Source organism: Mytilus trossulus, chromosome 14 (genome assembly GCF_036588685.1).
Source record: "Mytilus trossulus isolate FHL-02 chromosome 14, PNRI_Mtr1.1.1.hap1, whole genome shotgun sequence".
In the NCBI taxonomy this organism is placed as follows: domain Eukaryota; kingdom Metazoa; phylum Mollusca; class Bivalvia; order Mytilida; family Mytilidae; genus Mytilus; species Mytilus trossulus.
Genome location: NC_086386.1, coordinates 646,884 through 718,972, shown reverse-complemented (window position 1 = coordinate 718,972; position 72,089 = coordinate 646,884). Strand labels below are relative to the sequence as shown.

General features: G+C 34.4%; 2 protein-coding genes and 1 long non-coding RNA gene across 4 annotated transcripts in view; 2 read left to right on the top strand and 1 right to left on the bottom strand.

The window, feature by feature from the left end:
• Positions 1 to 3,757, top strand: part of LOC134695792 (fatty acid hydroxylase domain-containing protein 2-like) — a 14,104-nt gene extending 10,347 nt beyond the window's left edge. The window contains exons 5-6 of one of the 2 annotated variants that reach the window (XR_010102848.1): positions 955 to 1,331; positions 1,397 to 3,757. Coding sequence is in view for 1 of the 2 variants with exons in the window: in XM_063557200.1 (XP_063413270.1) it covers positions 955 to 1,141 (187 nt within the window). In the remaining variant the exon portion in view is untranslated. Of the gene's footprint in view, positions 1 to 954 lie in introns of both variants that reach the window. The other variant, XM_063557200.1, reaches the window with a different exon arrangement.
• A 9,230-nt stretch (positions 3,758 to 12,987) lies between these two features.
• On the bottom strand, positions 12,988 to 22,332 carry LOC134697382 (uncharacterized). The gene is made up of 6 exons (XM_063559637.1): positions 22,258 to 22,332; positions 17,938 to 18,112; positions 16,441 to 16,526; positions 15,537 to 15,623; positions 13,706 to 13,720; positions 12,988 to 13,285 (listed from the first exon to the last, which is right to left on the bottom strand). The coding sequence occupies exons 1-6, from the start codon at positions 22,295 to 22,297 to the stop codon at positions 13,041 to 13,043; spliced, it is 648 nt and encodes a 215-aa protein (XP_063415707.1). The 5' UTR covers positions 22,298 to 22,332; the 3' UTR covers positions 12,988 to 13,040.
• A 29,828-nt stretch (positions 22,333 to 52,160) lies between these two features.
• Positions 52,161 to 53,334, top strand: LOC134696646 (uncharacterized). Its single transcript, XR_010102981.1, has 2 exons — positions 52,161 to 52,290; positions 52,972 to 53,334. It is a non-coding gene; the product is annotated as an uncharacterized LOC134696646 (long non-coding RNA).
• Positions 53,335 to 72,089: the final 18,755 nt, after the last annotated feature.

Here is a 72,089-nt window from a genome sequence, read left to right as displayed (position 1 = left end):
CCTCCCATCACCAGAGGCACATGATTTCCACCATCAGAAGTAAGTACTTTATCTTTATATGTGGTTCTCATTTCCCATTCCTCCCATCACCAGAGGCACATGATTTCCACCATCAAAAGTAAGTACTATCACGGTGTCAACTATGTCAGATTTTATTGGTCCCAACAATTAAGGAATGAGGGGCGACAAAAAGGCCCAAATAATGTTTTTCTTGGTTTTTGCACAATAACTGCAGTAAGTAAATTAAAAATCTATGAAATTTAATCACAAGGGTATGACCACAAAAGGAAGGTTGAGATTGATTTTGGGTGTTTTGGTTCTTACAGTTTAGGAATTAGGGACAACAAGAGGTCAACATTAAATTTGTTCTGATTTCATCAAAAATTGAATTGTTGGGGTTCTTTTATATTTAGAAATTTGGCCCTGTTCTCAAATTGGACTACATTATGGTCCAAAGGGTCTAAAATTAAACTTACTTTGATTTTAACAAAAAAAAATAGATTCTTGGAGTTCTTTAATAGGCTGTATTTGATTGAATATGTACCTAGATTTTTGTTTATGGACACAGTTTTCAAGTTGGTCCAAATAGGGCTTCAAAATTAAACTTTGTTTGATTTTTAAAAAAATTGAAAATATGGAGTTCCTTGATATGCTGAATCTAACCATGTATTTAGATTTTGAATATGAACCATAAAAGGTAAATGCCCCAACTGTCCAGGGTTGACCTCTGTGGTTGTATTAAGCTGCTCCCTGCAGAGCATTTTATTTACATTGTCATTGTTGTTACAACGTTTAACAATTGTTTGAAATACATACACCAGTTCCTGAATCCTCAATGTGTGGTCTTAGATTTGTGCTATTAAAATAATGGTTATAGACATTTTTTTGTTGTTTTTTTCTACTGCCTAAAATTATACATTTTCAGATATTGTCTCACCTAATATTGTTTTATAGGTTTACCAACTGTTTTGGAGTTCTTGGTGTACTTGATCCTCTCCATGGAACAGACAACAATTTCAGGGATAGTAAAGCCTACCAGAGACACATCATGTTACTAAGTCTCACTCCCCTGTCTCAACAGTACCCAGATACACCACCTAAACAATGTTTGGAGAAAACATCAGACAAAAAACATGAATGAAGGGGTTTAGCACAACAAGTATTTTTGTAAAACCACCTATTTTACAAAGTGCTATGATTTACACTTTTTTCATCAGTTTATTTGTTACCCATGTGATATTGAAGAGCATACTGTATGATCTTTAACCTGTAGCCATTGTAAATTAATAGGTTGTTAAACCAGGTTTACTGTTGTGATTTGATGTGTGAAGGTAATATGATCTGATTTACAGCTTGGTTTTTTATGTCCATATGTCCATATGTAATTATTGTGAAGGTTATATGATCTGATTTACAGCTTGGTTTTTTATGTCCATATGTAATTATTCACCTAGTCAGTTGGAGTAAGTACAATCATTTGTTGTGATGTCTTACTTAATTCTTATAGAGTATAATGACTTTTTAGGGCACCCTAAAAGTTTCAATTTGTTTTTTTAATTTGCCTGAATTGTTTTTGTTGAAATTAACACCCAATATAACTTATCTACTGACATGGAATTCCAGAACATATATATATTTTTTTATCAATATTCATTTTGCATTGTTTATATAAGCTAAGAAATTAATTTAGCAGACATTTTCTATGAATGAAAGATAAACTACTATAACTAGATTGCTTCACATTAAAAACATCAACATGATCAAGGTATATCATGGTGCTCATAGTGTATCTTTCTTTTTCTTTGAATTATTATTTTGACTTTAATTTTTGATTGTGCTGTTGGTTTACCAGTTACATATCTCTTTTTATAAATTTTATATAAACTTTTTTTTTTTTTTTTATAAATTATGCCTTGAGTAGAATAAAAGAATATTGAACTAAACTGGTCATAAAGTTTACTTCAAGATAATGAGTTTTGTATTTAAAAAAATGTATGTAAGAAATTTTACAAAGATAAGCTGCATAGACCTGTAACATATTTGTGTATATATAGGGGGAGGGTTTATATCGAAAAAAAACCTGTTTAACCCCCGTTATTTATGTTACAGATAAAAACTAAGAAGTGAACACTGATGAAGTGTACTAAAATACAGAAATACCAGTGTCTGTTTACTCTTCTATGCTATAGTTTTGAATCTTATTTTGAACAGAATCCTTTCTACTATTCTATAAGGATGTTAACTGGACTAGTGACTAGAGGTAGCTATTAAAATTTTATTTTCTATGCATAATCTATACAAAATCTGACAATTTTGCACAACCTGCAGCAGCATGAAAAAAAGTCCAGTGACCCATACTTTTAATATATTTTTGAAAAAAGCATGATAAAAACTTCATTTTTACAAGTTATCAAAAAATTCGATCAATTTTAATTAAGACTCCCTAGCCACCTTATACATTAAGTCTACCTCCATTGTCAGCATCAGTCTTGTGATTGTGATTTTCATCTGTCTATAAAATTCAGAAATCACTTGGACAATTCTTGTTCACAGTCAACCTCATATTTTTAAAGGTTTTCTTGTCTATAAAACAACAAGGTCAACAGTGCCAAAATAGTAGTACTCTGACCTGCATTAAATTTAGATTAATTTCAGTTGAAAGTTCAGCAGTTATTAGTTTTAGGTTAAGTACACCTTTTGTTTTTAAATGCAATGATGTAATTTTTTCTTCTCACCACTGACACCGTGTATCATCAGTTCACCCGATATAGGTACTAACCCAGCGGGCATGATCCATTTTGACCTTACACGGTAACCAAAATCTTTTTTTTGTTTTATCAATATTCAATGTACATTTCTCAACATTTGAAATTCCTGAACAATTAACTTGTAAATGCGCAAATAGTTGTCAATCTCAACACCAGGTTTAATTTTGATACAGTTGTCGAGACGTTAACATGTTTTATCTGAAAGAAAGCTAATACAGGGCAAAAGTAATAGCTACCAATTATAAACCTATCTGTGATTACTTTGTTCCTTTTTTTAGTAATAAACGAGCAGGAAAAAAATGTTTTTGTGTACGGTGTACAGCAACTAAACTATGCACCACACAGAAAGATTTATGTGGTCACTAAGCACCGTACACAATGCTTCTTTTCGAAATAAAATATCGAAAAATAACATATGTATAAGAGATTTCAATGCCAATTATTGAAACAGCTATTCTTATTACACACACAAAGTGGCCTTCTATCAGAAAAATAGTTGCAATGAATATATAATCATATCTGATGAGACGAGCGTCAACTCTTTGACAAGTATTTGCACATGTTTTTAGTAATCTTTCTTGTTTTGGGGAAATAATGAGACATATCTAATCATCAACCTACGACCAAATAACAATTATTTTTAGATTGATAAACACATTGATGTAATGTGAAAAAACAAAAATTTTCGTTACCGTGTTAGGTCAAAATCGCTCACGCCCGCTTGGTTAGTACCTATATCCGCTGTTGGATGATACACAGTGACTGAATGACTTGTGCTTTTCCTGGTACTTTTTTGTATTAAGTTTTGTGGCATTTAGATTTAAAAAAAATTATACATTGTGAAATAATGATTATGATTATAATACTCCATTATACATTGTTATAACGTCAGTTAAGGTTTTAGTTTTGCTTTTTTTAATGCAACAATCAATGCAGTTTTTCCTTTTGTGATATTTGTCATTGTAAATAAAATATTATTTAATGCTGCCTATTTGTAATATTATTTTGTTAAATATTTGTTTAATGTCAAAGGAGTTGGAAACTTGTGTATATGTGTAAACTTCTGTGTCATTTGATCTCTTGTTGAGATTTGTCTCATTGGCAATTAAACCACATCTTTATATGATTTTAATAGATATCAGGTTTAAAATTATGTGGACCAGACACTTTTGGTTTTTATACAAAAGACTTGTCAGTGATGCTTGAATAAAAAAAAATCAATTAAGGTATACAGTTCACGGTTTTGATATATACAGCCAAGGCAATCTATGTCTGGGGTAGAACATCCTTATTATTGTTTTGTATTTATGACCATATCAATTATAACTCCTGGGGTAGAAAATCCTTATTATTGTCTTGTAATTATAACCATATCAATGATAATTCATGTCAACACTGACAATAGACCTTCAAAGAATGTATTTTTCTTTCAAGTTCTCATCTTGGTGATGGAAAAAAATCAGAACCCATAAAAATTTCAACCCCATCCACATTATTGATATTATTATTATTTACAACAACAAAGGCATGCATTCATTTTCTATTTACATTATAATTTTTCAATTAAAATAGTGAAGTAGTGGAAAAAACAATTCAAGAGCTGAAAGTCTTTGTAACTTGAGGGAACTTTATTTATATACCCTGATATGTAAAGTAGGGAGATGTGGTATGATTGTCAATGAGACAACTATCCATCAAAGTTCAATGTAGTGGATGTAAGCATTCCAATGCTGCTCATGACATTTAAACAATTTAATATCGTTTCAAAACATTTGATAATATATTGATACTAATAGCTTCATCTAAATTATAGTACACTGTCCTGTTATCGGTTTGACCTCATTTTTATGGTTAAGTGACTACTTGAAAAATAAGTTAAGATTTTTTGTAATGTTGAATACTCTCTTATTATAAGTAAAAGGATAACTATATTTGGTATGTGCGTACCTTACAAGGTCATCATGCCCGTCAGACAGTTTTCACTTGACCTTGACCTCATTTCATGAATCAGTGAACAAGGTTAAGTTTTGGTGATCAAGTAAATATCTCAGATACCATTATCAATAGGTCCAGCATTTTCATGGTTCAGTGGTTATAGTTAAGTTTTCAAACTACCGCAAACATTGAAATTTTGTTGATCGTATATTGGTATGACGTTGGTGGCGTCGTCGTCGTCGTCGTCTGAAGACATTTGGTTTTCGCACTGTAACTTTAGTATCAGGAAATAAAAATCTATGAAATTTAAACACAAGGTTTATGACAATAAAGCAAGTTTGGGAATAATTTTGGAAGTTTTGGTCCCAACAGTTTAGGAATTAGGGTCCACACAATGGTCCCAAATAAGCATTTTTCTTGGTTTTTGCACAATAACTTTAGTAAAAGTAAATAGAAATCTATGAAATTTAACACAAGGTTTATGACCACAAAAGGAAGGTTGGGATTGATTTTGGGAGTTTTGGTCCCAACAGTTTAGAAATTATGGGCCAAAAGGGTCCAAAATTACACTTTGTTTGATTTCATGAATAAATGAATTATTAGGTTCTTGGATATGCCAAATCTAACAGTGTATTTAGATTCTTAATTGTTGGTCCTGTTTTCAAATTGTTTTACATTAAGGTCCAAAGGGTCCAACAAAAATTGAATTCTTGGGGTTCTTTGGTATGCTGAATCTAACCATGTCTTTAGATTTTTGATATTTGTGCCCGGTTATCAAATTGGTCCACATTGAGGTGTAAAGGGTCTAAAATTGAACGTTATTTGATTTCATCAAAGAATTTTTGGAGTTCTATGATATGCTGAATCTAACCATGTATTTAGATTTGATTTTGGATATTGGACCATAATAGGTAAATGTCCAATTTACAATTTTTAAGTTTTAAAGTTTAAGTTTCATTCTGTGTCCGAAACCTATGTTGTGTCAACTATTTAATCACAATCTAAATTCAGAGCTGTATCAAGCTTAAATGTTGTGTCCATACCTGCCCTAACTGTTCAGAGTTCGACCTCTGCGGTCGTATAAAGCTGCGCCCTGCGGAGTATCTGGTTGTGTTTTGGTCTGATTTTCTTATACTGTATGCAATAGGTCTACTATATTTGGTGTCTGGAATTATTGTAAGGTGTATATGTTTAGCTGGCAGGTGTCATCTGACCTTGACCTCGTTTTCATGGTTCAGTGGTCAAAGTTAAGTTTTTGAGTTTTGGTCTTTTATTCTAATACAATATGCAATAGGTCAACTATATTTGGTGTATGGAACTATATGTCAGTCGCGTAGGTTTTATTTGACCTTGACCTCATTTTCACGGTTCATTGCTCGGTGTTAAGTTTTTTTGTGATTTGATCTGGTTTTTTTAAACTATAAGTAATAGGTCAAATATATTTGTTGTATGAGAGAATTGTTAGCTGTACAAGCCTGTCTGGCTTGGTTCATCTGACCTTGACCTCATTTTCATGGTTCATTGGTCAATGTATAGTTTTCTTGGTTAATGTTTAGTTTATTTGTCAGTTATAATAAAGCTTTATATTAAGGACTATCAACATAATATCAATGATTATTAAAGGAGGCGAGACATTTCAGGATGTACACTCTTGTTATTTAACGAGTCTTATTCTTACGATAATTCTGATAAAGGCATTAGCAAGGCCTTCAACAATGAGTAAAAAACATAGTATCAAAGTCTTCTATAAATGACATGACATGAAAAATGTGTAACAATTAAATTGAGAAAAGAAACAACATATTTTATAACAAAACAATCAACGAAAAACAATTATAAATCAACATTTAAAGGTCATATCAAATGGAAATACTTCATATAAAGACATTTTGCAAAATTCTAGACTTGACTCCTATGTATCATCATGGACCAATGAAATATATACTCAATTCCGAGTTTTATGATTTATGTAAGGAATCAACCAATATTTACAATATTTATAAAAAAAGAATGGCCAACGTAGATACAAGTGTCTTGTCTTAGGGAGGGATAAATCCTACTTTGTAAAGGATCACTCTGAAAAAAAAAAAAAACTTCTGAAACTCACATTATCAAGATGCTTGAATGTTTATTGACAACATATTTGTTACGTTCGGAGGATGTGAATTTCAACAGACTCGGCATTCCAATGGGCGCCAATTGTGCCCTTCTTCTTGCCGACTTATTTCTTTATTATTATGAGGCTGACTTCATATAGGAACTTCTAAGAAGCTAGCAATATCCTTTAACTCTACTTTCCGCTATCTAGATGGCGTTCTTTCACTAAATAATACAAAATTTGGTGACTATGTTGAACGCATTTATCCCATCGAACTAGAGATACAGGATGCAACATCTACAGTTAAGTCGGCTTCATATCTTGAAAGAGGGACGAAAGATACCAAAAGGGACAGTCAAACTCATAAATCGAAAATAAACTGAAAACGCCATGGCTAAAAATGAAAAAGACAAACAGACAAACAATAGTACACATGACACAACATAGAAAACCAAAGAATAATCAACACGAACCCCACCAAAAACCAGGGGGATCTTACATCTAGAAATTGACAATGAGTGTCGGTTGAAAACTAAATTTTACGACAAAAGAGATTATTTCAGCTTTCCAATTGTGAACTTTTAATTTTAAGTAGCAACATTCCAGCAGCACCTGCATACGGGGTATAGATCTTCCAATTGATACGATATTCCCGTGCTTGCATTTCCTATCATGATTTTCTTGATAAAAGGTTGCTGCTCACAAGGAAGCTATTAAACCAAGTGTTTCAAATGGTGAAGTTGTAATCATACCTTCGTAAAGTTTACGGACGCCATCACGAGTTGGTTGACCGTTATGGAACGTTTCACAAATGATATCGGATATGTTCCTCACGTCGTAACTGCAATCCCCTTCCCGTTCATGAATGTGACCTACCGAATTAGACTATTTACCGGATTTGTTATAACATAAGCGACACGATATAGCCTTTTTGTGCTAATGCGGCGTAAAGCAACCAACAATCAATCAATGTTATAACATAAGCAACACGACGGGTGCCAGACGTGGAGCAGGATCTGCTTACCCATCCGCAGAACCACCTAGTTTTTGATAAGGTTTGTGTTGCTTATTCTTTAGTGTTCTTTGTTGTGTCATGTGTTCTATTGTTTGTCTTCTTTCATTTTTAGCCAGGCGTTGTCAGTTAATTTATGATTTATGAGTTTGGCTGTCCCTCTGGTATCTTTCGTCCAGCATTTACAGCGTTTTTAAAGTACGATTATATGCTATAATATAAAAAAAATCCCCGGTAGTACACAATAGATATCAAAAGTACCAGGATTATAATTTTATACGCCAGACGCGCAAGTCAGTCTTTACATACAAAAACAACAAAAAACGCAAAAAAACAGCGCTTATATTTCTGTTCTTCATCTCAAAAGTCAAAGTACGGACTTTTAGTCATTTCAAAGTCATATGAATAGAGTGAGTGGTGAAAAATAATGTTTATCCAATTCTTGAACCAATGCATGTATATATCATAAACTAAGTCCTCTGTGCACGATTTTCTCATTTTTTACGCAAATAAATTGTATAATCGACAATTTGTTTTCTCTCTGTCTATGATGATTTAACAAATATGGCTACTCATTAAATGCCGTGTTTTGAAACCGAAGTTTACCGATTGTCACCTTAAAGTAAACACACAACAAAAAGCATGGGTATTTAGCACGTGTTTAACATGTACAATCAGATACTTGTTTATTTTAATGACAGATATATGCGTATTGCGATCACCGGATTTTTACGAGGAGGGTTACGCTCAGGTCACTATGCATACGGAAAATATGTCAGCGAATTGCTTCCTGGAAGGAAACAATTAACAATAGGTAAACTTCTTCTCAATGTGAACAAATTAAACAACTTTCTTCAGAAAAAAGTATGTGTATATAATTTGTATAATGAAAACTATCCATTAAGTTATAAAAAAAACATTTGCATATTTCTTTTTTTAATTTGAGGTTTCTTTTGACTTTAAGAAATGTTATTTAAAAGAGGCCGATCGTAAGCTTTTTATGAATAACAAGATACCCTTATTATATTTTTGTCGGGGAATGTGATCAAATTATTACATTTGTTTATTACAGAGATATACACCTGTTCATTTATAAACCTTGCATCTAACCCTAACCCGAACCCTAGCCCCCACCCTACCCTTAACCCTAAACCTGACCCTTACCCCAACCCTAACCCTGACTTTAACCTTACCCTGACCCTAACCAATTTTTTAGCTCACCTGGCCCAAAGGCGTCCATCGTCCGTCGTCCGGCGTTAGCTTTTACAAAAATCGTCTCCTCTGAACCTACTGGGCCAAATTGAACCAAACTTGGCCACAATTATTATTGGGGTATTTAGTTTAAAAAATGTGTGGCGTGACCCCGCAAATTAACCAAGATGGCCGCCACAGCTTAAAATAGAACATAGGGGTAAAATGCAGTTTTTGGCTTATAACTCAAAAACCAAAACATTAAGAGCAAATCTGTAATGGGGTAAAATTGTTTATCAGATCAAGATCCATCTGCCCTGAAATTTTCAGATGAATCGGACAACCCGTTGTTGGGTTGCTGCCCCTTAATTGGTAATTTTAAGGAAATTTTGTCTGTTTTCGCTTATTATCTTGAAAATTATTATAGATAGGAATAATCTACAAACAGCAGTAATGTTCAACAAAGTAAGATCTACAAACAAGTCAACATGATCAAAATGGTCTGTTGACCCCTTAAAGAGAAATTGCCTTTAATAGTCATTTTTTACCAATTTTTCGTAAATTTTGCAATCTTTTACAATAATCTTCTCCTCTGAAACTACTGGGCCAAATTAAATCAAACTTGGCCACAATCATTATTAGGGTATTTAGTTTACAAAATGTGTAGCGTGACCCCGCCAATCAACCAAGATGGCCGCCACAGCTAAAAATAGAACATAGGGGTAAAATGCAGTTTTTGGCTTATAACTCAAAAACCAAAGCATTTAGAGCAATCTGATAGGGGTCAATAGTGTTTATCAGGTCAAAATCTATCTGCTCTACAATTTTTAGATGAATTGGACAACTGGTTGATAGGTTGCTGCCCCTGAATTGGTAATTTTAAGGAAATTTTGCTGTTTTTTGTTATTATCTTGAATATTATTATAGATAGAGATAAACTGACAACAGCAATAATTTACAGCAAAGAAAGACCTAAAAATAAGTCAACATGACCAAAATGGTCAGTTGACCCCCTAAGGAGTTATTGCCTTTTATAGTCAATTTTTATCAATTTTCATAAAATTTGTATATTTTTACTAAAATTTTCCACTGAAACTACTGGGCTAATCATTATAGATAGGGATTATTGTACACAGCAAGAATGTTCAGTAAAGTAAGAGTTACAAACACATCACCATCACCAAAACACAATTTTGTCATGAATCCATCATTGTTGAATATTCACATAGACCAAGTTGGGGTTTGCCCTAAAATGACCAACATGACGGGTGCAATACGTGGAGCAGGATTAACTCATATTTCCAGAGCACCTGAGTCCCCCCTGGATTTTGTTGGGGTTCGTGTTGCTTAAACTAAGGTTTTCTATGTTGTATGAAAATGAAATTAGCCCAGTAGTCAACACTTCGGTGTCGACATGAATATGATGTGGTCATTTTTATAAATTTCCTGTTTACAAAACTTTGAATTTTTCGAGAAACTAAGGATTTTCTTACCCCAGGCATAGATTACCTTAGTCGTATTTGGCACAATTGTTTGGAATATTGAATCATCAATGCTCTTCAGCTTTGTACTTGTTTGGCGTTATAAATATTTTGATATACGCATCACTGATGAGTCTTGTGTAGACGAAACGCTCGTCTGGCGTACTAAATTATAATCCTGGTACCTTTGATAACTCTTTACACCACTGGGTCGATGCCACTGTTGATTGACGTTTAATTCGTCCCCGAGGGTATCACCAGTCCAGTAGTCAACAGTTCGGGGTTGACATGAATATCAATGATGTGGTCATTTTCATAAATTTCCTGTTTACAAAACTTTGAATTTTTCGATAATCTAAGGATCTTCTTATCCCAGGCATATATGTGCCGTATTTGGCACAACTTTTTGGAACTTTGGATTCTCAATGCTCTTCAGCTTTGTACTTGTTTGGCTTTATAAATATTTTGATATGAGCGTCCCTGATGAGTCTTGTGTAGACGAAACGCGCGTCTGGCGTACTAAATTATAATCCTGGTACCTTTGCCAACTATTTAAACTTAGTTTTTCTATGTTGTATGAAAAAGAAAATGTGGTATGACTGCCAATGAGACAACTCTCCACAAGAGACCAAAGGACTGAAATTAACAACTATGTTACCCTACGGCCTTCTATGTGTGCCTTTTTCTTTTTAGCCAGTTGTCAGTATATTTTCGGGTCATCATTTCAAGTATCCATCTTGACTAAGTACCTATCGCCCCTCCTTTATAGTTGGTTGGTGTTTTTTTTTTTTGTGTATAACTTTCTGTTGTGATCCCTTCCCAACAACACTGGTTGTATTAAGCGCAAACGTTTGTTATTCATTTCGTGTACATTGAAATGGTTCAAGTTGGAAATGGTTGTACTGTTTGTGCTTTAACGAATAATGTAAAATTATGGATATGTACAGTGATGTAGTATGTTTGCCAATGAAACAGCAATCAACCTCAGTTCAAACGAAGTGAATGCTTCGAAGGTATAGGTAAACTTATCAATCATATCATTTACTTCACTTTAATTATCACTTAATATAAATGTTCCGGACCATATGAGTATTGGGACCATACGCGTATGGTCATGACCATATGCGGATATTCATGTGGTCCGACCATGCGCGTATGGTCGGACCATATGAGTATAATACTCGTTTGGTTATCAACAAGTCGGACAATATGAGTATTTGGACCATATAGGTTTTTTGTTTTTAAATTTCATTATAAAAGTTTCCTTTATATAAAAACTTTTTCCGAACAAACAATGAATGTTTTCTATGTTGTGTCATGTGTACTATTGTTTTTCTGTTTGTCTTTTTCATTTGTAGCCATGGCGTTGTCAGTTTGTTTTAGATTTATGAGTTTGACTTCCCTTTGGTATCTTTCGTCCCTCTTTTAAATAGCAATGCATTATTTTTATAATTCAAGTACTACGTACAAATTAAATATAGATGCTCATCGCTAATTACATTCTTGCGGGAAGGCTTGGTTGGCATTTACTTTCACACGATATCATAGTTTTTTCCATTTGCAAGTCTTGGTTGTGCACGATCCTTTTCATCTACACCTTTTGCTTGCGAGTGAAAAGCTATCCTTTTTGTAGCTGCGTACAGTGATACCGAGGTCTTTAACCGTTCCGATATGTGTACGTTTTTTTTAAGAAGCTCAAGATCTCAAATATCGTACCATGACTGCAATACACTATTTTCAGAAGACATCTTAAAAACACTATATTACTTTCCAGTGATTTCTTGTGTAACGGTTCATTAAGAAATATTTGGAGTTTAGGCTTTAAGTCGACATTTTGCCAGTCACTTGTAATAACAAATCGGTATATGACCATCGGTATAAAATGTGTTTATTATAGTTTTGACAAGTAAGTTAAATTAACTTTGTGAAACATGTAATTTTTATTTAACTAATCTATTTATAATAACATAATAATAAAATTACCTATAGGAATTCGTCTTTTTAATGAACTAGATATGAAGAGTTTAGAAGTAATAAAAGAGTGTAAATTACCCCGACCATACGCGTACGGTCATGACGGTCGGACCATATGAGTATATACTCACATGGTCATGACCATACGCGTATGGTCCAGATACTCATATGATCCGGAACATAGGCATGTTACTTTCACGTTTATTTGACTTTTTTGTTGGTCATCGTATTCCTACAGTGTTCGGTTACTTTTTCGTCCCTTTTCAGTTCATGGATTTTAGCGTTCCTTATGAAAGACTACACAAAAAGGCCGTTTGGACACACAAAAATCAATGACAGGATATTTTCATTAACATAAATTATTTGGTGTAATGTACGGACTGTGAACACGATTAAAGACTATTTACTAAAAGAAAGAGAAGGCTCCAGAGAGTAACTCGATTGAAAAGTGACAAAACTGTGAAATCAAATAGTTTTTATTTGTCTTCTTTGAATCCACATATTTGGATTTGTTATTAACTATGTCACTATATGATGACACTAAGGATGTCGGTGATATCTCATGTCACTATATGATGACACTAAGGATGTCGGTGATTTCTCTTCCTGCAATGACTGCGGTAGACACGAGTCGCTGTCTTTGCTTCAGAAGTACTTGTAGGCACACTTGTTGTTAGTTCAGGCGTGGTTGTTGTTGGTTCAGATGGGGTTGGTGTAGGAATTGGACATCCAGAACCTTTAGGGATGACGTCATTCGCACTACATGCTGTACCAGGTGAGGGGCACATTGAAGGTATATCACAGGAACGAGACGGTGGGGGCAAGGCTGAAAACATATTCAAATTATTGATATTTCGGTAATGTGTTCATTAACTTTCTTTGCCACAAGTAATTATGTCAGCAATTCATGTGAACAGTATGAAATACTATGTGTTTTTTTTAATATGTTACAAGTTTTGATCGAACTGAATATTTAATTACATTTCGAGGAATTTTTCATGTATAATAAAAATTATTTTTCTGATTCTTTTTGGGGATTGTGCTCACACTTACACATGCCACAATTGCATTGGCAGACATCTACATGTATAATTATGTCCTTTGTTGTTAAAACAATAAAGCTTTTTTCAAAACTGTCAATGAAACTGGCGAATTCACAAGGTGATGAGTGATTTTAGTTGGGTATTGTGTAACGTTTGGTCGTCTAAATTTATGAATTGAAACAGAAATGCCTAGATATACTTACCAGGTGATCCTTGAGCTGCAAAGTAAAACAATGATCATTATACAAAAATACAAAGACAACAAGATACCAGGGGTATCATTCAGCCAAACAACGATCATTATACAAAGATAACAAGATACCAGGGGTATCACTCAGCCAAACAATGTTTATTATACAAAGATAACAAGATAAAAGTAGTATCACTTAGCCAAACAATATACATTATACAAAGATAACAATATACCAGGAGTATCATCACTAAGCCAAACAATAATCAAAATACAAAGATAGAAAGATAACTAAACACCAGGATTATTACTCAGCCAAACAATGATCATTATACAAAGATACAAAGGTAACAAGATATCAGGAGTATTACTTAGCCAAACAATGATCATTATACAAAGAACAAAGATAACAAGATATCAGGAGTTTTACTTAGCTAAACAATGATCTTTATACAAAGAACAAAGATAACAAGATATCAGGAGTATTACTTACCCAAACAATGATCATTATACAAAGAACAAAGGTAACAAGATATCAGGAGTATTACTTAACCAAACAATGATCATTATACAAAGATACAAAGATAACAAGATATCAGGAGTATAACTTAGCTAAACAATGATTATTATACAAAGAACAAAGATACCAAGATATCAGGAGTGTTACTTAGCAAAACAATGATTATTAAATAAAGATACAAAGGTAACAAGATATCAGGAGTATTACTTAGCCAAACAATGATTATTATACAAATATAACAAGATACCAGGATTGATATTTTCTGGTGATCCTTTTCCGACTCTTCAGAATTCAAGAGTCTTACCCAAATTTAAGTGAATTATACGGTCTTCAAAGTACCGTGTCGATTCCTGACATCACTAAAGAGCCATTTATTTTCTAAAATATTGTGTTAATGTTTTCACTTTTGTTTGCGTTAATTCATCTTTTCCACAAGTTTATTGTTTTCTGTTTGGTATTTAATATAATTAAAATTTTGTTACATCTTGTGATCTGTTTATTTGGCAATGCCAGTCGACATCCGTTGTCGTCCTGCTAGTCAAATGCGTTTTGTTAAAATATACTTTTTCATTTTCGTAGTCTGTTGGAAATGTTGTGTGTGTTGTATTCGAACCCCTCTACCTAGAAATTTGTTTTGGATTCACACATATAAAAAATATCAAACTCGATCATAGGTTTGAACGTTGTTTTCAATTTAGACTTGTTCATATATAAACACGACGGGTGCCATTTGTTGAGCAGTATATGTGTACCTTTTGCGGAGCACCTGATATCATTCTTATGCTTCGTATTTTTCAGTCGTTAGTACATTGTACTTCTAATTTGTGTGTAATGATTATTTGTCTGTTTGTCTTATTCTTATTAACCATGGTGTTGTCAGTTTATTTTCGATTAATGAATTTGAATGTCTCTTTGGTATCTTTCACGACTCTCTTTCAACATACTATGTACACATCTATCCCAGATAAATCTGTTTAAAGGGAGAATCTAAAAATATAAGTTCAGAGCGTAGGCTTAATTGGGAAGTTTTAAAGGAAATACTATATTATGCTAGTGATTTACACTTATAAATAAACCAGTTTGTTTATTGAAATAAATGAGGTATTAAATTTATAAAGTGAACTGAGAAGTTATCTAAAACAAGCATTGATATCATGTGTGTTCAGACTTAACATGTATCGCTTTGATTGATGTATCACAATTTCTTATCTTCAACGGTACTGTTTATAAAACCAAATAAATTTCAATATACAAAGGATGCATCCTATGTTGTGTTATAGAATGAGCAGATTTTAAATATATAATTCTTAAAAACTGTCCTTACCTTTAGCTACCGTAGTGGCAACTGGCATTTCACAGACTTCACATATATCTGTAAATTCTCCCGTTTTGTTGGCAAACGTTTTGCTTACTAAACGATAAAGAACGTTTAGTTATGGAGTGCTTAATGCATTTATAATATTATATACTTAGTAGTAAATACAGATAAATTGTATGTGTCATACCATTATTGACAAGCGTGCTGTATTAGCCACCCGTGATGATATCGATATCAACACGGTTGCAAAGTTTTTATCCCACCCTTCATCTGTATGATTTCACGTCATCGATTGCAGCCACTGTTGCAAAGAATTTATCAAATCCCTAATCAGTATGACGTCATGTCAAACCAATAATCTTTATGACGTCATTTCAAACTTCCTCATCTGTATGACGTCATGTCACATAAAAAAAACATCTACTTGAGGTATATATTATATAATAAAGTGTATATGATATGGTTTTTTCAATATCACAAACCGTATCAACCCTCAACCATGTCTCGGGTTAATACGGATGCGATATTGAAAAAGCCATATGATATTCTCTGTTTATATCATAGTTGTAATCTTGTTATTGCTGTCCAAACGAATATCATAGCTAGTTCGGGATTGATTTAAAGTTAAAGACCCCGGTCGGTTGTTGAAAAGTAGACGTTAATTCCAGTTTTTTTTAATAACTGTGCTTGCGTCTTATTGACGTGGCTTCTTCAAATGTTATCCTTGTGGCGCAATAAAAAAAAAAACTCGAACGATGTATGTAAAAATGTACATTACGTCTTTACTGCTGATGCTTGTTAGGTCGAATCACAAAAAAAAAAACATGTATCGAATTGTTTTTGAAAGTTTGTATGGTATCCTTAAAAAAATAGACATGGTTTAGAAATGCCAGAAACGTATACAACTTACAACTGAATCCAAATGTAAACCCTAAAGGAGCATCTTGAAGATTGTAAAAGATCGGAAAACATCTGAATTTGTCAGAACCCTGTAATCTGAAAAAGTATAAATATAAATTTGATTCGCAGCTAAATATCAATATACATCCATTTCTCTTCCGTAAGATCCCTTTAATACCATTTCAATTGCTATCATCATTGTTCAAAGGGGTAAATTGCTCTTCAATGCTCTTCAATGCTCTTCAATGCTCTTCAATGCTCTTTAACTTTGTACTTGTTTGGCTTAATAAATATTTTGATATGAGCGTCACTGATGAGTCTTATGCAGACGAAACGCGCGTCTGGCGTACTGAATTATAATCCTGGTACTTTTGATAACTATTTGACTCAAATAGATTTGACTTATTCGAATCATTTTTGTCCTTTCACTATTTGACCGAAATATTTAAGTTTAAGTAACTCCCTTAGGTGTTTTGTACTCCCTTGAATTATTATTTTGTCGACCGATCATGTAATTTAATACTCAAACACACATTTTCTATTAATTATTTTTTCTAACATAGATATCGAAGTCAAGAAGTGTTGATGATTTAAATCCCGCACATAGGGAAATCTTTAATAACAATATCATTCTCTCAAAAAATACAGAGTGATATCATCTTAGGGAAATTTTCAATAAAAATATTATTCTCTCAAAAGATACAGAGTGATATCATCATAGGGAAATCTACAATAACAAACATTATTCTTTCAAAAAATACATAATGATAGCATCATAGAGAAATCTTCAATAACATACATATCTCTCAAACAATATATAGTGTGATATCATCATAGAGAAATCTTCAATAACATACATTATTCTCTCCAACAATACACAGTGATATCATCTTAGGGAAATCTTCAATAACACACATATCTCTCAAACAATACATGTATAGTGATATCATCATAGGAATATACTACTAACGTAATGCACATTAAGAAAGAACAATTATAGGTGAGGTTACAATGATGATACACTAGATTCTGAATTCGACAAGTATTCTTTGCTCGACAGTTATTCCTAATTTGACAACTATTCTTAGTTCTACAATTGATATTTCCATATTGATGCTAGATTTCAAATTCTAAAACAACTACAATTATCAATGAAAAAGAGGGAAAAAACCAGCCAAGATGAGAAAGCCGGTACTATGCATCAGGGAGAGATGTTCTATGTTTCCAAAATCAATTACCTAAATTTAAAACAACACATTTCAATGCAAGGGTTTCCATAGTTGTATGCAATACACAAAATTGGCTTAATAAATGGTGTTATCCTCAGAGACTAACAATCAACTTGCCCTGGTATCGCCACATTTCATGATCATTTTATTTTCTGTTTTCAGAATTTTGAAGATTGATAGAGTCTTTTATTTATGTTAAAGAACTGTAATTAATAACATACCGGACAACAAGGAAGCGTTCTGTTATTTCTGTTAAAGAACTGTAATTAATAACATACCGGACAACAATGAAGCGTTCTGTTATTTGATGACACATATATGTAAATCTGCCAGATGTATATGTTTGGCAATTAGTGTTAAACTGCCAATACCCAGTAGCAAAACCAGTACTAGAAATTGAAAATGTTTGGTTCGACCATGGACTTGGAAAGGTACATGGAAATTCCGTCGCAGCTGAAATGAAGGAAGATTTATCAAACGCAATGTGAGTGTAAAGAAAGTCTCTGAAAACAAAATATTCGGTGTATTATCTATCTTCACTAGGAACATAATCATGCTAATAATAAGAATATGGACATCATAATATAGGATTCGGCAATAGACATTATCAAGAAAACTCCAATTTAGCCCTATCCAAATGCATTTTATTAGAGAAATTATCAAAATAGGTGTAATAAAATATACAAACAAGTTAATCTTAATTTTACAGAATATTTTCGATCTAGTATACTAGTATGAGGTTTATAAAAGTGTTAATACAACAACTTCAGATAACTAATATGATCCAAGTATAAAATTGTATAATCTGTCAAATTTCGATTTCAGTATAAACAGCTATTACGAAAACCTCTAGATTACTGTAGAAGAAAAACTTTTCAATGATGTTTATCTAAGCTTTCTATAAAATCCAATTCTACGTAGAAGTTAAAGGCACAGTTTTGGGGGTTGGGGTTAAACCCGCTTCTTGGGATCGAAGGTTTTGCATCTTATTAACATTTAAACAGCCCCTCTATTTTTCCTCCTGAAACCATATTTTTCTAAACACACATCAATACATTTTTGGTCCGCAAAGTCGAATACCTTTTGTTGCCCATAAGCAATAATTGACCCATCCTCGCCCTCAATTCTGCAATTTACTTCATTATAAACGTGTTTCAAAATTCTGTCACATCCCTTACACACCGTTCTGATGTGAAAAAAAAATCAAAACATTCAAAACAATCAACAAAATGTTGAAACAAATATTTTACCTCGGAATTCTCAGGAACGTTTGACCTACACTGACAGCTAAATATCGTCTATTTATATTAATTTTATATAAAAATAAATTCAAAACGTTCAACATTTGTTTTAAGTTAAACACATTGTATTAAATATTGTTCTTTACCAGGGACGTACTCATGATAATGATAAGAATATGGACATATGAATGATATTGTATTCGGTAACGGACCTGATAATGATAAGAATATGGATATAATGATATTGTATTCGGCAATAGCCATGATAATAATTAGAATATGGACTTAATGATATTTTATTCGGTAATAGACATGATAATGATAAGAATATGGACATAATGATATTGTATTCGGCAATAGCCATGATAATAATTAGAATATGGACATAATGATATTGTATTCGGTAATAGACATGATAATGATAAGAATATGGACATAATGATATTGTATTCGGCAATAGCCATGATAATAATTATAATATGGACATAATGATATTGTATTCGGTAATAGACATGATAATGATAAGAATATGGACATAATGATATTGTATTCGGCAATAGCCATGATAATAATTATAATATGGACATAATGATATTGTATTCGGCAGTAGCCATGATATTAATTAGAAAATATGGACATAATGATATTGTATTCGGTAACAGACATGATAATAATAAGAATATTGATATAACGAAATTGTATTCATCAATAGACATGATAATGATAAGAATATGAATATAATGATGTTGTATTCGGCAATAGACATGATAATAATAAGAATATGGATATAATGATAAGAATATATATATTACGATATTGTAATCGGCAATAGACATGATAATTATAAGAATATGAATATAACGATATTGTATTCGGCAATAGAATGATAACGATAAAAATATGGATATAATGATATTGTATTCGGCATTTGACATGCTAATGATAAGAATATGGACATAATGATATTGTATTCGGCAATAGACATGATAATGATAAGAATATGGATATAATGATATTGTATTCGGCAATAGATATTATGATGAGAAGAATATGGATAGAATGATATTGTATTCGGCATAAGACATGATAATGATAAGAATATGGATATAATGATATTGTATTCGGCAATAGACATGATAATGAGAAGAATATGGATAGAATGATATTGTATTCGGCATTAGACATGATAATGATAAGAATATGGATATAATGATATTGTATTCGGCAATAGACATGATAATGAGAAGAATATGAATAGAATGATATTGTATTCGGCATTAGACATGATAATGATTAGAATATGGATATAATGATATTGTATTCGGCAATAGCCATGATATTAATTAGAATATTGACATAATGATATTGTATTCGGCAATAGACATGAAAATGATAAAAATATGAATAAAATGATATTGTATTCGGTAATAGGCATGATTATAATAAGAATATGGATATAATGATATCGTATTCGGCAATAAACATGATAATGATAAGAATATGGATATAATGATATTGTATTCGGCAATAGACATGATAATAATAAGAAAATGGACAGAATGATAAGAATATGGATAGAATGATATTGTATTCAGCAACAGACATGATAATAATAAGAATATGGACAGAATGATAAGAATATGGATAGAATGATATTGTATTCGGCAATAGACATGATAATAATAAGAAAAAAGTAAAATCACAAAAATACTGAACTCCGAGGAAATTTCAAAAAAGGAAAGTCCCCAATTAAATGGCAAAATCAAAGTCCAAACACATCAAACGAATGGATAACAACTGTCATATTCCTGACTTGGTACAGGCATTTTCTTATGTAGAAAATAATGGATTGAACCTAGTTTTATAGCTAGCTCAATCTCTCACTTGTATGACAGTCGCATCAAATTCCATTATATTGTCAACGATGCGTGAACAATAGAATATGGACATACTGATTTTGTATTCGGCAATAGACATGACAATAATAAAAATATGGACATAATGATATTGTATTCGGCAATAGACATGATAATAATAAGAATATGGACACAAGGATATTGTATTCGGCAATAGACATGATGAAAAGAATCCCAATTCCAACCGAGCTGTATCCAAAAGCAGTTTGTCAGAGAAATTAACAAATTAGGTTAGAAAAATATACATACAAATATGATCAGATAATAATTCTTCTCTTCACCTTAATTGTACAGAATATTTTCAATCTAGTATGATATTTAGTTAATAAAAGTGTTAATCCCACATCTACAAATAACTTAGGTGTTCTATGTATAAAATTGTCAAATCTGTCAAATTTCAATTTCAGTATATGCAGCTATCCCGAAAACCATAAGAACACCGTAAACAAAAAAAATTCGAGAAAACATTTAAACGGAGACTTCTAGAATACGAAATAAAATTACAATTTTCTGTTTCTTCGGATCGAGTTATTTGCACTTTGTTAACATTTAAACAGCCCCTCTATATTTCATTCTGAAACAACTCATATTTTTTGCTAAACACCCATCAATTCATTGTTGGTCCGCAATGTCGAATACCTCTTGTTGCCTGAAGCATTAAGTGACACAATCTTCAATTCTGAAAAGTCCATTTAGTTTTGTAATTTATTTTACTCACCGTTCTGATGTAAAAAATATCAAAGCATTCAATATAGTTTCAAAAAAATCAACAACAAACAATTGTTTTACCTGACAAATCTTAGTAACGTTTGACTAACACTGACTGCAAACTATTGGCTATCTATATTAATTTTGTTTGAAAATAAATTCGAAACGTTCAACATTTGTTTTTAGTAAAACACATTATTTTAAGTGAAACCAAAGGGCACAAATGCTTTCAGTACCAAAATCCTAATAAAATAGTTGTATTTCTATTACTGTTTTTAACATACACGTCTAAATATAAACTATAAAAAGGGAGAAAGAATATCAAAGTAATTAGTTACATGCTATAACTAATTAGAAATATCTCCAACAGTTAAATAAAACAAATATTCATGCAAAATGCAAGGTTTATTAAATTCTATAATGTAACCAATCGCAGGAGGACCGCCTATATGATACTTGAAATTCCTTATAATATATTTGTCATTTGAATTATCTTCAATGAAATAAAATTTTAAATAAAACAAATTAGGATAGGTTAGTAAAACAACAATGCTGAATGAAATGCTTATTAATCAATCAAACGGTATTGCTTGGACTGAATTGAACTTCAAAAAAGTTTCTAAAAGTTTGGTCAAATACACCTTAGATAAAAAAACAAAAAAAAAAACAACGATAGATACAAAAGGAAGAGTCAAGCTCATGGTTTTAGCATTACCAGATAGAAAAATCTTACCTGCAGAAACAGCAAAAAAGAAGAACGCAAAATAAATCATACTTTGACTGTGATTATTATCTGTTCTATACGACATGTGTCTCTCAAATCTCTAATTTAAAGATACAATTTCTACTTGTTTTATGTAGTTATCATATTGTGCAGATGTGACGATCTACCTACGCAATAAAGTGTAAATGATGCGTAAGTGTACTTTTTTTTTAATTTAATGTATGTGTCAAAAACTTATAATCAACTTCTGAAACTGAATACAGTATTCGCCAGGGCCGGATTTAGGCGGGGGCGTGGCGGGCGTGCGCCCCCCCCCCCCTAAAATTTACAAAGCAAGGGTTGACTTCAACATATTTAAGTATTAGAAGAGACCATTCAATATTTTCTACCATTCAAAGTATATAAAACAGCCAGTTTAAAAGAATCAACGTGATTACTAATCAACTGACCTACGCTTTATTTCAGTTCTATAATTAATAACTTCAAAGGAAGGTGTCAAAAGCGAAGCTGCATTTGATGACAATTATAATAGGTTTTTAGCAGTTAAAGTTAAAACAAATGTTACATTGTATTTGCGGTTTATCCGGTTTTATAATCAATTTGTTTGATAATCGAAGTTCCAAAACATCCCTTACTCACTTTCATCATGACACGGTCAAGAAAACAGTGAGATTATTTTATAATATCCGTAATGAAAGATAGACATACTGTTTCAAGCGAAAGGTTAGTTTATTAATTTGTTTCTCTGTGTCTATATTATTTATTTCTCACTTGCAACCTAAATATTTAGCCGAATTCTGTACCGTATTACTGTTAGCTTGGGATCCCCAAAAAAATTAAATGTAACTGCGTAAATGCATCTCATTCTGCTTTTAGTTGTTTGTGGCGAACACAGTGAAGTCTGGCACGACCTCCGAAAATCAAAAAAGTAAAAAAAAATAGTATGAAAGGACAATTGAAAATCGCTGGTAAAAGTAGAAATTTTCGTTTGAAAAATATATGGGTCAGGTTAATTGTGATCTGTCTCGTCTCACTTTGCGTCCGTCTGTCCGCCCGTCTATCTGTAGATTGTTGTCAGGTGTGGATTAAGGCAGTTTCAGCTTGAAACTTCAATTTCTCGCTAATTTTACCACACAATAGTTCGAGATATCTACATTTCACCCCTTTAAAGGAATATTCCAATAGTTTTACCTAAAAACACCTTCAAAAATTTTCGCCTCGCTCCGCTCGGCCAAAATATAAAATTGCGCTCCCCCTAACTGCAAACCCTGGATCCGATCCTGTTTGCTGTCTAAGATTTGGTTGTCAATCACAATTGTAAATATTCACTTTGTGGATAGAAGGAACGCGAGAGGAAAAATTCACATCTTTAACAAAAATAGATACTTCAAATCCACAAATACCCGAAACATTTGAGGTAAAACAATAGGTGGACGTTTCTTCCACGAGGGTATCACCAGCCCAGTAGTCAGCACTTCGGTGTTGACATGAATATCAATTATATGGTCATTTTTATAAATTTTCTGTTTACAAAACTTTGAACTTTTCGAAAAACTAAGGATTTTCTTACCCCAGGAGTAGATTACCTTAGCCGTATTTGGCACAACTTTTTAGAATTTTTGGTCCTCAATGCTCTTCAACTTTGTATATGTTTTGGCTTTTTCACTATTTTGATCTGAGCGTCACTGATGAGTCTTATGTAGACGAAACGCGCGTCTGGCGTATGAAATTATAATCCTGGTACTTTTGATAACTATAAACATTTCAATGAAGGATACCGTAAGTTTAAAATTAAACCAGTTTGTGTTTTCAGAGACTTCAGTGGTAGAAAATTGTTGAATATGATTTATATCAAAAGTAACACGAACAGTTAGCCGTCTAATAGAATAAATGTTTAACAATACCCTCAAATATCGGTTGTAAATATACATACAGAAATATAAAAAATGACGGCATCCTTATATGATCAAATAAAAAAAGATGAAAACAACATGAAAAACGTTAGTTTTCACGTTTCAATTGTTTTACATTGTCATTTCCGGGCTTTTATAGCTGACTATTCGGTATGAACTTTGTTCATTGTTGAAGGCCGTACAGTGACCTTTAATTGTAAACTTCTGTGTCATTTTGGTATCTTGTTGAGAGTTGTTTCATTGGCAATTATACCATAATATCTTATTTTTGTTATAACACAAAATTCTGTACACCTTTTAGATACTTCGATTTATTTTCTTGTTGACTATTGTCGTATCAGCTTTTTCAATGGTGGTGTGTTAGGATTGTTCATTTTAAAATACTTTGACCAGGGACATTCATGAGAGATAATTTTGTCAAAAATCTTACCTTGCGCAGTTGAAATTGTCCCTTGAATTTTTTTTGACGTTTTGATTATGATTTATACAAACAATAACACAATATAGTTACAAACATGTATATAGCAAACGATATTATACATAGGAGTAGTTTATCAGATCAATTTATAGTCGTTGAATTTAGTATCATGTAAATTCATTGCAGTTGTTATATACAAGAAGTACAAGTGATATAATACTCAAAACTCCCAAAAGATTAACAGTATGATGAACAATTAACACATTAAGATAATACTCCTTAAGATATAATGTATTTTCATACATAATACTACTGTTGGGTCACATGTATTCATGCGTTAACAATTTGGGGAAATTTCGTTTTGAAAGATCAGCCACGAATTGATTTTTTTACGAAGGAGGCATTTTATACAGGTCTATACACAGACTCTGCTTAATCAACGAAATTAAATATTCAGGTGAGTTAGGAACTTTCAAATTATTTTAACCCATTGAATGAAAGAAATTATACAAGATAATCATTATTTGTATCTACATTTGAAAATGCCTGTACCAAGTCAGGAATATGACAGTTCTTGTCCATTCGTTTTTGGTGCGTTTTGTTTTTTGATTTTGCCATGTGATTATAGACTTTCCAAAAAGTATTTTTGTGAATTTACTTTTTTTGTGAATTATAACTTTTACGGCTACGTGACAAGAAGTGACTAACAGAAATAAAATCAGGCAAAACGATACTATTTCATTGATTATGAGCTTCTCCCCAATCCATATGCTACATCTCAGACAGCATATGTTATAGTCAGTCTTCTCCTCCCCAATCCATATGCTACATCTCAGACAGCATATGTTATAGTCAGTCTTCTCCTCCCCAATCCATATGCTACATCTCAGACAGCATATGTTATAGTCAGTATTCTCCTCCCCAATCTATATGCCACATCTCAAACAGCATATGTTATAGTCAGCCTTCTCCTCCCCAATCCATATGCTACATCTTAGACAGCATATGTTATAGTCAGTCTTCTCCTCCCCAATCCATATGCTACATCTCAGACAGCATATGTTATAGTCAGTCTTCTCCTCCCCAATCCATATGCTACATCTCAGACAGCATATGTTATAGTCAGTATTCTCCTCCCCAATCTATATGCCACATCTCAAACAGCATATGTTATAGTCAGCCTTCTCCTCCCCAATCCATATGCTACATCTTAGACAGCATATGTTATAGTCAGTCTTCTCCTCCCCAATCCATATGCTACATCTCAGACAGCATATGTTATAGTCAGTATTCTCCTCCCCAATCCATATGCTACATCTCAGACAGCATATGTTATAGTCAGTCTTCTCCCCAATCCATATGCTACATCGTAGAAAGCATATGTTATAGTCAGTCTTCTCCTCCGCAATCAATATGGTCCATCTCAGACAGCATATGTTAAAGTTAGTTTTCTCCTCCCCAATCCATATGCTACATCTCAGACAGCATATGTTATAGTCAGTCTTCTCCTCCCCAATCCATATGCTACATCTCAGACAGCATATGTTATAGTCAGTATTCTCCTCCCCAATCTATATATCACATCTCAAACAGCATATGTTATAGTCAGCCTTCTCCTCCCCAATCCATATGCTACATCTTAGACAGCATATGTTATAGTCAGTCTTCTCCTCCCCAATCCATATGCTACATCTCAGACAGCATATGTTATAGTCAGTTTTCTCCTGCCCAATCCATATGCTACATCTCAGACAGCATATGTTATAGTCAGTCTTCTCCTCCCCAATCTATATGCTACATCTTAGACAGCATATGTTATAGTCAGTCTTCTCCTCCCTCATCCATATGCTACATCTTAGATAGCATATGTTATAGTCAGTCTTCTCCTCCCCAATCCATATGATACATCTCAGACAGCATATGTTATAGTCATTCTTCTCCTCCCCAATCCATATGCTACATCTCAGACAGCATATGTTATAGTCAGTCTTCTCCTCCCCAATCCATATGCTACATCTCAGACAGCATATGTTATAGTCAGTATTCTCCTCCCCAATCTATATGCCACATCTCAGACAGCATATGTTATAGTCAGCCTTCTCCTCCCCAATCCATATGCTACATCTTAGACAGCATATGTTATAGTCAGTCTTCTCCTCCCCAATCCATATGCTACATCTCAGACAGCATATGTTATAGTCATTCTTCTCCTCCCCAATCCATATACTACATCTTAGACAGCATATGTTATAGTCAGTCTTCTCCTCCCCAATCCATATGCTACATCTCAGACAGCATATGTTATTGTCAGTCTTCTCCTTCCCAATCCATATGCTACATCTCAGACAGCATATGTTATAGTCAGTCTTCTCCTCCCCAATCCATATGCTACATCTCTGACAGCATTTGTTATAGTCAGCCTTCTCCTCCCCAATCCATATGCTACATCTCAGACAGCATATGTTATAGTCAGTATTCTCCTCCCCAATCCATATGCTACATCTCAGACAGCATATGTTATACTTAGTCTTCTCCTCCCCAATCCATATGCTACATCTCAGACAGCACATGTTATAGTCAGTCTTCTCCCCAATCCATATACTACATCTCAGACAGCATATGTTATAGTCAGTTTTCTCCTCCCCAATCCATATGCAACATCTCAGACAGCATATGTTATAGACAGTCTTCTCCCCAATCCATATGATACATCTCAGACAGCATATGTTATAGTCAGTTTTCTCCTCCCCAATCCATATGCTACATCTAAGACAGCACATGTTATAGTCAGTCTTCTCCCCAATCCATATACTACATCTCAGACAGCATATGTTATAGTCAGTTTTCTCCTCCCCAATCCATATGCTATATCTCAGACAGCATATGTTATAGTCAGTCTTCTCCCCAATCCATATGCTACATCGTAGACAGCATATGTTATAGTCAGTCTTCTCCTCCCAAATCAGTATGGTCCATCTCAGACAGCATATGTTAAAGTTAGTTTTCTCCTCCCCAATCCATATGCTACATCTTAGACAGCATATGTTATAGTCAGTCTTCTCCTCCCCAATCCATATGCTACATCTCAGACAGCATATGTTATAGTCAGTATTTTCCTCCCCAATCCATATGCTACATCTCAGACAGCATATGTTATAGTCAGTCTTCTCCTCCCCAATCCATATGCTACTTCTCAGACAGCATATGTAATAGTCAGTATTCTCCTCCCCAATCTATATGCTACATCTCAGACAGCATATGTTATAGTCAGTCTTCTCCTCCCTAATCCATATGCTACATCTTAGACAGCATATGTTATAGTCAGTCTTCTCCTCCCCAATCCATATGCTACATCTCAGACAGCATATGTTATAGTCAGTCTTCTCCTCCCCAATCCATATGCTACATCTCAGACAGCATATGTTATAGTCAGTCTTCTCCTCCCCAATCCATATGCTACATCTCAGACAGCATATGTTATAGTCATTCTTCTCCTCCCCAATCCATATGCTACATCTTAGACAGCATATGTTATAGTCAGTCTTCTCCTCCCCAATCCATATGCTACATCTCAGACAGCATATGTTATAGTCAGTATTCTCCTCCCCAATCCATATGCTACATCTCAGACAGCATATGTTATAGTCAGTCTTCTCCTCCCCAATCCATATGTTACATCTCAGACAGCATATGTTATAGTCATTCTTCTCCTCCCCAATCCATATGCTACATCTTAGACAGCATATGTTATAGTCAGTCTTCTCCTCCCCAATCCATATGCTACATCTCAGACAGCATATGTTATGGTCATTCTTCTCCTCCCCAATCCATATGCTACATCTTAGACAGCATATGTTATAGTCAGTCTTCTCCTCCCCAATCCATATGCTACATCTCAGACAGCATATGTTATACTTAGTCTTCGCCTCCCCAATCCATATGCTACATCTCAGGCAGCATATGTTATAGTCAGTCTTCTCCTCCCCAATCCATATGCAACATCTCAGACAGCATATGTTATAGTCAGTCTTCTCCCCAATCCATATGCTACATCTCAGACAGCATATGTTATAGTCAGTTTTCTCCTCCCCAATCCATATGCTACATCTAAGACAGCATATGTTATAGTCAGTCTTCTCCTCCCCAATCCATATGCTACATCTCAGACAGCATATGTTATAGTCAGTCTTCTCCCCAATCCATATACTACATCTCAGACAGCATATGTTATAGTCAGTCTTCTCCTCCCAAATCAGTATGGTCCATCTCAGACAGCATATGTTAAAGTTAGTTTTCTCCTCCCCAATCCATATGCTACATCTTAGACAGCATATGTTATCGTCAGTCTTCTCCTCCCCAATCCATATGCTACATCTTAGACAGCATATGTTATAGTCAGTCTTCTCCTCCCCAATCCATATGCTACATCTTAGACAGCATATGTTATAGTTAGTTTTCTCCTCCCAAAGCCATATGCTACATCTTAGACAGCATATGTTATAGTCAGTCTTCTTCTCCCCAATCCATATGCTACATCTCAGACAGCATATGTTATAGTTGGTCTTCTCCTCCCCAATCCATATGCTACATCTCAGACAGCATATGTTATAGTTAGTCTTCTCCTCCTCAATCTATATGCTACATCTCAGACAGCACATGTTATAGACAGCATATGTTATAGTCAGTCTTCTCCTCCCCAATCCATATGCTACATCTTAGACAGCATATGTTATAGTCAGTCTTCTCCTCCCCAATCCATATGCTACATCTTAGACATCATATGTTATAGTCAGTCTTCTCCTGACCAATACATATGCTACATCTTAGAAAGCATATGTTATAGTCAGTCTTCTCCTCCCCAATCCATATGCTACATCTCAGACAGCATATGTTATAGTCAGTCTTCTCCTCAACAATCCATATGCTACATCTCAGACAGCATATGTTATAGTCAGTCTTCTCCTCCCCAATCCATATGCTACATCTTAGACAGCATATGTTATAGTCAGTCTTCTCCCCAATCCATATGCTACATCTCAGACAGCATATGTTATAGTCAGTATTCTCCTCCCCAATCCATATGCTACATCTTAGACAGCATATGTTATAGTCAGTCTTCTCCTCCCCAATCCATATGCTACATCTTAGACAGCATATGTTATACTCAGTCTTCTCCTCCCCAATCCATATGCTACATCTCAGACAGCATATGTTATAGTCAGTCTTCTTCTCCCAAATCAATATGGTACATCTCAGAATAGCATAGGTTATAGTTAGTTTTCTCCTTTCCAATCCATATGCTACATCTTAGACAGCATATGTTATAGTCAGTCTTCTCCTCCCCAATCCATATGCTACATCTCAGACAGCATATGATATAGCCAGTCTTCTCCTCCCCAATCCATATGCTACATCTCAGACAGCATATGTTATAGTTAGTTTTCTCCTCCCCAATCCATATGCTACTTCTTAGACAGCATATGTTATAGTTAGTTTTCTCCTCCCCAATCCATATGCTACATCTTAGACAGCATATGTTATAGTTAGTTTTCTCCTCCCCAATCCATATGCTACATCTTAGACAGCATATGTTATAGTTAGTTTTCTCCTCCCCAATCCATATGCTACATCTTAGACAGCATATGTTATAGTCAGTCTTCTCCTCCCCAATCCATATGCTATATCTCAGACAGCATATGTTATAGTCAGTCTTCTCCTATCCAATCCATATGCTACATCTCAGACAGCATATGTTATAGTTTGTCTTCTCCTCCCCAATCTATATGCTACATCTCAGACAGCATATGTTATAGTCAGTCTTCTCCTCCCCAATTCATATGCTACATCTTAGACAGCATATGTTATAGTCAGTCTTCTCCTCCCCAATCCATATGCTACATCTAAGACAGCATATGTTATAGTCAGTCTTCTCCTCCCTAATCCATATGCTACATCTTAGACAGCATATGTTATACTCAGTCTTCTCCTCCCCAATCCATATGCTACATCTCAGACAGCATATATTATAGTTAGTTTTCTCCTCCCCAATCCATATGCTACATCTTAGACAGCATATGTTATAGTCAGTCTTCTCCTCCCCAATCCATATGCTACATCTAAGACAGCATATGTTATAGTCAGTCTTCTCCTCCCCAATCCATATGCTACATCTTAGACAGCATATGTTATAGTCAGTCTTCTCCTCCCCAATCCATATGCTACATCTCAGACAGCATATGTTATAGTCAGTCTTCTCCTCCCCAATCCATATGCTACATCTCAGACAGCATATGTTATAGTCAGTCTTCTCCTCCCCAATCCATATGCTACATCTCAGACAGCATATTTTATAGTCAGTATTCTCCTCCCCTATCCATATGCTACATCTTAAACAGCATATATTATGGTCAGTCTTCTCCTCCCCAATCCATATGCTACATCTCAGACAGCATATGTTATAGTCAGTCTTCTCCTACCCAATCCATATGCTACATCTAAGACAGCATATGTTATAGTTAGTTTTCTCCTCTCCAATCCATATGCTACATCTTAGACAGCATATGTTATAGTCAGTCTTCTCCTCCCCAATCCATATGCTACATCTCAGACAGCCTATGTTATACTCAGTCTTCTCCTCCCCAATCCATATGCTACATCTCAGACAGCATATGATATAGCCAGTCTTCTCCTCCCCAATCCATATGCTACATCTTAGACAGCATATGTTATACTCAGTCTTCTCCTCCCCAATCCATATGCTACATCTCAGACAGCATATGTTATAGTTAGTTTTCTCCTCCCCAATCCATATGCTACATCTTAGACAGCATATGTTATAGTCAGTCTTCTCCTCCCCAATCCATATGCTACATCTAAGACAGCATATGTTATAGTCAGTCTTCTCCTCCCCAATCCATATGCTACATCTTAGACAGCATATGTTATAGTCAGTCTTCTCCTCCCCAATCCATATGCTACATCTCAGACAGCATATGTTATAGTCAGTCTTCTCCTCCCCAATCCATATGCTACATCTCAGACAGCATATGTTATAGTCAGTATTCTCCTCCCCAATCCATATGCTACATCTTAGACAGCATATGTTATAGTCAGTCTTCTCCTCCCCAATCCATATGCTACATCTTAGACAGCATATGTTATACTCAGTCTTCTCCTCCCCAATCCATATGCTACATCTCAGACAGCATATGTTATAGTCAGTCTTCTTCTCCCAAATCAATATGGTACATCTCAGAATAGCATAGGTTATAGTTAGTTTTCTCCTTTCCAATCCATATGCTACATCTTAGACAGCATATGTTATAGTCAGTCTTCTCCTCCCCAATCCATATGCTACATCTCAGACAGCATATGATATAGCCAGTCTTCTCCTCCCCAATCCATATGCTACATCTCAGACAGCATATGTTATAGTTAGTTTTCTCCTCCCCAATCCATATGCTACTTCTTAGACAGCATATGTTATAGTTAGTTTTCTCCTCCCCAATCCATATGCTACATCTTAGACAGCATATGTTATAGTTAGTTTTCTCCTCCCCAATCCATATGCTACATCTTAGACAGCATATGTTATAGTTAGTTTTCTCCTCCCCAATCCATATGCTACATCTTAGACAGCATATGTTATAGTCAGTCTTCTCCTCCCCAATCCATATGCTATATCTCAGACAGCATATGTTATAGTCAGTCTTCTCCTATCCAATCCATATGCTACATCTCAGACAGCATATGTTATAGTTTGTCTTCTCCTCCCCAATCTATATGCTACATCTCAGACAGCATATGTTATAGTCAGTCTTCTCCTCCCCAATTCATATGCTACATCTTAGACAGCATATGTTATAGTCAGTCTTCTCCTCCCCAATCCATATGCTACATCTCCGACAGCATATGTTATAGTCAGTCTTCTCCTCCCTAATCCATATGCTACATCTTAGACAGCATATGTTATACTCAGTCTTCTCCTCCCCAATCCATATGCTACATCTCAGACAGCATATATTATAGTTAGTTTTCTCCTCCCCAATCCATATGCTACATCTTAGACAGCATATGTTATAGTCAGTCTTCTCCTCCCCAATCCATATGCTACATCTAAGACAGCATATGTTATAGTCAGTCTTCTCCTCCCCAATCCATATGCTACATCTTAGACAGCATATGTTATAGTCAGTCTTCTCCTCCCCAATCCATATGCTACATCTCAGACAGCATATGTTATAGTCAGTCTTCTCCTCCCCAATCCATATGCTACATCTCAGACAGCATATGTTATAGTCAGTCTTCTCCTCCCCAATCCATATGCTACATCTCAGACAGCATATTTTATAGTCAGTATTCTCCTCCCCTATCCATATGCTACATCTTAAACAGCATATATTATGGTCAGTCTTCTCCTCCCCAATCCATATGCTACATCTCAGACAGCATATGTTATAGTCAGTCTTCTCCTATCCAATCCATATGCTACATCTAAGACAGCATATGTTATAGTTAGTTTTCTCCTCTCCAATCCATATGCTACATCTTAGACAGCATATGTTATAGTCAGTCTTCTCCTCCCCAATCCATATGCTACATCTCAGACAGCCTATGTTATACTCAGTCTTCTCCTCCCCAATCCATATGCTACATCTCAGACAGCATATGATATAGCCAGTCTTCTCCTCCCCAATCCATATGCTACATCTTAGACAGCATATGTTATACTCAGTCTTCTCCTCCCCAATCCATATGCTACATCTCAGACAGCATATGTTATAGTTAGTTTTCTCCTCCCCAATCCATATGCTACATCTTAGACAGCATATGTTATAGTCAGTCTTCTCCTCCCCAATCCATATGCTACATCTAAGACAGCATATGTTATAGTCAGTCTTCTCCTCCCCAATCCAAATGCTACATCTTAGACAGCATATGTTATAGTCAGTCTTCTCCTCCCCAATCCATATGCTACATCTCAGACAGCATATGTTATAGTCAGTCTTCTCCTCCCCAATCCATATGCTACATCTCAGACAGCATATGTTATAGTCAGTCTTCTCCTCCCCAATCCATAGGCTACATCTCAGACAGCATATGTTATAGTCAGTATTCTCCTCCCCAATCCATATGCTACATCTTAGACAGCATATGTTATAGTCAGTCTTCTCCTCCCCAATCCATATGCTATATCTCAGACAGCATATGTTATAGTCAGTCTTCTCCTCCCCAATCCATATGCTACATCTCAGACAGCATATGTTATAGATAGTTTTCTCCTCCCCAATCCATATGCTACATCTTAGACAGCATATGTTATAGTCAGTCTTCTCCTCCCCAATCCATATGCTACATCTCAGACAGCATATGATATAGCCAGTCTTCTCCTCCCCAATCCATATGCTACATCTCAGACAGCATATGTTATAGTTAGTTTTCTCCTCCCCAATCCATATGCTACTCCTTAGACAGCATATGTTATAGTTAGTTTTCTCCTCCCCAATCCATATGCTACATCTTAGACAGCATATGTTATAGTTAGTTTTCTCCTCCCCAATCCATATGCTACATCTTAGACAGCATATGTTATAGTTAGTTTTCTCCTCCCCAATCCATATGCTACATCTTAGACAGCATATGTTATAGTCAGTCTTCTCCTCCCCAATCCATATGCTATATCTCAGACAGCATATGTTATAGTCAGTCTTCTCCTATCCAATCCATATGCTACATCTCAGACAGCATATGTTATAGTTAGTCTTCTCCTCCCCAATCTATATGCTACATCTCAGACAGCATATGTTATAGTCAGTCTTCTCCTCCCCAATTCATATGCTACATCTTAGATAGCATATGTTATAGTCAGTCTTCTCCTCCCCAATCCATATGCTACATCTTAGACAGTATATGTTATAGTCAGTCTTCTCCTCCCCAATCCATATGCTACATCTCAGACAGCATATGTTATAGTCAGTCTTCTCCTCCCCAATCCATATGCTACATCTAAGACAGCATATGTTATACTCAGTCTTCTCCTCCCCAATCCATATGCTACATCTCAGACAGCATATGTTATAGTTAGTTTTCTCCTCCCCAATCCATATGCTACATCTTAGACAGCATATGTTATAGTCAGTCTTCTCCTCCCCAATCCATATGCTACATCTAAGACAGCATATGTTATAGTCAGTCTTCTCCTCCCCAATCCATATGCTACATCTTAGACAGCATATGTTATAGTCAGTCTTCTCCTCCCCAATCCATATGCTACATCTCAGACAGCATATGTTATAGTCAGTCTTCTCCTCCCCAATCCATATGCTACATCTCAGACAGCATATGTTATAGTCAGTCTTCTCCTCCCCAATCCATATGCTACATCTCAGACAGCATATTTTATAGTCAGTATTCTCCTCCCCTATCCATATGCTACATCTTAAACAGCATATATTATGGTCAGTCTTCTCCTCCCCAATCCATATGCTACATCTCAGACAGCATATGTTATAGTCAGTCTTCTCCTACCCAATCCATATGCTACATCTAAGACAGCATATGTTATAGTTAGTTTTCTCCTCTCCAATCCATATGCTACATCTTAGACAGCATATGTTATAGTCAGTCTTCTCCTCCCCAATCCATATGCTACATCTCAGACAGCCTATGTTATACTCAGTTTTCTCCTCCCAAATCCATATGCTACATCTCAGACAGCATATGATATAGCCAGTCTTCTCCTCCCCAATCCATATGCTACATCTTAGACAGCATATGTTATACTCAGTCTTCTCCTCCCCAATCCATATGCTACATCTCAGACAGCATATGTTATAGTTAGTTTTCTCCTCCCCAATCCATATGCTACATCTTAGACAGCATATGTTATAGTCAGTCTTCTCCTCCCCAATCCATATGCTACATCTAAGACAGCATATGTTATAGTCAGTCTTCTCCTCCCCAATCCATATGCTACATCTTAGACAGCATATGTTATAGTCAGTCTTCTCCTCCCCAATCCATATGCTACATCTCAGACAGCATATGTTATAGTCAGTCTTCTCCTCCCCAATCCATATGCTACATCTCAGACAGCATATGTTATAGTCAGTCTTCTCCTCCCCAATCCATAGGCTACATCTCAGACAGCATATGTTATAGTCAGTATTCTCCTCCCCAATCCATATGCTACATCTTAGACAGCATATGTTATAGTCAGTCTTCTCCTCCCCAATCCATATGCTATATCTCAGACAGCATATGTTATAGTCAGTCTTCTCCTCCCCAATCCATATGCTACATCTCAGACAGCATATTTTATAGTTAGTTTTCTCCTCCCCAATCCATATGCTACATCTTAGACAGCATATGTTATAGTCAGTCTTCTCCTCCCCAATCCATATGCTACATCTCAGACAGCATATGATATAGCCAGTCTTCTCCTCCCCAATCCATATGCTACATCTCAGACAGCATATGTTATAGTTAGTTTTCTCCTCCCCAATCCATATGCTACTCCTTAGACAGCATATGTTATAGTTAGTTTTCTCCTCCCCAATCCATATGCTACATCTTAGACAGCATATGTTATAGTTAGTTTTCTCCTCCCCAATCCATATGCTACATCTTAGACAGCATATGTTATAGTTAGTTTTCTCCTCCCCAATCCATATGCTACATCTTAGACAGCATATGTTATAGTCAGTCTTCTCCTCCCCAATCCATATGCTATATCTCAGACAGCATATGTTATAGTCAGTCTTCTCCTATCCAATCCATATGCTACATCTCAGACAGCATATGTTATAGTTAGTCTTCTCCTCCCCAATCTATATGCTACATCTCAGACAGCATATGTTATAGTCAGTCTTCTCCTCCCCAATTCATATGCTACATCTTAGATAGCATATGTTATAGTCAGTCTTCTCCTCCCCAATCCATATGCTACATCTTAGACAGTATATGTTATAGTCAGTCTTCTCCTCCCCAATCCATATGCTACATCTCAGACAGCATATGTTATAGTCAGTCTTCTCCTCCCCAATCCATATGCTACATCTTAGACAGCATATGTTATACTCAGTCTTCTCCTCCCCAATCCATATGCTACATCTCAGACAGCATATGTTATAGTTAGTTTTCTCCTCCCCAATCCATATGCTACATCTTAGACAGCATATGTTATAGTCAGTCTTCTCCTCCCCAATCCATATGCTACATCTCAGACAGCCTATGTTATACTCAGTCTTCTCCTCCCCAATCCATATGCTACATCTCAGACAGCATATGATATAGCCAGTCTTCTCCTCCCCAATCCATATGCTACATCTTAGACAGCATATGTTATACTCAGTCTTCTCCTCCCCAATCCATATGCTACATCTCAGACAGCATATGTTATAGTTAGTTTTCTCCTCCCCAATCCATATGCTACATCTTAGACAGCATATGTTATAGTCAGTCTTCTCCTCCCCAATCCATATGCTACATCTCAGACAGCATATGTTATAGTTAGTTTTCTCCTCCCCAATCCATATGCTACATCTAAGACAGCATATGTTATAGTCAGTCTTCTCCTCCCCAATCCATATGCTACATCTTAGACAGCATATGTTATAGTCAGTCTTCTCCTCCCCAATCCATATGCTACATCTCAGACAGCATATGTTATAGTCAGTCTTCTCCTCCCCAATCCATATGCTACATCTCAGACAGCATATGTTATAGTCAGTCTTCTCCTCCCCAATCCATAGGCTACATCTCAGACAGCATATGTTATAGTCAGTATTCTCCTCCCCAATCCATATGCTACATCTTAGACAGCATATGTTATAGTCAGTCTTCTCCTCCCCAATCCATATGCTACATCTCAGACAGCATATGTTATAGTCAGTCTTCTCCTCCCTAATCCATATGCTACATCTCAGACAGCATATGTTATAGTTAGTTTTCTCCTCCCCAATCCATATGCTACATCTTAGACAGCATATGTTATAGTCAGTCTTCTCCTCCCCAATCCATATGCTATATCTCAGACAGCATATGTTATAGTCAGTCTTCTCCTATCCAATCCATATGCTACATCTCAGACAGCATATGTTATAGTTAGTCTTCTCCTCCCCAATCTATATGCTACATCTCAGACAGCATATGTTATAGTCAGTCTTCTCCTCCCCAATTCATATGCTACATCTTAGATAGCATATGTTATAGTCAGTCTTCTCCTCCCCAATCCATATGCTACATCTTAGACAGTATATGTTATAGTCAGTCTTCTCCTCCCCAATCCATATGCTACATCTCAGACAGCATATGTTATAGTCAGTCTTCTCCTCCCCAATCCATATGCTACATCTTAGACAGCATATGTTATACTCAGTCTTCTCCTCCCCAATCCATATGCTACATCTCAGACAGCATATGTTATAGTTAGTTTTCTCCTCCCCAATCCATATGCTACATCTTAGACAGCATATGTTATAGTCAGTCTTCTCCTCCCCAATCCATATGCTACATCTCAGACAGCCTATGTTATACTCAGTCTTCTCCTCCCCAATCCATATGCTACATCTCAGACAGATATGATATAGCCAGTCTTCTCCTCCCCAATCCATATGCTACATCTTAGACAGCATATGTTATACTCAGTCTTCTCCTCCCCAATCCATATGCTACATCTCAGACAGCATATGTTATAGTTAGTTTTCTCCTCCCCAATCCATATGCTACATCTTAGACAGCATATGTTATAGTCAGTATTCTCCTCCCCAATCCATATGCTACATCTCAGACAGCATATGTTATAGTTAGTTTTCTCCTCCCCAATCCATATGCTACATCTAAGACAGCATATGTTATAGTCAGTCTTCTCCTCCCCAATCCATATGCTACATCTTAGACAGCATATGTTATAGTCAGTCTTCTCCTCCCCAATCCATATGCTACATCTCAGACAGCATATGTTATAGTCAGTCTTCTCCTCCCCAATCCATATGCTACATCTCAGACAGCATATGTTATAGTCAGTCTTCTCCTCCCCAATCCATAGGCTACATCTCAGACAGCATATGTTATAGTCAGTATTCTCCTCCCCAATCCATATGCTACATCTTAGACAGCATATGTTATAGTCAGTCTTCTCCTCCCCAATCCATATGCTACATCTCAGACAGCATATGTTATAGTCAGTCTTCTCCTCCCTAATTTATATGCTACATCTCAGACAGCATATGTTATAGTTAGTTTTCTCCTCCCCAATCCATATGCTACATCTTAGACAGCATATGTTATAGTCAGTCTTCTCCTCCCCAATCCATATGCTACATCTCAGACAGCATATGATATAGCCAGTCTTCTCCTCCCCAATCCATATGCTACATCTCAGACAGCATATGTTATAGTTAGTTTTCTCCTCCCCAATCCATATGCTACTCCTTAGACAGCATATGTTATAGTTAGTTTTCTCCTCCCCAATCCATATGCTACATCTTAGACAGCATATGTTATAGTCAGTCTTCTCCTCCCCAATCCATATGCTACATCTAAGACAGCATATGTTATAGTCAGTCTTCTCCTCCCCAATCCATATGCTACATCTTAGACAGCATATGTTATAGTCAGTCTTCTCCTCCCCAATCCATATGCTACATCTCAGACAGCATATGTTATAGTCAGTCTTCTCCTCCCCAATCCATATGCTACATCTCAGACAGCATATGTTATAGTCAGTCTTCTCCTCCCCAATCCATATGCTACATCTCAGACAGCATATTTTATAGTCAGTATTCTCCTCCCCTATCCATATGCTACATCTTAAACAGCATATATTATGGTCAGTCTTCTCCTCCCCAATCCATATGCTACATCTCAGACCGCATATGTTATAGTCAGTCTTCTCCTACCCAATCCATATGCTACATCTAAGACAGCATATGTTATAGTTAGTTTTCTCCTCTCCAATCCATATGCTACATCTTAGACAGCATATGTTATAGTCAGTCTTCTCCTCCCCAATCCATATGCTACATCTCAGACAGCCTATGTTATACTCAGTCTTCTCCTCTCCCATCCATATGCTACATCTTAGACAGCATATGTTATAGTCAGTCTTCTCCTCCCCAATCCATATGCTACATAGCAGACAGCATATGTTATAGTCAGTCTTCTCCTCCCCAATCCATATGCTACATCTCAGACAGCATATGTTATAGTCAGTCTTCTCCTCCCCAATCTATATGCTACATCTCAGACAGCATATGTTATACTCAGTCTTCTCCTCCCCAATCCATATGCTACATCTTAGACAGCATATGTTATAGTCAGTCTTCTCCTCCCCAATCCCTATGCTACATCTTAGACAGCATATGATATAGTCAGTTTTCTCCTCCCCAATCTATATGCTACATCTCAGACAGCATATGTTATAGTCAGTCTTCTCCTCCCCAATCCATATGCTACATCTTAGACAGCATATGTTTTAGTCAGTCTTCTCCTCCCCAAACCATATGCTACATCTCAGACAGCATATGTTACAGTCAGTATTCTCCTCCCCAATCTATATGCTACATCTCAGACAGCATATGTTATACTTAGTCTTCTTCTCCCCAATCCATATGCTACATCTAAGACAGCATAGGTTATAGTCAGTCTTCTCCTCCCCAATCCATATGCTACATCTCAGACAGCATATGTTATACATTTAGTCAGTCTTCTCCTCCCCAATCCATATGCTACATCTAAGACAGCATATGTTATAGTCAGTCTTCTACTTTTTCTGGTTTTATATTTAAAGTACTGAAACACTATCAAGTTTTGTTATCAACTTGACAATAGTAGCTACTGCATATATGTTCCTTTGTTTGTTGCTACATCGGAATTGTAGATGAATTTGCGTGTATTTATTTTCAGAACGACACATAAAAGCAAAGTTCCTAAATATAAGAAAAATCAGTCAAGTATGGTTTTGGGAATTCCTCAATGTTCCTTGTTATCTTCGATTGTTTTGAATTGAGAATGATTTTGTTTTAACAATTTCACATTCAGGAAAGTTTATGTCCGATAAACATGAATGTACAGTCGTATTTTAAGGTGAGGTGTAGTTCTGGTTAATAGGAATGCGAGCTGCAATTGGCGAAGGGATTTTGCAAAACTATTATAGTGGTTCAGCATCGTCAATTTGTTCTTCTCAATGATTGTAATAATGTGTATACTCCAATGCAGCCACAATGATTAATAACGATTTTGAGATTCATATCATTAAACGTTAAGTAATACAAAAACCGATCTCCTAGGAATATTCTTTACAGAAAGTCCAAGGGAAAATGATAAAATCAAAATCTCAAACGCATCGAATGAACGGATACCAACTTAGTACAGGCATATTTTTAATGTAGAGAATTTTGATTGAATCTGATTTTATAGTAATTACATCACTTATAATCTCATGAAGGAGAGATACAATTTTGTGTTTCTTCAAAAAATAACATTAACGGTATCAATTAGTATGCGCCAAGTGGGCATTGGGACAATTGACGTCTTTTCAGTGATTCATGTGGCAAAAATATAAAAAATCCCCAACCTAATAAAACTATAGAAGAGCTGATCAAAACAAAAATAATCAAAGGTATAACTAACATCTCAATCATGATTTTCCTATAAAAATTAAAGTGTTGTCAGCTCTAAAGGTCTTCATCAAATCAACATATTTCAAATATTAAATTATGTTTATTGTTTGTTATTTGTGTAAGTGTGAAGATTTACCAAGAAGGACATTTATAAGTTAATATTAACGATGCACGATCATTAATAATGCAAAATATGGATACATTATTATTCGTTGAATACCAAATTTCATTATTCCTTTCTTTATTCCAGTGTCTTAGGCATCAGTTGTTGTTTGTGAAGATGTAAAATTGGCCAAGATGTGACATTAAATCATTACATACGCTGCAAATTTATTAATTATGAATAACACCTCTTCATTCCCTAGACAGCAGATGTTACAATAAATCTATTACGTGTGTACTGTGTATATCTTACTGTGATAATGTCGTTATCCTTATCATCATTACCATAATAGATAATGATATACAAAAGTTATAGATTTTAATATTAGTAAACATCTTATGGTAATAAACTTAATCATATCATTAGTTTGACAAATTTATAATTTGTTATAGGTTTTTTGTTTGATTTCTCTTTTGCATGAAATGAATTTCATTCATACATGGATATCCCCATATCTTTCCTTTTCTATAGAAGTAAATATGAAAAATCCAGATCTAACCAAAACATGGTCTTACCAAACAAAATCCAGATCTAACCAAAACATGGTCTTACCAAACAAAATCCAGATCTAACCAAAACATGGTCTTACCAAACAAAATCCAGACAAATGTGATAAAGAGGGACACAATATACCAGAGGGACAGTCAAACTCATAAATCGAAAATGAACTGACAATGCCATGGTTAAAAATGAAAAAGACAAACTGACAAATAATAGTAAACATGACACAACATAGAAAACTATAGAATAAGCAACACGATTCCCACCAAAAACAAGGGGTCATCTCTATTGCCCCGGAAGGGTAAGCAGATCTTGCTCCACATGTGACACCCGCAAAGTGGAAAGGGATTAATATAAGTTGCAAAACTTGTTTCCCAATCCACTATAAATAAATATGTTTAAACTATGTGACACCCGTCGTCTTGCTTATGTTATAACAAATCCGGTAAATAGTCTTATTCGGTACGTCACATTAACGAAAGGGAGGGGGACTGTAGGTACGACGTTAAGAACAAATAAAAAATCCTGCCTGATATGTTGTTGAATTAAATCATAATCATAGAACTAACTACTTCATTGTGCAAGACATTCTTTGACTCAATATTTTTGCACATTTTAGGAATGTCATTATTTCAAGCATTTCTTAAAAAGCTTGTAGTGTTATACCACTGTCCCAGGTTAGGGGGAGGGTTGGGATCCCGCTAACATGTTTAACCCCGCCACATTATTTATGTATGTGCCTGTCCCAAGTCAGGAGCCTGTAATTCAGTGGTTGTCGTTTGTTTATGTGTTACATATTTGTTTTTCGTTCATTTTTTTATAAGGCCGTTAGTTTTCTCGCTTGAATTGTTTTACATTGTCTTATCGGGGCCTTTTATAGCTGACTTTATGCGGCATGGGCTTTGCTCATTGTTGAAGGCCGTACGGTGACTTATAATTGTTAATGTTTGTGTCATTTTGGTCTTTTGTGGATAGTTGTCTCATTGGCAATCATACCACATCTTCTTTTTTATCTAATCTTACAGGACTTTTAAAATTTGATTAAAATTTACAAAATGTCTGTCTTAAGAAAATGCCTATAGTATTGTTTACTAATTTGATATGCATACATGCGCAGCAACGGCTCTGGGTGGATGTGAAAATGTCGGTACAGCCCACAATGTTATAGTTACAAAACACTGCATTTCATTGTTATAAAATTAGAAATGTTATTTCCAATGCATTTTAACAATAAAATATAAAACACGAGAATACTCTTTTTACATCAATGGTATCATAACAATATCAACTGTTTACACTAAACAAGTATTGCGACCCGGGAAAATTTGAAGAACTATCCATCGAAAATCTCCGCAATAACTGAATATAAACACCACTTTAGAAAAAAAGATTATCTAGTAGGCACATTATTGGTCCACAATGTCACTGAAACTGGTTTAACTCCTCTTAGAGCAGTCTCTGAAGCTACAAACATAGGTCCAGGAGCTAACAGAAATCTATTCCTGTTTCTGTCAGCACACTTTTCTCCTCTGCCACCTACCTTTTTTTGTTTAGAGTATCCCAAAGCCATCATTTGCCACAATATACAGTTTTATGATCCTTAGACCAAGATATAACGGTGGTAGTGTCAATAAATTCAAAAGACTTCACAGATCTGTGCATTTTGATGCAGGGGATATCCATGAAAATTTGTTTTCCAAGGATAAGGTTTAAAAAAAGAATTGAATATTTGATCTGTGGGAAAATGAAGTACCTTTCTCCTTCCATCATAAGCGTATGTGCATCTAATAAAAACAAAGAGATGTGGTGTCATTGCATATGTATGAGACTATCCAATAAAGATAAAATGAAGTGGAATTAATTAGACATATTGACAACTATAAGTCTTTCAAATTTGGGAAAACTCATACCGTTCAGTCAGCTATAAAAGGTCCCGAAATGAATAGATATAAAACGTGAGAAAACTAAAAAAAATGATGACCGACATAAACTAACATCGACCACTGAAATAAATACTCCCGACTTTGAACAATTAAACCACTCAATTTTCGTTTTTAACAACTTATTACATTTATATGTACACACTATGGGACTCTTTTTTCTTTGATAAAGCAAGAAACACAGTATGAATGAGGTTTTAAAACTGTATTAAACATAAATAGATGTATATATTAATAACAAAGTGTAAATGACTAGATCATAAAAGATACTCATTTAACAATCATGATAAATCAAAATTTAGGACACACTACATGTACATACTAATTTCAAACTTTTTAATTTTATTGTATCTATTCTTAAGTATTGTTAATTGTCAATTTTCATTACCTTTTCTCATTAATAGATTTGTAATTTTCACTCCAAAATGTAACAATCTTATAGAGTCGTAATAATTTTGTCTACATGTTTATGATAACACAATTTCTTATTTAAACAAAAAAAAAAATTATAACCAATTTGTTGTGGCCTTCACATGTTATGTACCTACAGTGTCATAACAACATACAGGGCACAATATTGGAATAAAACAAGCAAATAGATGAAGAAACATACACTTTTAACTATGATAAAAGAAGATAATCTGCCAATTTATTTCAAAGGTATGTGTAGCATTTGGAACAACGGATATGGTCCCAGAAGCAATAGTTGTTAAGGACGTCTCCACTTCAGCTCGCTAGGACAAAAATGGTGTTTACGTCAGACAATAGTAAGTGTTTTAGATAACCAAAAAAATTAAGTCATAAATAAGTCTCATTATTAGCTTTGAAAAACATAATTCTTAAGGTGTTATTTTTGTTGATGGATTATCCCTCTTTGATCGTGATAAGCTCCATTTATTCATTTCCAGTGTATAAGCTTTTTTTACACAATCATAATTCTGATGGAATACTTTACTTCAAATCTATATTTTCAATTCCACCAGTTGAGATTAGCACGGAATAAGTAACATTTATTGAGAAGGAAACTTCTGACCACAGACAAAACCAAATGTGGAAAGACCTTCACATAGGACGTATCACAAGCAGTATGCTTCATGGTTTTGATGTTATATTTGTTATTCTCGTGGGATTTTGTCTGATGCTTGGTTCGTTTCTGTGTGGGTTACATTACAGTGCTGTGTCGTTGTTCTTCTCTTATATTTAATGCGTTTCCCTCGGTTTTAGTTTGTTACCCCGATTTTGTTTGTTTTTCCATGGATTTATGAGTTTTGAACAGCGGTATACTACTGTTGCCTTTATTATTCATGTTCTAAGATGGAATTCCTCACAAGTGTATCTGGTGGAACAGATTTTAGATGGATCTTGGATAGGTACACTTCTACTTTAATTTGATCATATTAAAAAATGGAACATCTAAAATGCTTATCTGTACTTCATAGAAGGCAAAACTAAAATAAAAAAAAAGAAAGAAAATATACTGTTTGATGCTGCATTTTCTTACAATGATGTGAGGTCAATTCTTTTATTTAAACACAGAAATTCACTAATGCATGAACTATGCTTATGCTTTATCATTCTCTTATTTAGCATTGTTTTAAAGTTTTTTTAATAGTTATCAAAAGTACCAGGATTATAATTTTATACGCCAGACGCGCGTTTCGTCTACATTAGACTCATCAGTGACGCTCAGATCAAAATAGTTAAAAAGCCAAATAAATACAAAGTTGAAGAGCATTGAGGATCCAAAATTCCAAAAAGTTGCCAAATACGGCTAAGGTAATCCACTCCTGGGGTAAGAAATGAGCCTTCAAGTGAAACATTTATGCACTATATTTTGTAGTTACATCAATGAAATAGATAATTTACTGTAATTTATAGTTAACTGCATGTATTTACACTCAAAGGGAGTTGACAAACATCACACAAGTATGTACTTTCGGGCTTATTACATACCTTAAGGACCAGTCTTGTATTACCAATCCAGTTTCCGGTGCATGTCAAAACATGGATGGGAACAAAATAGTCCATTTTCTTCTGAATTTTTTTCTGGACTCATTTTTTTCAGTTTGATTATAGGTTTATGTTGAATTGAAAAATATATAGATTCAAAAATAAAAATAAGTTTTGTGGGATATCAATCCAGGAAATTGGACGGATATCATGTTTACTGGAAGTGGTGCGGCCTAGTTAAAACAGCAAACAGAAAGTTAAAAAAAAAATGCTTTGACTTCAGGGTTACGTAACTTTTTATTTTTCGTGGCATGACCCCCTTTTTCTCTCTCGATGAAATCACAATTTAACATTAGTACATACATGATATGAACATGAATTTTTTTTTCTATGTAGCATTTTTTTTCAGAGATCAGCTGGTTTACATGTAAGCCTATGAAGCAGTTTGATACACTGATAAATTCTATAAATAAATCCTTTCATTACCATAGTATGATGCTACTGATAGGTAACATTAAATATAGCAACAATTTACTCTTCCTTATTTGTATCTTATTCCTACAGGTATCCTTATTTACTACAGGTCATGTAGTGGGGTGTAGATATGGAAGACAAGGCAAGACAGGAATATATAACTTTCCAGAAAGCATTAAAGGGAGATTTACAGTGTTACCCACTGGGCTCACCTTTACCTAAAGATTTGAAATTACTGATGGGAAGGTTTTAGACGGTACAGAAACTGGGTTACTAGAGATTAAATGTACCTTTCATGTTTTACAATTTAAACCTGAACTCAGCTAATGTTTATTTGGAATGGGTATTAACAGGAACACAATTCAAGAGAAATCAGAAGATTTATGCCAAAGTGCTAGGAGAGTTAGCAGAAATAGGTCTACCATGATCTGATTTTGTTGTATGGATAAATGCTATCAAAAATAACATTTTTATTGAGGGAACCTGTTTTGATGAAGCATTTTGAAATGATATGTTGCCAAAACTGCTTGATTTTTATATGCAATGTATTTATTCAAAAAATTGTGAATGAGATGAAATAGGATGTTTAAACTCTGAATAAATACTTTTTCTCACCGGTTAAACATATATTTATTATCAACAGCAAGCTCCAGGTAAAGTGTCACAAGACCACTCAACATCATTCACTTCTAACCTTTCAGTATTTCAAAATTTAGTTTGAAATATTATCATGGCATTCTAGAACTCTTTGTACATAGGTAACTGAAACTGAATCAAACAATTTTGAATGTCTTATGCAAATGTTGAATGAACAATTCTTGCCTTTTCATATGTCTTACTGTAGCGGTTTTAGGTTCATTGTATAACTTATTATTATAAAACATATCTTTTTACATTCGGTATGTGATGGGAAGATTTTAATAACCAGTGGTGTCAGTAAGTTTTGAAGACGCAGGCTGAAATTCTAAAATAGGCGGCTATCCAATGCGGACGGCGCATCCGTTCGCGCCGACGAACTTGCTTGTCGTGCTTACGGCCGGGTGTCTGGGGTCCGCTCAAGAAGGACATATATAAGTTAATATTAACGATGCACGATCATTAATAATGCATAAATATGGATACATTATTATTCGTTGAATACCAAATTTCATTATTCCTTTCTTCATTCCAGTGTCTTATGCATCAGTTGTTGTTTGTGAAGATGTAAAATTGGCCAATATGTGACATTAAAAATTATTACATACGCTGCAAATTTATTAATTATGAATAACACCTCTTCATTCCCTAGAGAGCAGATGTTACAATAAATCTATTAAGTGTGTTGTGTGTATATCTTACTGTGATAATGTCGTTATCCTTATCATCATTACCATAATAGATAATGATATACAAAAGTTATAGATTTTAATATTAGTAAACATCTTATGGTAATAAACTTAATCATATCATTTGTTTGACAAATTTATAATTTGTTATAGGTTTTTTGTTTGATTTCTCTTTTGCATGAAATGAATTTCATTCATACATGGATATCCCCATATCTTTCCTTTTCTATAGAAGTAAATATGAAAAATCCAGATCTAACCAAAACATGGTCTTACCAAACAAAATCCAGATCTAACCAAAACATGGTCTTACCAAACAAAATCCAGATCTAACCAAAACATGGTCTTACCAAACAAAATCCAGATCTAACCAAAACATGGTCTTACCAAACAAAATCCAGACAAATGTGATAAAGAGGGACACAATATACCAGAGGGACAGTCAAACTCATAAATCGAAAATGAACTGACAATGCCATGGTTAAAAATGAAAAAGACAAACTGACAAACAATAGAAAACTGTAGAATAAGTTACACGATTCCCACCAAAAACTAGGGGTCATCTCTATTGCCCCGGAAGGGTAAGCAGATCTTGCTCCACATGTGACACCCGCAAAGTGGAAAGGGATTAATATAAGTTGCAAAACTTGTTTCCCAATCCACTATAAATAAATATGTTTAAACTATGTGACACCCGTCGTCTTGCTTATGTTATAACAAATCCGGTAAATAGTCTTATTCGGTACTTCACATTAACGAAAGGGAGGGGGACTGTAGGTACGACGTTAAGAACAAATAAAAAATCCTGCCTGATATGTTGTTGAATTGAATCATAATCATAGAACTAACTACTTCATTGTGCAAGACATTCTTTGACTCAATATTTTTGCACATTTTAGGAATGTCATTATTTCAAGCATTTCTTAAAAAGCTTGTAGTGTTACACCACTGTCCCAGGTTAGGGGGAGGGTTGGGATCCCGCTAACATGTTTAACCCCGCCACATTATTTATGTATGTGCCTGTCCCAAGTCAGGAGCCTGTAATTCAGTGGTTGTCGTTTGTTTATGTGTTACATATTTGTTTTTCGTTCATTTTTTATAAGGCCGTTAGTTTTCTCGCTTGAATTGTTTTACATTGTCTTATCGGGGCCTTTTATAGCTGACTTTATGCGGCATGGGCTTTGCTCATTGTTGAAGGCCGTACGGTGACCTATAATTGTTAATGTTTGTGTCATTTTGGTCTTTTGTGGATATTTGTCTCATTGGCAATCATACCACATCTTCTTTTTTATCTAATCTTACAGGACTTTTAAAATTTGATTAAAATTTACAAAATGTCTGTCTTAAGAAAATGCCTATAGTATTGTTTACTAATTTGATATGCATACATGCGCAGCAGCGGCTCTGGGTGGATGTGAAAATGTCGGTACAACCCACAATGTTATAGTTACAAAACACTGCATTTCATTGTTATAAAATTAGAAATGTTATTTCCAATGCATTTTAACAATAAAATATAAAACACGAGAATACTCTTTTTACATCAATGGTATCATAACAATATCAACTGTTTACACTAAACAAGTATTGCGACCCGGGAAAATTTGAAGAACTATCCATCGAAAATCTTCGCAATCTCGCTACATAACTGAATATAAACACCACTTTAGAAAAAAAGATTATCTAGTAGGCACATTATTGGTCCACAATGTCACTGAAACTGGTTTAACTCCTCTTAGAGCAGTCTCTGAAGCTACAAACATAGGTCCAGGAGCTAACAGAAATCTATTCCTGTTTCTGTCAGCACACTTTTCTCCTCTGCCACCTACCTTTTTTTGTTTAGAGTATCCCAAAGCCATCATTTGCCACAATATACAGTTTTATGATCCTTAGACCAAGATATAACGGTGGTAGTGTCAATAAATTCAAAAGACTTCACAGATCTGTGCATTTTGATGCAGGGGATATCCATGAAAATTTGTTTTCCAAGGATAAGGTTTAAAAAAAGAATTGAATATTTGATCTGTGGGAAAATGAAGTACCTTTCTCCTTCCATCATAAGCGTATGTGCATCTAATAAAAACAAAGAGATGTGGTGTCATTGCATATGTATGAGACTATCCAATAAAGATAAAATGAAGTGGAATTAATTAGACATATTGACAACTATAAGTCTTTCAAATTTGGGAAAACTCATACCGTTCAGTCAGCTATAAAAGGCCCCGAAATGAATAGATCTAAAACGTGAGAAAACTAAAAACAAATGATGACCGACATAAACTAACATCGACCACTGAAATAAATACTCCCGACTTTGAACAATTAAACCACTCAATTTTCGTTTTTAACAACTTATTACATTTATATGTACACACTATGGGACTCTTTTTCTTTGATAAAGCAAGAAACACAGTATGAATGAGGTTTTAAAACTGTATTAAACATAAATAGATGTATATATTAATAACAAAGTGTAAATGACTAGATCATAAAAGATACTCATTCAACAATCATAATAAATTGAAATTTAGGACACACTACATGTACATACTAATTTCAAACTTTTTAATTTTATTGTATCTATTCTTAATTATTGTTAATTGTCAATTTTCATTACCTTTTCTCATTAATAGATTTGTAATTTTCACTCCAAAATGTAACAATCTTATAGAGTCGTAATAATTTTGTCTACATGTTTATGATAACACAATTTATTATTTAAACAAAAAAAATTATAACCAATTTGTTGTGGCCTTCACATGTTATGTACCTACAGTGTCATAACAACATACAGGGCACAATATTGGAATAAAAGAAGCAAATAGATGAAGAAACATACACTTTTAACTATGATAAAAGAAGATAATCTGCCAATTTATTTCAAAGGTATGTGTAGCATTTGGAACAACGGATATGGTCCCAGAAGCAATAGTTGTTAAGGACGTCTCCACTTCAGCTCGCTAGGACAAAAATGGTGTTTACGTCAGACAATAGTAAGTGTTTTAGATAACCAAAAAAATCAAGTCATAAATAAGTCTCATTATTAGCTTTGAAAAACATAATTCTTAAGGTGTTATTTTTGTTGATGGATTATCCCTCTTTGATCGTGATAAGCTCCATTTATTCATTTCCAGTGTATAAGCTTTTTTTACACAATCATAATTCTGATGGAATACTTTACTTCAAATCTATATTTTCAATTCCACCAGTTGAGATAAGCACGGAATAAGTAACATTTATTGAGAAGGAAACTTCTGACCACAGACAAAACCAAATGTGGAAAGACCTTCACATACAGATGGGTGCACTCCTAACCTGTACAGCAAGTTAACTTGATAACCAGTCATTTGGACTGGTCAAAGTTAACCTGTGACCGAATATAGGACTGCTCTGACCAGTTCTAGGACCAAAATCTAGTTAACTTGAAAAGCGGACTTGGTCCTAGGACTGTTTTTATGTCTGCCAAAAAGTTAACTTGGAAACAGATCCGCTATTGATATAAGTTAACTTCGAACCAGTCCTGTCATAAGTTAACATAAGTTAACTTCGGAACCAGTCCTGTCATAAAGTTAACATAAGTTAACTCGGAAACCGGTCCTGCCACAAAGTTAACTTCTGCTTGGACAAATCCGATCAAAACCAGACCTGTTCCCAAGTTACCTTTTGACTGATCTGCTCAACACTAAGTTAACTTGTAACCAGGACCGCTCTTCGATGATTTAAAAAAAAAAATATCTTTGTTTCGTAGTATAAACATCGAAAATAAAGTAATCTGAAAATTAATACTTCCGTTTTATGAACAGGATTAAATACAAATATTTGAAAATAAGTACGCACAGAATGTAACACAAATTTATCTGTGATCTGATAATCTATCTATAATAAAAACGATCTCGTTTACAATGATAACAGGCACTGAATATATATATATTCCGAGATCAAATTCAATCACATATATTTATTTTTTGAAAAGAAGTATATTTGATGTTAGGTGTATACGTCCTTGTTAGTTATACATCCTTGAACTATGCAGCCACAATCAGCAATAGTTTAATTCATTTAAATAATGACTGCAAATTTTTGTTCGCCTAAATTAAGGGTGCCAGCATGTCCTCTTTTTACTCAAAATATTGATACGTAACAACATTTCAGTAGTTTTGATGCCTCCAGTTGACTTGTACTACAAAATTATTTGACCGCATTACCACAACTGACCATATGTGAACTTAAAATTGTAAATCTATATACCAGCATAGTAAATCAGCCTTATTTTTAATGTCAGGATTCAATGTATAATACAATCATGAAAATGGACAGCAATATTGCAATATAATAACAACAAATTTGTGTTTGCCTAAATTAAGGGTGCCAGCATGTCCTCTTTTTACTTAAAATACTGATACGTAACAACATTTCAGTAGTTTTGATGCCTCCAGTTGACTTGTACAACAACATTATTTGACCGCATCCAACAAAACTGACCATATATGCACTTTAATTTGTAAATCTATATACCCGCATAGTAAATCAGCCATATTTTTTATGTCAGGATTCAATGTATACAGTGCGTGAACTGGTGATAAAATATTATCGCCCCTGTAAACAGTGGGCTCTTCTGACTAGAGGTAATCGGTAAAGAATAGCGGGAAATGGTGTACATTGTTTACGAGCTTGAAAGGAGCTAACACAGACGAACTGAGACGTGTCAACGTAATGTGAATATGATAATGCACCAGGTAAATTATTAATTGTTAAGTTTATCACATCATCGTATCTTCATATGATAGGTAAATAAGTGAATTTTCGATTTTAAGTGTCGTCAGGGTTCAAACCTGGAATCATGCCAACCTTTCATTATTTTTTTTAATACTAACCTATAGTCGGAACATCTTGATTTTCTCCCAATTTGTAAAGTTAATTATGCTGCTTGACATATATTTTTTTGGGGAAAAAAAATTGATATGCAGTCAAATGTGGCAGTTTTTAATATTTGTTGCTATGTGAAATAAAGGGAAGTAAATTAAAGTAAAAGAAGGCGCGCTTTTTCAAATAGTAAACAATTTAATTCAGATGCATAGTATTTTGTCGTAGAAACTTGCTAGAAATTCATCTAATTTATAAAAGATATACAACTTGACATACTGAAATCTGAAAAGGGGTAAAACCACCATACCTTGAACAAATTCAGTTAAAAAAAGGGGGGGGTTAAATGCTACGAAATTTAGATTTTATTTATTTTTTGTCGACAGCCAAAAGATGATTTGACATGTAACTAACTACTTTTTCAATTTCATTGTAAAGTAAAATTGGCTTTTTTTGGGGGGTCTCTGTTTATTGTGGTCTGATGTTTTCAGGTTCTCTTTGGATTGCCAAATAATATTATAATCATCTAATTGAATGTTCAAATTATTTTGCAGCGATGGTGTGTATGGAAGGAAGACTGTCATAAAACCCAACAGTTCCGGATGGCTCTTTAAATAATTGCTTAACATCAATAGCGATGTAAGATTCAAGTGTTTGATTTAGCATAAGTTTAGCCAGGTTTTCCTTGTAATTGTGGCAGAAAAAACACTAGACAGTGTCATGCATTGAAAGGATAACAAACGGATATTTTATGGAATGATTCTCATACATATAAAATCATATGCATAGGAATGTGGAGCTTGTGTCTTTCATGCAGCAATTTTTAATTTCCAATATAAACTCTGAAAAGACAAGAGCATAGAAATGTATACCAATGAGAAACATTCTTTGTGAATAAAATCATTCCAAAACTTAAATGTGTCATTAGTGTTGCATTATTTATCAGTAGAGATAATCAGATTCCAGTAAGATTGTCCAACTGATAGTTTTTGTTTGTAATCATTTTTGTAAATCTTAGTTGTTTTGACAATCCGGGCTGTGCATGTTGCCCGGCTGCCCCTTTCAGTGTGAGACAATATTTTGTTTATGATAAACAAAATCACTGATTCAAGACTGGAGCGGACCCCTTTTAGGCAGTTAGTGCGAATCCTTTAGGTTTAAACCATTACATGCAATACGGGGGAGGGGGAAGATTTTTTTTTACAGAGTCAAACATTTTTCCTAATAATAATACATTGAGATTTAATATATACTTTGTTATATGTAGTGTGTATATTAAATTATTGCCAACAAAACTCATCAAATTTGGGATCATAATATTGTTTAAGAAAAACCCTTACCCCCTGTACATCATAAAAGTTCATAATATTCTGTAACACACGTGCATGGTTAATTCGGATCACATATTTTCTATTCCGATGTTATAAGAATTCGAAGGTTCATATCATTTTCAATATCATTCAAAAAAATTCTGGGATTTTTTTTACTATCAACGTTGAACCTCGAGGTAACATTGTAGTAAACATGACAATGGACAGCAATTTTGCAATATAATAACAACAAATTTTTGTTCACATAAATTTAGAATTCCAACATGTCCTCATTTTATTCAAAATATTGATACGTAACAAAACTTCAGTAGTTTTGATAACTCCAGCTGATTTGTACAACAAAATTATTTGACTGCATTACCAAAACTGACCATATGTGAACTTTAAATTGTAAATCTATATACCTGCATAGTAAATCTGCCTTATTTTTTATGTCAGGATTCAATGTATAATACAATCATGACAATGGACAGCAATATTGCAATATAATAACAACAAATTTTTGTTCGCATAAATTTAGGATACCAGCATGTCCTCATTTTATTCAAAATATTGATACGTAACAAAATTTCAGTAGTTTTGATACCTCCAGCTGACTTGTACAACAAAATTATTTGACCGCATTACTAAAACTGACCATATGTGCACTTTAATTTGTAAATCTATATATACAACATGACGTACCCACATTGTATTAATCAGCCATATTTTTTATGTCAGGAATCAATGTATAATATAATCATGACAATGGACAGCAAAATTGCAATTTAATAACAACAAATTTTGGTTCGCATAAATTAAGGATACCAGCGTGTCCTCCTTTTATTCAAAACATTGATACGTAACAAAATTTCAGTAGTTTTGATACCTCATGCTGACTTGGAAAACAAAACTATTTGACCAACACTGATCATATGTGCACTTTTATTTGCAAATCTATATACCCGCATACCATTGAACCGAGCGCCTTAAAGTCTTCTCCTGGCGCTCCTGTTCACATTTTAGTAGGACCGTAAATGTACACGTAATCAATAATATTGGAAAACTATAAATGCAAAAAATATTCTGAATAAATTGAGAATGTCAGAATGTCATCTCTTTCTTTATAATAACAGTCACATCATATATAGGAGTTCATGATGGTGTATGTGTAAAACAAAACTATTATGCCACATCATCAAAGTACCAACATTGACATGTCTAAATTCATTTTTACTATTTACAATGATTTAATAAAAAAAATATACGAGGTTCTCTTTTTGGAATCTATTATGTCGGTTGATTGATTTTGTTTATAGTTAAACGTCAAGTGGCAACTATTTCATTAAAGTGGGCATTGAGTATAATTTTAGGACGTCCAATATAAATATCGGCAATGACAAATCTCTTGATAAATCTGACGAATTTGACGAGATTGTTGATAGTTTAACCCCACCGTATGCTTACGGACACTGTACAATTTCTGTTAGAATATTCTGCGGAAAATAGAATAGTAAATCCAATGCAAACAATTAAGTTGAATATCAATGAAATATCCATGCAAGTATAAATTTATGCATAAAGTAAAATTTAGGAAGGGACAGGTAAACAACGGGGAAAGAAGTAACGTAGACAATGTTGCCGATATCCCGTGATATAAGAATATTATTCCGATGCGTTGGATAACCTTTCTATCCGCCTTCTAATAAAAAAAACTCTGTGTGATCGTATAGCCATTTTTTATTTATATAAGAATACATGTATATCAAATAAAAGAGAGCATTTGTATAATATCTAGTAGAGTCTAGCGAGTAAATAATAAATGATATCTGTGGAAAAACAATACGAATGTTGTTTACATATTTTAATGAAAGCTCAAGTCTGATATGAAAACTCTTATAACGATAATCTGTCATAAGCAGACCTGTCCTCAGGTCTGGTCAATAGCAGACTTGTCTACAGGTCTGGTCAAAAGCAGACCTGTCCTCAGGTCTGGTCAGGAGCAGACCTGTCCACAGGTCTGGTCTGAGGCAGACCTGTCCTCAGGACTGGTCAAAAGCAGACTTGTCCACAGGTCTGGTCTGGGGTAGACCTGTCCTCAGGACTGGTCAAAAGCAGACTTGTCCACAGGTCTGGTCTGGAGCAGACTTGTCGATAGGTCTGCAGCAGTCCTAAAAAAGCAGACCGTAGGTCTGGTCCACCAACGACGAAGTTAACTTGCTTGACTGCTTAAAAATTCTCAAGTTAACTTAGAAAGCAGTCAACAAGTTAACTCTAAGTTAACTTTTGTCAAGGTTAGGACCGCACCCATCTGTAGGACGTATCACAAGCAGTATGCTTCATGGTTTTGATGTTATATTTGTTATTCTCGTGGGATTTTGTCTGATGCTTGGTTCGTTTCTGTGTGGGTTACATTACAGTGCTGTGTCGTTGTTCTCCTCTTATATTTAATGCGTTTCCCTCGGTTTTAGTTTGTTACCCCGATTTTGTTTGTTTTTCCATGGATTTATGAGTTTTGAACAGCGGTATACTACTGTTGCCTTTATTATTTATGTTCTAAGATGGAATTCCTCACAAGTGTATCTGGTGGAACAGATTTTAGATGGATCTTGGATAGGTACACTTCTACTTTAATTTGATCATATTAAATAATGGAACATCTAAAATGCTTATCTGTACTTCATAGAAGGCAAAACTAAAATGAAAAAAAAAGAAATTAAAAAAAAAAGAAAGAAAATATACTGTTTGATGCTGCATTTTCTAACAATAAAAGTGAGGTTAATTCTTTTATTTAAACACAGAAATTCACTGATGCATGAACTATGCTTATGCTTTATCATTCTCTTATTTAGCATTGTTTTAAAGTTTTTTGAATAGTTATCAAAAGTACCAGGATTATAATTTTATACGCCAGACGCACGTTTCGTCTACATAAGACTCATCAGTGACGCTCAGATCAAAATAGTTAAAAAGCCAAATAAATACAAAGTTGAAGAGCATTGAGGATCCAAAATTCCAAAAAGTTGTGCCAAATACGGCTAAGGTAATCCACTCCTGGGGTAAGAAATGAGCCTTCAAGTGAAACATTTATGCACTATATTTTGTAGTTACATCAATGAAATAGATAATTTACTGTAATTTATAGTTAACTGCATGTATTTACACTCAAAGGGAGTTGACAAACATCACACAAGTATGTACTTTCGGGCTTATTACATACCTTAAGGACCAGTCTTGTATTACCAATCCAGTTTCCGGTGCATGTCAAAACATGGATGGGAACAAAATAGTCCATTTTCTTCTGAATTTTTTTCTGGACTCATTTTTTTCAGTTTGATTATAGGTTTATGTTGAATTGAAAAATATATATAAATTCAAAAATAAAAATAAGTTTTGTGGGATATCAATCCAGGAAATTGGACGGATATCATGTTTACTGGAAGTGGTGCGGCCTAGTAAAAACAGCAAACAGAAAGTTAAAAAAAAATGCTTTGACTTCAGGGTTACGTAACTTTTTATTTTTCGTGGCATGACCCCCTTTTTTTTTCTCGCTGAAATCACAATTTAACATTAGTACATACATGATATGAACATGAATTTTTTTTTCTATGTAGCATTTTTTTTTCAGAGATCAGCTGGTTTACATGTAAGCCTATGACGCAGTTTGAAACACTGATAAATTCTATAAATAAATCCTTTCATTACCATAGTATGATGCTACTGATAGGTAACATTAAATATAGCCACAATTTACTCTTCCTTATTTGTATTTTATTCCTACAGGTATCCTCAATTACTAAAGGTCATGTAGTGGGGTGTAGATATGGAAGACAAGGCAGGACAGGAATATATAACTTTCCAGAAAGCATTAAAGGGAGATTTACAGTGTTACCCACTGGACTCACCTTTACCTAAAGATTTGAAATTACTGATGGGAAGGTTTTAGACGGTACAGAAACTGGGTTACTAGAGATTAAATGTACCTTTCATGTTTTACAATTTAAACCTGAACTCAGCTAATGTTTATTTGGAATGGGTATTAACAGGAACACAATTCAAGAGAAATCAGAAGTTTTATGCCAAAGTGCTAGGAGAGTTAGCAGAAATAGGTCTACCATGATCTGATTTTGTTGTATGGACAAATGCTATCAAAAATAACATTTTTATTGAGGGAACCTGTTTTGATGAAGCATTTTGAAATGATGTTGCCAAAACTGCTTGATTTTTATATGCAATGTATTTATTCAAAAAATTGTGAATGAGATGAAATAGGATGTTTAAACTCTGAATAAATACTTTTTCTCACCTGTTAAACATATATTTATTATCAACAGCAAGCTCCAGGTAAAGTGTCACAAGACCACTCAACATCATTCAATTCTAACCTTTCAGTATTTCAAAATTTAGTTGAAATATTATCATGGCATTCTAGAACTCTTTGTACATAGGTAACTGAAACTGAATCAAACAATTTTGAATGTCTTATGCAAATGTTGAATGAAAAATTCTGGCCTTTTCATATGTCTTACTGTAGCGGTTTTAGGTTCATTGTATAACTTATTATTATAAAACATATTTTTTTACATTCGGGATGTGATGGGAAGATTTTAATAACCAGTGGTGTCAGTAAGTTTTGAAGACGCAGGCTGAAATTCTAAAATAGGCGGCTATCCAATGCGGACGGCGCATCCGTTTGCGCCGACGAGCTTGCTTGTCGTGCTTACGGCCGGGTGTCTGGGGCCCGCTCAAGGTCCCCAGATTTTTTTTTTGAAAATGGTGCAAAATCCTGCATTCTGGGGGTCTCCTAGACCCTTATTCAGACCCCTGAAAACATCACTTTTTAAAGAATTCGAAGATAATGTAAAGGATTCATAATAATTAAAAGGCTGGTGGTTTAATTTTATGTAAATTTGATAATTGAAATTCGTATTTGATCCAAACATAGAACTGCTGTTATGTTGGCAACTTGCATGATTAACTAAACTAAGAGGTGTTATCTGATTCTGAAATTGCACTAAGAGTTTGTACAACAGGAACTAGTTCCCCCCAGACAGCTTCAATTGAAGCATCAAAGCTATATATGCCAACGGGTTTTACAGGCTTTTTTCAAAATTTTACAGCATTTTTTTTCTCAATAGAAGTGTTATTTATAAGGTTACGATAATTCTGCAAATGTTTCAAAAAAAAATGCAATTTTTTTTTGTGAATAGTGGAACAACTTTCAAAATTGTAACACGATTTGTTCCACATTGCCTATTGATTTAAGTTTAATATTGGTATCAGTCAAGCTAAAGCTAGTCTGTGGCATATGCAATGAACTGCAATTAGAGAGGAGTTCTTTTTTTCCAATTTTGAGGCCAGTCCTTTTTACCCACCATTACAGACGCCCCATCAGAACACAAAACAGACATCTTTTTAACATTCATTTGTAAGTCCTTCAGTTTCATGCAAAGCACATCAACTAGTGTTTGTGAATTGGCAGAATCAGAATTTCAAATAAATTACAAATACATAAAAAATCAGTGTTTACTTCATGTGAATCAGGTCAACATTTGGTACATAGAAAATCATTTGTTCCATTGGCGCAACATCAGACATATCATCAATGAGTAAACCGTTGCTAGTTTTTCAAGTAAGTTACTTTGTACTGTGTCAGATGATTTCAATAATATGTCTCGACGAGATTGTACAGATCTATGAGTAAAATATTTCAGATCATTCAATCCAGTATGCTCAATAAATTTAAAAAAATGAACAATTTTGCAATTTGCTATTGATTCCTTTGCAAGAAAGAAGAAGTAACAAAAATATTGATAAAAGGATTTCCTGATCATTGTTGATTGACAGATTCCTTATGTTCAATTTCCTTTTGAAAGACATATACTCTATTGAGAACTTCAGAAGATTTGGCGTCCTGATGTTTTTGACATTTTATATGATCATATAAAGTTGCCATTCTAAAACGTTTACTTGCTTCTTGTGAAAACACACTGGATTTATTTCTAGGATTTTTCATATCATGTTTTTTTTACACAGAATACAATTTAAACCATCACCTTCAATAAAAGTGAAATTCCAAAGCCTAGTTGTTTCACAATATGATAGGTTATTGCTATTTAGCCAGGAATGATCATTTTTTTCTTTAAGTGTTGATTGTCTTCTATTTTTCCAATAGCTAAAAGAAGAACATCCACGGGAGTTGCACAATGAATAATTGTGAATTTTAGTTCTGTTAGTAATTTGTGAGCCTCTGGCGATAAAGCATTTGAAGACAAATTTAAACTTGAAACATTATCACGAGCTGACAATAACTTGCATGTACTCTGTCCAGTGGTACTGTTTGTCACATTTACAACATTTACATTATGTAATTCTTCTGTTACATCAGTTGATTGATCTACAAGAAAAGTTGAATTATCACAATTTAAGCCCGAATATCTTTTTATCACATTCTAAAACAAGACCTTGTAAATTTTCATTATTGAAGGAGTTTAAATGGCTTACATGGATATGTACTGTACATTGTCATTCAATTTATATTAAATCTTGCTGTGAAAAATCAAAGAAGCAAATTCTAACCATGTTAGGGACGCAATCAAAAGATCGATGTACGATAAAAAAAAAACTTAAATCAAATAGTATGGGGGTGGGGGAGGGGGGTGTTAATATTCTACAAGTTTTGTATACCTAAAATCGATTTGTACATACATCCCTATTGGTAAAATAATTTTCCCCAAATTAAATTAAGAGGGGCTGCGGGGGTCAGTGAAAAAACTATGTGAATTAAGTTTTTTTTATCCTACATTGAACTTTTGATGTCGTCCCTTATGATATCATGACTGATATATATATACAAATTATTTAGAAGCACTCTTCCTAGCTGAACTATAAACGCACTTTTAATTGGTAAAGTAGTTAACCCTAGATAAAAGAAATAACAGCAAGAAAAAAGACACCAGAAACTACATTTATTAAGCCATTACAGGTGCCATTTAAATAATAAATCATAGAACTGTCATTGACTTAAATCATACAATCTGTTTTGCAAACTGAAATTTGTCATAAATTATGTCAAGATAAAGGGAGCTAACAATTGATGTTTAGGGTGAGGGGTATTTCAAACAATATTGGGATAAAAACGTCTGGACATAAATCCCTGGGACTCTTTAAAAATCAAACGGTACCTCCCCAAGTTAATGCTATCAGAACACAAGATTAACCCTTGATAAAACAATGACTCTTGATAAGTATATACAAGGCATGTTTTTTTTGGAAAAGGTGGGCTACATCCAGTTAAATCCAGGCTGCTGTCACATTATTTGGATGTAATATACAAGTTTGGGTACCGCAGTCGCCTGTATATTTAATGAGTCAGTTTTAACCCGACCAAATTGTTTTAACTCATCCAAATGTAGATATAATCTAAGCAGGTGCACATTTCAACCCTTTAAAAAACCAACACATTTGCCTATGTCTACAGCAACCACACCTCAACAAATTAATATTCATAACCAAAAGTACCAACCAAAAACTTGAAAAGAAAGTGTACCTTTAAAAAATCAGCTTCAAATAATACGTTTATTCTCGTGCATGTTCACACTATACACTTCATAAACTGGAGTGTACTCCTAACGCAGAAACTGCCCCTACAAAATTATGAGGAGGACGGATTAAAAATGATACTCCGTAAAGGACAAGGTACGATTAGGCCGGTTTTTTGTCCCCGATATTTTCTCATTTTTCAAAATTCTGTTTTTGTAAGCTACTTTTTATGTTAAAATATTCCCTAATGCTTGAAGTTTGTTAAGATAAACTTCAAAACCACCTATTTTAACAACTGGATGGGATGAGGGGGTAAACTTTCTGTAATATTTCAAATAGTATGTTCATTATTCAATGTTCATGTGTTGTGTACAACAAATTATTAGTTTTTAAGTGCCTGCGCAGACGTGACCAATGGTCTTTCCGTACCTTCATACGGACATCATCAAAAATAGGTTGATCCATACGATTCATCTTTGTCCAAACTAACTAGGGACATTTTTACCACGTGTTAGATTGTGGTTTGTCATTACGTCGTCTGATCTTTTTATTACAGAACTTGACTTATTCTGGAATGAGACTGTTTTGTTGAGTGTGAATTCGTACTGCTTTAAGACGTTGGACGGTACCTTTTCATCCCAAATAATTTGTTGGGTTTCGTGTTGTGTTTGCTGTTGTCATTGGATTTTGTCAAATATCTCAACGTTGCATTGACTATGACTAACAGGGCTGTGATTTTGTCATGTATTCGTTTTTATTCTATAGCTAGTCACCACTTAAGTTTAATCATGTATTTCTATTTAGGTGGCATGGGTGTCTTCCTCCATCTTTGATGTCAAAAACAGTGAACCAAAGGTCCAGATTTTCTATCAAGTTAGCAAAATTTGATGCAGAAATGCAGATATTTAATATGAATTTTCATTTAAAAGAACCAATTTATGAAAATATAAATTTTTAGAAATGTTGATTATTTTTGTTTATTTTTTATTTATTTTTTTAAATTGCCATTTTAAGGGGAGGTTACTCTAAAATAGTGCATTTTCTGAAGGATTTTACATGGAAATTTCCTAATTTGTATTTTAGCCGGAAAAACTCACGGTGACCCTATCTTTTCTTTTGAAATTCTTAAAGCTATCTTTTCCTTAAGCATTTATCAATTCTATCATTTTGTTTAGATTCTACCCACAAAAAGGTGTATTTTCCTGTATAATCCTTACAAAATGTTTCTTTTTGTTGCGTCCTGTAGCTTGAGAAAATGCGCTGTGAACTATCATTTTTATTATATATTTCAACATATATCAATAAATACTACGTTTTGGCAAAGTATGAACAAAATTCTATCATTTTTATTTTAGATTCCCATACCACCTTAAATAGTCATTTTATAAAAAAAAATATTTTTGGAACGTTTGGTCCTCGACGATCAACTTTGTTGTTAAGGCTTTCAAACTTTTTACATCTAAGCATAGTTTTGTGTGGACGAAGCGCGCGTCTGGCGTATACAAATATTTTTTAATCTGTCACCTTTTGCATTTTTTTATGGCTATTATTCGTTTGTTTCTCTGTCCTATTTTTCTCCCATTTATCTGTTTATTTATTGTAACCCTGTCGTGTAATGTTGATACTTTAATGTTATAATTAACACTGACATTAAAGGGTGAGGTTTGGCATGCCACAAAACTAGGTTCAACCAACCATTTTGTCATGAAATGTCCTGTACCAAGTCAGGAAAATGGAAATTGTTACATTATAGGTCGTATCTGTGCGTGTTACATTTCGGTGTTGAGTCTCTGTTGTGTCGTAGTTCTCTTATATTTGATACGTTTCCCTCAGTTTTAGTTTGTAACCCGGATTTGTTTTTTCTCTACCGATTTTTGAATTTTGAACAGCGGTATACTTCTGTTGTCTTTATTTCTGTGACATTTCCTTTTCATGACATTGTTTGTTGGCTGAGGCAAAATGTTATACTATCTGTGGTTACTCTACTGATAACATTTGTAGTTGCACAGAGGAAGACCAACCGATACCGTACGTAAGAAATTGACATTCGACCAGAACATTCTACATATTACACTTATTACAGACAATGCAAGGACTGTACCGATAATCTCATCTTCACTTTTGCAAGTTAAAAGATCCGTAGTTGAGGTAAAGAGGACATTATGAAGACGAAACGCGCGTCTGGCGTATAAAATTATAAACCTGGTACTTTTGATAACTATTAGTGGCAGTAACGATGATGTGCTAGCAGACAATCTACGTTGCATTGCGAAACTAAATGCATCGAATGAAGAGATAAAAAGGTTAATGAATAAAACATTGATACCGCCGGACCATTCTTTGGATAAAACATTGATATCGCCGGACAATTCTGTGAATAAAACATTCGAATCTCAAGACAAAAAATATTTGGGACTGCCGGACAATTTAAAAAAAAAATTGGAACTCTAGGAAATTATTCGAATAACACATTGGATACCAAGTTCGTCATAGCTATTGGTGGTAATTTGAAAATGTTATGATCTGCTGTATTAATTTTATTTTCATAGTATAACATGTATAATTCATTATTATGTAACATATTTTTTATTACTAGTAAAACATTTCTATAGGGCTCCGTCCGGTATTTTCATTTATTGGAACGGTATCTATAATATTTATATTCACCGCCCGGTACCCCATCTTTGGAACCGTCGAGGTACCGTCCCCATCTTTGTGACTGTCAGGCTTTCGCCCGGTAGATCAGCTTTCGAGCCGTCAGGGTACCGCCTGGTATCTTAAGAACCGCCAGATACCCCGTCTTTGGAACCGTCGGGGTACCGCTTTACCTGAGATTCACCCTTATTCTTGATGTCTGTGTGGTAGGACGTGTACTCGTCAAATATCGGAAAGAGCGTGTGGTCATAGTAGGGCTGGACATCATAAAGCCCAGCCTTTGAACAGGACTTCTTGACGGAATCGTTCTGGTCGTTCCGACTGGGTGGATCTGCAGCTGACGCAGCTGCAATAGCTAAAGGATAGGCGGGGATTATCTTACCCATATTGATGAATAAACGTATGGGTAAGATCATTCCCCATACGTTTATTCATCACCCTGTCCCGCTTGGTGAACTGTCTAGATGCTACCCGTTTAGACAGGATGGCGTTATCAGCTGGCAATTTGGAGGGACTTCTTTGAACAGTACATGGTAGACAATCGACATCACGATCTGTATCATTGAGAGAGTCCCCCTCTTTCACGACTTGAGCCTTGACCTTGGTACGCTTCGGTCGTAGCTCCGCACGCAGAGGAGATGTACCATTGCCATAATCAGACGTCTACTTATCGGGGGCCACACGCTTGTTCGGCGCAGCACCCTTCTTCCTGCTAGACTCGGCTTGGCTGTCACACAACTGGAACAGGAATTCTAGCCCGGTAGCCACAGGACACGTATCTTGACGCAATGGTGCCTCTACGGAAACAATATGAGCAGCAGAGGCAGAGGATGCAGGAATAGCAGGGGCCGACGACTAGACACACCAGCAGAAGGGGTAGGTGGACGCACAAAAAACAGGACAAGTCTCAGGACATAAAGTCACAAATTTGGTCAAACAAAAATTCACAAATAATTTGTTGACAATTGTTTCAATATATAAGAGAGACAATTGTTTCATTATAAGCCATGGGAAGATAGAGAACTAGCTGATATAAAGAAAACTGTATCAAATCTAGCCAAATTATTACGAATAAATCCTTATAACCTCAATTTAAGAAATAATTTCCTAGGTCACTGTAAACTGTGTAAAAAATTAATAAAAAGAAAGAAAAATCAATTTAAAAAAGGAAATATTTAGTCAGCTTTCAGCCCTTAGAGATACAGACCCTAAACAATATTGGAAATTATTAAATTCATTAAAATATGAGAACACTAATAAGAAAATTAAGCTTCAAGCTGGTTTTCCAGAAATTAGTGATCATTTTAAGCATCAAGGAGAGTATGTAAACTATGATAAAGAATTTAAAACTAAAATTGAAACCGATATATTAAATGAAACTGATGCACTTTTATTCAATGAGGTAACTGATAAACCTTTTACTATCAATGAAGTAAATAAATGTATACAAAAATTAAAAACTGGGAAAAGCTCTGGTCCAGACCAAATTTGTAATGAAATTATTAAATATAGTGGTGTTGTTACTTGTAAAGCTATTACTAAGCTTTTTAATTAAATTCTTGATTCTGGTAAATATCCATCAAACTGGAGAAAATCTTTTACCATACTTATTCATAAAGCTGGAGACAAGCTAGATATTAATAACTATAGGGGAATTTCCCTTCAAAATTGTATTGCTAAACTTTTCAGTGCTGGTATAAATTATTTGACAAAAAAGAAGAATAAAATTTACTCTTGCTTTGTTGATTTGCGTCGTGCTTTTGACACTGTTTGGCATGCGGGTCTCTTATACAAATTAAAGAAGGATGATGTTGGAAAGAAAATATTTGAAGTAATTAAAGATATGTATAAGTGTTGTGAATCTTCAGTTAAAATAGATAATAAACAATCTGAATTTTTTGAAATAGATAAAGGGGTCAAACAAGGGGACAGTTTGAGCCCCACTTTGTTTAATTGTTTTATTAATGATCTCCATTCAATTTTTGATGGGACATGTGATCCTATGTCCTTAGATAAAACATCAATAAGTAGTCTTAGTTTTGCTGATGATCTTTTAATATTATCAGAATCACAAAACGGTTTACAATCTGCTTTGAATAAACTGGAAAAATATTGCTACAAATGGCAGCTGACTGTAAATACAAATAAAACAAAAGTTATGATTTTTCATTCTAGAAATTCTTTTGAGTCAAATTTTTTTTATAAACAAAATCAGTTAACTGAAGTTAAAGAGTATAATTTTCTTGGGAACATTATTGATAATAAAGGAAAATTTAAGAGATCTACACATGAACTATCCAAAAAAGCGCTTAAAGCGTTATTTTCACTAAAAAAAATAAATGTCTAATTTTCATCATGTCCCTGTTGATTTATCATGTAAATTATTTGATTCACTTATTAAACCCATAATTTTATATAATAGCGAGATCTGGTTTATGGAAGATTATTACTCAATTTATAGAGCCATAAATAGAGCCACTTTGCATGGAACTACAGATGGGTGCGGTCCTAACCTTGACAAAAGTTAACTTAGAGTTAACTTGTTGACTGCTTTCTAAGTTAACTTGAGATTTTTTAAGCAGTCAAGCAAGTTAACTTCGTCGTTGGTGGACCAGACCTACGGTCTGCTTTTTTATGACTGCTGCAGACCTATCGACAAGTCTGCTCCAGACCAGACCTGTAGACAAGTCTGCTTTTGACCAGTCCTGAGGACAGGTCTGCCCCAGACCAGACCTATGGACAAGTCTGCTTCTGACCAGTCCTGAGGACAGGTCTGCCTCAGACCAGACCTATGGTGTACCATTTGGTTCAAAAGGTATTTTTATCGATTAACCGGTACTATTATCGGTTAATCGCTATTTTTATCGGTTAACCGCTACTATTATGTCGGTTAACCGCTAATTTTATCGGTTAACCGCTACTTTTATGTCGATTAACCGCTAATTTTATCGGTTAACCGCTGTTTTGTCGGTTAATCGCTATTTTTATCGGTTAACCGCTATTTTTATAACATAATCAAATCTAATTTATAGTGTATACACATAATAACTTATTATTTTAAATGAGTAAGTGATTGATGGACAAATTGTATCGCTCAACCTGTTAAAACAGTAGTGTGGATTGTTTACGCCTCCCATATATCTATTGTTGGCCAATCACTCCCACCCAAGTTATAGAATTGTTAATCGGCAAACGAACACACAAAATTTTAGTGTTGAACACGTAGCAATTCTATGTAGCACATTACACTTTATTGTATGCAACAATTTTTGTTTTATTTATTTTATTTTACACTTTTAATACGACAAAATGTATTGGATTTCATGGACCAATACTAAATAATTATGACGATGTTTTAAATTTAAATAGAGGTCTTGTATATACTCCACTCCTACAATATAAAGGTACAAATCTGTATAATTCGATTGATGATACCATGTGTAATGAAGACGAGAAACGTAATCTTCTAACATGCACATATATTAATTTTGTCTTATTTTTAAAAAAAGAAAAGGAAAAAGTGTCCGCTACCATATTTCGCCCACAGACATGAAGCAGTATAGATCTATCATACGTTTTCTATATTATTGAATTACGTTGTTGATGATATTCAAAAACTCTATCAATGCTTTAATTCAATAGTTTTTTAATAAATCACTTGAAGAATGTATCTTCTCTATAATTGTTTTATTGCAATTGTTATTGAAATCTTAAAAAAAAGGTGGATATAGCATCCACGTTCCGATTTATGGCCGATATATGTAACAAGTCGTGATGGTATAGAGCAATGGAGAGAGTGTTTTAATAAGAAAGTTTAACTGTATTTAATAACGAGAAAGAAACGTGTTATAAATATTGTCAAAATTCCGCCTAAAATGGCAAACTGTTCATCAACTCATAGAAATGTATATACCTGGTGTTTTTTTAAGCAGTTTAATTATAATTACTCAGTCTAAAAAAAATAAGCTACTTCTATTTTTTTTATTTTTGTCTGACTTTTCTAAGTTATTTGATAACGTTGGATAATAAACAATCTGTATTTGGTCATTTTCCCGCTGAAGTCCTTCAAGAATCAGTAAAAACTAAGACTAGAATATTTCATATAAACTAATGATATATTTGATTAACTCGTTTTATTAGTAGATATTTTTTCTGATGATGTTTGGACCAGCATCTCGGTCTTAATACACTGCCAATCGAACCAGGTATTGACCACGAAATAATAAGTTGGACGAATGGTTAAGGGAATGGCAATTTATTTTACAATTTAGATAAGACGGGAGTCAAAGTATAGTTACTAATTTTACTTTCCAGATCTAAACTTTATTTTATAAAGCCAGGACATTCCAATTGCTAAGTCATATAAACATTCAGTGTAACATTTGACACTGAAATGGTACACTCGTATATATTGAATTCTTAATTGACCCAACATCTTCTTTATCTTCCCCTCTTCACCAAACCCTCATTCGTACTATTATATATATATTATATGTACTGCAAATATTCCTGGTTATATCTTTATTTTTTAAGGATATACTGCATACTGCTTAAAAATTTGGGAGCATCAGTACTTATAACCGGGGAAATCAGGAATGGAAATAGGATGTTCGGGGACTATTTTTACATTAAGGATTAAGTTAAATTGCAAGATATTTTTATAATTTATCATTTTATTTTGTGCAATGTCAACATGAATTTGTCAGTTTTTATATTCGAAAAAAAAATCATGAAATAAAAACAATATCTAATATACTCAGGGTTTTCTTATTGAAACTCAACACTTTGAACTTAAATCATCTGCATTAGAATCAAAATACAGAAAGGGAAGGTCATGGTGTAACTTCAAGGCAATCCTATCTTGGAATATTACTTACTAATGACACAATCAATTATCTTTGTCAAATTGATCATTTCCAGCTATTTAAATAAAGGTAGAGTTTATATTCCTCCAAAAAGCTTCCGTCTCGAAACGCAGAAGTTAAAACAAATAAACAGTGACCACAGGCTGGATCAAATGAACTTTAATGTTATTTCACCTGGAAGACCAATCATATCACAGTGTGGTTCGGTAATTAATCGGTCATGTTATAAGGTTTTATTTTGATGTTATGTTAAATTCACGATTGCAGATTTATTTTTCTGTAACTCATACAAAAGCCTTTTTTTCTGAAACTGTGATAAGAGTGTTAATTGCCAATCTCAGAAAAGATCCGTCTGAAGTAAATTTAAAAAACACTTACCGTTATCTTGATGATATTTTTGCTTTAACTAAAAAGAAAAATCGCATTTTCTGCGGAAATTTACGCATAGGAACTTGCTGAAAATAAATCTTTAATATACAGAAATGATTGTATTTTGCTAGATTTGAATTATTATATTCCAATTTCACACGAAAAACTCTTACTATTCAAAAAAGAGACGATTTTTTGTTCTTTGTTGTTAATTTTCCTTTTTTTGACGGCAAAGTTGCTTTGGACCCAGGTTATTGTGTGTATTTTCTCTCTAAATGGCGGCGTATGCAATAGGATATTAGATTTCAAGTAACGTAATTTATGTATAATTGATATAAAAAACAAGAGTGCACACACTGAAATGTCTCGCCTTCTTTACTAATCATTGATATTATGTTGATAGTCCTAATAATAAAACTTTATTACAACTGTCACATAAACTTAACATAAACCAAGAAAACTAAACATTGACCTTTGAACCATGAAAATGAGGTCAAGGTCAGATGAACAATGCCAGGTAGGCATGTACAGCTAACAATTTTTCCATACAACAAATAAAATTGACTTATTGCTTATAGTTTAAGAAAAACAGACCAAAACACAAAAGCTTAACACTGAGCAATGAACCGTAAAAAATGAGGTCACGGTCAAATAAAACCTGCGCGACTGACATGTAGATCATGAAATATTTCCATACACCAAATATAGTTGACCTATTGCATATAGTATTAGAAAAAAAGGCCAAAACTCAAAAACTTAACTTTGACCACTGAACCATGAAAATGAGGTCAAGGTAATATGACACCTGCCAGGTAGACCTGTACACCTAACAACCATTCCTTACACAAAATATAGAAGACCTATTGCATACAGTATAAGAAAAACAGACCAAAACACAAAAACTTAACTATAACCACTGAACCATGAAAATGAGGTCAAGGTCAGATGACACCTGCCAGTTGGACATGTACACCTTACAGTGCTTCCATACACCGAATATACTAGACCTATTGCTTATAGTATCTCAGATATGGACTTGACCACCAAAACTTAACCTTGTTCACTGATCCATGAAATGAGGTCGAGGTCAAGTGAAAACTGTCTGACGGGCAAGAGGACCTTGCAAGGTACGCACATACCAAATATAGTTATCCTATTACTTATAATAAGAGAGAATTTAACATTACAAAAAATCTTAACTTTTATTCAAGTAGTCACTGAACCATGAAAATGAGGTCAAGGACATTGGACATGTGACTGACAGAAACTTCGTAACATGAGGCATCCATATACAAAGTATGAAGCATCCAGGTCTCCCACCTTCTAAAATATAAAGCTTATAAGAAGTGAGCTAACACCGCCGCTGCCGCCGCCGCCGGATCACTATCCCTATGTCGAGCTTTCTGCGACAAAAGTCGCAGGCTCGACAAAAAACTTAAAAAAATATTGATTCAAATCAGCTCCATTACAATCTAAACAAAGAAACACTAGACGTTTTTAATATTGCTCTCGAACAATTACGTATGTAATGTTAAATGCTGAATTTGAAGTAAAATAGTACTCAAAATGAGGGTCGTCAAGTTGGTTACTATTCCTTATTCCTTATTCGTAACTTATTCTTTATTCGATACCTATTCGTCACTTATTCTTTATTCCTTATTTGTTACCTATTCGTTACTTATTCCTTATTCATTACCTATTCATTAGTCTTTATTTGTAACTCCTTATATGTCTACAATTTACGTGCTTTACTTTCTTAATATCACTGGTAAAATTTCTTGGTTTGTATATAATAGGTGAAATTACTTTAAGCGCGAAGGTACACGTTTCAGCGCTTGACTGATTCCCTGTTACTTATTCGCTTGTAACATGTGTTAAACGTTGCACCTTTTAAAAAACGGTTACTTTTTTTCTTGTCACTTGTGTTACATGTAGCAATAGGTTCTTGGAGGTGAAATAACCCTATTAGCGCATATGTATAAAAAAGAAGATGTGGTATAATTGCCAATGAGACAACTCTCCACAAGAGCCCAAATGACACAGAATTTAACAACTATAGGTCACTGTACGGTCTTGAACAATGAGCAAAGCCATACCGCATAGTCAGCTATAAAAGCCCCCGAAATGACATATGTAAAAAAGTTTAAACGATAAAAAATAAAGCCTCGGTCACACCTTACCGGATAGCTCGAACGGACGACTAACGGATAACTTTTTTTCAATCCGTTTATGTCCGTTCTGATCCGTTAGACGTCCGTCCATATCCGTTGCATGCCCGTTAAGCGTACGTTTTATCCGTCGACGTCCGTTCTGTCCGGTGGAAAATTTTGAGCATGTTCGATACTTTGAACGGACGTCCAACGGATAAAATGTCCGTTGAACGTCCGTTAGCCGTCCGTTTTGTACGGTACTTGTCCGTTTCGTTTCAGTTTTGTATCCGTTACGTGTCCGTTATACGTCCGTTGGAGGTCTGGAAGATAAACTCACCAACGGACTTCTACCGGGCGTTAAACGGATAAAACGAATGAGAAACGGACTCCTACCGGACGTATAACGGATAAAACGGATGGTGAACGGATCTGAAACGGATAAATGCCAATTGAAAATTTCGCGTCAGAAATGCCAATTATTGGTATGTCAGATTTCTTAAGGTTCGTGAATTCTGATTATTCATAATCGATCTTAGAGTAAAGGCACGTCTTCACAATCAAGCAGCTCTTATTCGGGCCAGACACTGCCCTATGGCGGCATTTTGAAGAACAAAGCAAAACCAGTTACACAGAAACATTTGAATATTTATGCGATTTACATGTATTATTATTGTCGTCTTTAATTTTTCCGTATATCTGCTTTATCCGGTACGCTTCCGTTAGGTGTCCGTTTTATGCGGCACTCGTCCGTTGGGTATACGTTCGACATCCGTTCTGTCCG

What these genes read in the sequence shown, in the direction of transcription:
- LOC134697382 (XM_063559637.1), bottom strand. Translation starts at nt 22,297, where the DNA reads ATGATTTATTTTGCGTTCTTCTTTTTTGCTGTTTCTGCAG. An exon ending in CTTTTTTGCTGTTTCTGCAG is followed by an intron (nt 18,113 to 22,257) that starts GTAAGATTTTTC and finishes CCTTCATTTCAG; the next exon opens with CTGCGACGGAATTTCCATGT. An exon ending in GTTTACATTTGGATTCAGTT is followed by an intron (nt 15,624 to 16,440) that starts GTAAGTTGTATA and finishes TTTATCGTTTAG; the next exon opens with TAAGCAAAACGTTTGCCAAC.